The 72,089-nt window shown below is 41.2% G+C and overlaps 1 protein-coding gene across 1 annotated transcript; it reads left to right on the forward strand.

The window, feature by feature from the left end:
* Positions 1 to 19,634: 19,634 nt before the first annotated feature.
* FAM216B (family with sequence similarity 216 member B) lies at positions 19,635 to 52,604 on the forward strand. Its single transcript, XM_045869504.2, has 5 exons — positions 19,635 to 19,921; positions 43,499 to 44,688; positions 46,511 to 46,629; positions 49,156 to 49,276; positions 51,227 to 52,604. Exons 3-5 carry the CDS (start codon positions 46,525 to 46,527, stop codon positions 51,424 to 51,426), a joined length of 426 nt encoding a protein of 141 aa, XP_045725460.1. The 5' UTR covers positions 19,635 to 19,921; positions 43,499 to 44,688; positions 46,511 to 46,524; the 3' UTR covers positions 51,427 to 52,604.
* Positions 52,605 to 72,089: the final 19,485 nt, after the last annotated feature.

The raw sequence follows: 72,089 nt of genomic DNA on the forward strand, positions 1-72,089 counted from the left end.
GGAAAGTGCTGTAGTAAACAATGTAATTCCAAATCAACACTAGTCTTTTCATGAACTGCAAAAGGCTTTAACTCTGTTTTCGCTGCAGGCTTTCAGATAAATGGGTATGAGATAATTACCACTTATATTTTGGAATCAAAGACTTTGTTGCTTCAGCTAATCTAATGGCAATCTGGTGAGAGGGTTTATACTCTATCCCAACTGGAGACAGGCCTAGCTGAATCTTTCTTAATTCAATCCAATCTACATTTCTCCTTAAAATGTATTAATTCTCCATGTATTCTGTACCATCTTTATTCATATCTTCCTGAATTAACTGGGAATAGGCTTGAACTATAAATTAACCTCCCAAACCACTACTCACTTTCTACTAATAGGTTTTTGATTCACATATTAGATTGTGGAAAGGGTGATAAAGCAAGATAGTAGGTAAGAGAGTCTATTTTTCTTTGTTGTGATTACAACGGGATACGTATGTTGTATATTGCAAAATCCTAAGTAAATGGAATTTGTGGAATCAATTTTTTTTTAAGTAGAGATATTTTTTCATTTATATCTTGTTTTGAAATTTTAAAACATGATATTTATTGTACTTATCTTATTTTTTACCCAAATAAAGTAGAAAATAGATCTTACTCTTTTTTGATTATTGAGATCTTGCAGTGCTTCTCAGTTATTTATTATCCTGAACATCAGTGATCATTGAACAGTGATCACTGGGGAGGCAGAAGGATAGGAATCTGAGCAGAATCCAGGACCATCACAAACCGGCAGGTTCTCTAGAGTTGTACAGTGCATAACTTGTACAACTGTATCTTTCAGTCCTGGATACTGCTGAGCCTAACAGTGAGGACTGCACTTCAAGCAGAATCAAAATGTGATCCTACTTGGGATGGTCAGATCTCAGAGACTCCTGGATTGACCACTTTAAGATAGACGGCCTCCCTCACCCAGCCCGGTGCAGGCCTATACTAGCTCCTAAATTGATGAGAAGGGGCTGTCAGTATCCCTAGGGCAAAATGAATACTCATTTGCTATTGATACTGTTGAATAACAATCTGCTCTGGACAGCATTGCCACTTTCCTCTCTCACGACTGTCAAGAAATGCCACAGAGGCATAAAGACACCCCCCATCACACCCCTACCCTCCTAATCATCAGACCCTTGAGGTGGGCTCAGTGGTTGTGTGGCCGGGCAGGGGAAGTGTGGGGGCTAGGGAAGCTGCATCTCCAACTGTGAGCTCATGGTGGGTCCCCTGCTCTGTGCAGCAGTCCTCCTGCAGCTAAATTCTCGTTTGTATCCGTTTAAGGAAAAGAATTTGTATTCTTTGCCTGTGTCTGTTGGCAACTTGCTGTCAGTCACTATCCCCCTGAGACAATCACCCACCAGCACATCTCTGGAATTCAAATCAACATCAACAAAATCATCTACATCCCTGATAGGAAGTTTGGTTGTCATTTGCTTCTTTGTTCTAAAAATAGAGAGTAGAAAATGAGGGAGGGGGCAGGGTGGAAAGAAGTCTTGTTATTTGACTGTTACAATTAGATTCCTGTTAATGGAGAATTTACATACGCCCTTTCCTTTTCCTTTTCCTTTTCCTTTCCTTTCCTTCCCTTCCTTCCCTTTCCCTTTCCCTTTCCTTTCCTTTCCTTTCCTTATCTCTGCAAAATTGACTTGAGCTGTTGTAGCCCTTAAGTATGGGCCTGTCCTCAGTGATATATTGATTTGCTTCTTCAAGTAGTAAATTATATGACAGGAATGATGTCTCATCGATTTCTTTTGTGCAACGTCCAGCACGTAGCTGGACATGTAAAAGAATGTTGGATATACGTTTTGATTATGAGATGATTTAGAACAAGTCATTTATTTTTTCAGTTTTGTAGTCTATGATAAACAAGCATAAATAATTGTAAAATATTTTAAGAACTTTACCCATGTCATAGGGTTATTGGTTGTATTAATGTATGCAGACTACTTACACACAGGGCCTTGGCAGATAGCAGGTGACCAATAAAGAGCAGTTATGGGTATTAGTATTATCACCAATGTGGATTGGTGCTAATGCAAAGATTAGCTTTAAGAGATTATAACCAGGTGTGATGTCTGCTACTGATCTGAGGATGAGGAGACCCGCAGAGGAGAGGGCTTGCTCACCTCTAGACCTGGACCTGCCCTGGAGAAGAAAAGAGCAGCTTACAGTTGGAATAATAATCAAAATTAATGGTTTTAACCTATCAAATACCTAATATGTGTTCTTTATCTTTAGTTCACTGAATCTTAATAATAATACTGCAAAGTAGTTATTTTCCCCATTTTTAAAAGACTTTTTGGAGCAGTTTTAGATTTACAACAAAATTGCAAGGGAGGGACATAGATTTCCCATATATGGCTGGACCGACACATGCACAGCCTCCCCTAGTTTTCCCCATATTTTAGTGGGCAAGCGAAAGTCCAGCAGCTTACCCACGTTCCATAGCTCATAGGTGACAGAGGTGGTCAGTGGGGATCTAGGCCTTTTTACTTGAGAGCCCTAGATTTTTCCTTTTCAACTCATTGCATGAAAATAGGCCCATCTAATACTTCTTAACTCAGAACCCCAAAATAGACTACAAAATGACCATAAGCCTTCCGTACTAATTTCTACACATTGGTACTCTCCAACTTTGACTCCCACTCTCCACTCTCAAACAATATTGTTTGAGCATACCAGTGGAAACCTGGAATGTCAGCCATGCCCAACCCAGAGGAGGAGAGACATCTTACCACACAAAGAGCAGAAAAGTTGCCATTGCAAGATGGTCCTCCAGGTAAGCCAATTCCCAACCATCTGTCCTGAACCAGCTTTCCTCCAGGAACAGGATTTCTCCCATCACTCCCTTCTGTTCAATTCTACTGGACCAAAACCTCTTAAAACTGTATGGTCGTTGGTCAACTAATCTTCAAAAAGCAGGAAAGAATATCCAATGGAAAAAAGATGGTCTCTTCAACAAGTGACGTTGGGAAAACTGGACAGTGACATGCAGAAGAATGAAACTGGACCACTTTCTTTTTTTATTATTATTATTATGTTATGTTAATCACCATACATTACATCATTAGTTTTTGATGTAGTGTTCCATGATTCACTGTTTGCCCATAACACCCAGTGCTCCATGCAGAATATGCCCTCTTTAATACCCATCACCAGGCTAACCCAACCCCCCGCCCCCTCCCCTCTAGAACCCTCAGTTTGTTTTTCAGAGTCCATAGTCTCTCATGGTTCGTCTCCCCCTCCGATTTCCCCCCCCTTCATTCTTCCCCTCCTGCCATCATCATCATCATCTTCTTCTTCTTCTTTTTTTTAACATATAATGTATTATTTGTTTCAGAGGTACAGGTCTGTGATTCAACAGTCTTACACAATTCACAGCGCTCACCATAGCACATACCCTCCCCAATGTCTATCACCCAGCCACCCCATCCCTCCCACCCCCACCTTTCTTACACCATACACAAAAACAAATTCAGAGTGGATGAAAGACCTAAACTTGAGACAGGAAAACATCAAAATCCTAGAGGAGAACACAGGCAGCATCCTTTTTGACCTCGGCTGTAGCAACCTCTTACCAGACATGTCTCTGGATGTAAGGGAAACAAGAGCAAAACCGAACTATTGGAACTTCATCAAGATAAAAATCTTCTGCACAGCAATGGAAACAATCAACAAAACTAAAAGGCAACCTTCAGAATGGGAAAAAATATTTGCTAATGACATACCTGATAAGGGGTTAGTATCCAAGATCTATAAAGAACTTATCAAACTCAACACCCAAAAAACAAATAATCCAGTTAAGAAATGGGCAAAAGACATGAATAGACATTTTTCCAAAGAAGACATCCAGATACCTAATGCACACATGAAAAGATGCTCAACATTACTCACCATCAGGGAATTATAAATCAAAACTACAATGAAATACCACCTCACACCTGTGAGAATGCTAAAAATTAACACAGGAAACAACAAATATTGGTGAAGATGCAGAGAAAGGGGAACCCTCTTGCACTGCTGGTGGGAATGCAAACTGGTGCAGCCACTCTGGAAAACAGTATGGGGTTTCCTCAGTAAGTTAAAAACAGAACCACCCTATGACCCAGCAATTGCACTACTAGGTATTTACCCAAAGGATACAAAAATACTGATTTGAAGGGGCACATGCACCCCGATATGTATAGCAGCATCAACAATAGCCAAGTTATGGAAGCAGCCCAAGTGTCCGCTAATAGATGAATGGATAAAGAAGATATACACAACAGAATATTACTCAGCCATCAAAAAGAATGAAATCTTGCCATTTGCAATGACGGGGATGTAGCTAGAGTGTATTATGCTAAGAGCACTAAGTCAGTCAGAGAAAGACAAATACCATATGATTTCACTCATATGTGGAATTTAAGAAACAAAACAGATGAACATTAATGAAGAAAAAAAAGAGAGGGAAGCAAACCATAAGAGACTCTTTTTTTTTCTTTTTTTGAGACTCTTAATGATAGAGAACAAACTGATGGTTGATGGAGGGTAGGTGGGGGGGGGATGGGCAAAATGGGTGATGGGTGTTAAGGAGGGAACTTGTGATGAGCACTGGGTGTTGTATGTAAGTGATGGTCAATAAATTACACTCCTAAAACCAATATTATGCTATATATTAACTAACTAGAATTAAATAAAAACTTGAAACATAAAATAAAAAAATAAAAACTGTGAAGCACCTGCCTGGCTCAGTTGGTAGAGTGTGTGACTCTTGATCTCAGGGTTGTGAGTTTGAGCCCCATGTTGAGTGTAGAGATTACTCAAAATTAAGATCTTTTAAAAAAACCCAACTGTACAGTCTTTTATGACTCGCTAATTAAAATTAAAAAATAAAGTTGGAAGTGGTTGTAGATCACATAAATTGAATTATTTGCAGATAGAAAAATAGTGTTTCCTATATGCTGGACTTGTCTTCCTAAATAGATTATAGGTTCATTAAGGGCAGGGATTATGTCTTACTCACCTTTCTAATTCATCTCCCTCCCCCCAAAACACACACACGCACACACACACACACACTCTGTAACAGTGCTCAGTACATGGTGAGTACTCAAAAGGTTCTACTAGGTAATTAGATCACTAGCATATTTTACCAGGAAAACTACCTATATAAGAAGAAGGATTTTTCTTTCTTTCTTTTCTTTTTTTTTTTTGGTCTCTAAATCTTCAAGCTGTTTTGTTAGCTTCCTCTAGGGAATATATATGTTTCACTCAGGACACATAGACAGCTGATGTGGAGTGTTTTACGGTCTCTCGAATGTCCTGTTATGTTTGTTCAACAGGCACCCTTGGAGTACTCTTATATCTCACTATTTATCTGTTGCTGAAATAACACTAGCTTTTCACTAATGACAGACTGGTAATATTTTATAACTTCAGCTTTGGCTTTTTAAAAAATTGATTTTGGGTATGTAATCCATGTATGTAAATCAAGATTTTAAATGAACAAAGAAGTAGACTGAAAAAAATCTCCCTTCCACCTTGTTCCCCAAATTTCCAGTTGCCTTCCTCAATTACAACCATTTTTACTTTCTCTATTACTCTAGAGGATGCATATATATGAACAGATACATAGTCTATCTCTATTTCCCCTTGCTCTCTACTCTCCAACACAGGTATTAGGAAACAGTAATTCATTGCTTCTTTCATTTTTTTTTTTTTTTTTAAGTAGTGTGGAGCCCAGCATAGGGCTTGAACTCACAATCCTGAGATTAAGACCTGAGCAGAGATCAAGAGTTGGACACTTAACCGACTGAGCCACTCAGGCGCCCCCATCAGAACTTCTATTCTTCATTTCAGTGAGAGGTTTTTGGAGAGGTGGGGACCACATATGATTGAAGTTTATTAGTTTTTTTTTTTTAAGATTTTATTTATTTGACAGAGAGAGAGACAGCAAGAGAGGGAACACAATCAGGGGGAATGAGAGAGGGAGAAGCAGGCTTCCCGCGGAGCAGGGAGCCCGATGTGGGGCTCGACCGCAGGACCCCAGGACCCCAGGATCAGGACCTGAGCTGAAGGCAGACGCTTAACGACTGAGCCACTCAGGCAACCCCAAAGTTTGGTATAATTCTTATCAAACTGTCCAAACCTAGGGTTTTCTTTATAAAATATTGTTAACTGACTTAATTTTTTAATGGTTCTATGGCTATTCAAAATTCAATTTTTCATGAGCTAGCTTGAGTAAACCATATTTTTCTAGGAATTTTCTGTTTTATCTAAGTTTTCAAATGTTGGCGTGTTTCTTCATAGTTTTTCTTAATATATTGATTTAATATATTTTATTCTTTGCTGCATTTTTAGCCTTGTCCCCCTTTTCATTCTTAATATTTTTAATTATGTGCAGTCTTTTGATTCAATTTTCCAGAGATTTGTCAATTTTATTAATTGTTCCATAGGATCACTTTTTGGTTTTGTCTTCTCTATAGTTATTTTTCTATTTCATTATTTTTTCTTTTATTCTTATCATCCCATTCCTTCTGGGTTCTTTTTGTGTTTATTTTTCTTTTTTAAAAATAATAAGTTGGACACTTAGCTCACATTTCCAGCCATTTCTCTTTTCTAATATTAGCATTTAAGATTATAATTTTCCCTTAAAGTTTTGTTTCATTGTATTTCACAAGTTTTGAAGTGCAGTATTCATTAAATTCTCACTATTTTAACATTTCAATTATGACTTATTCTGTTATACCTGAGTTATATAGAAAATATATTTTAAAATTCAAAGTGTATTTTCATAATTGTTTACATTATCATAATTGATTTATTTTGTGATTGAGTTACAACTTAATTTTATAACTTTTTAAAAATTTTTTGAGACTTTCTTTATGGTCCAGTATGTGGTAAATTTTTTATTTTTTTATTATGTTCAGTTAGCCATTGTATAGTACATCATTAGTTTTTGATGTAGTGTTCAGTGATTCATTAGTTACATATAACACCCAGTGCTCATCACAGCACGTGCCCTCCTTAATGCCCATCACTCTGTTAGCCCCTTCCCCCAACCACCTCCCTTCTGAAACCTTCAGTTTGTTTCCTGGGGTCCATAGTCTCTCATGGTTTGTCTCCCTCTCTGATTTCTCCCCCTTCAGATTACCCTCCCTTCCCCTATGGTCCTCCATGCTATTCCTTATGTTCCACATATGAATGAAACCATATGATGATTGTCTTTCTCTGCTTGACTTACTTCACTTAGCATAATCCCCTCCAGTTCCATCCATGTCGATGCAAATGGTGGGTATTCATCCTTTCTGATGGCTGAGTAATATTCCATTGTATATATGGACAGTATGTGGTAAATTTTTGTAATTATTGCATATATGCCTGAAAAGAACCTGTGTTCTCTAATTTTGATATGTAGAATTCTAAACATATTTATGAAATTGAACTTGCTGGGTACCAAAGTTGCTACTAACCTGGAATTAGTTTGATTTAATGCTCTTGACTTGTGCATTCCCTGATGGTACAGAAAATGTAAATTTGAACCTCAGTCCCACTTGAAAGTAAGGCTGTGGTGAAAAAAAGATGATGAGGATGACGACCATGAGTTTTCTCCTTTCAACTTTCCACCTGGAGCCACATCAAGTGGCTCCCCTTGTTGAAAGCAGGCCAATCTTTTTCCTAAGCCACCCACTAAAGACACCTGTCTTATGAATTGACCTGTGCTTCACCTCTCCTCATCCTGTCTAGGCTCAAGGTCAAGCTAACTGTCTGTTCCAAGTAAACCCAGGCATTATTCGGCAAATTCTAGAGGAATTGTTTTTCTTTTCTAGATTTGCCAGTAGGTCAGTTGTGGTGTTAGTATCCTACTGGCTTCTGAATATTTCTCTCATTTTTTGTGCAAGATTTGCAGTGCTAAGCTATATCCAGCTCTGTTGCAGTGGGAGGGCCTTTCCTAATGCCTAGGCTGCATGGAAGTGTCTGGTACCACACGCCACCCCCATTACACCCGAGACTGCGCTTATTGGAATTTACCCCTGGCTCCCAAATTGCCAAATCTAATAGTCCCCTCTCTGCTCTTACTTCACATCACCTCTTTGCAACACTGAATATGTTTTGAAGAGCATATGTTTTGAAGAGCAATATGTTTTGAAGAACACCTTTGTCTTGAAGAGCTATCTTCTCTGGAGTTTTCACCTACCATTCTAGAGACTCATCACCAGATCCTTTGCTGGCTCTTTCCCCTTATTCAGCATCTCATTCTTGAAGTAGTCTAGGGTCTGGTCCCAAGCCACCTTCTCTTCTCCATCTACATTCTCTCCCTAACTGATCTCATCCATTCCATGGATTTGAATAGCCCTTGAATACTCATGGCATCCAAATTCCTATTGTCATCCTTGACCTTTCTCCTGAACCCCAGTCCTGTGCAGCCAGCTGCTTGCTTAACATACCATTTGCCTATCTTATAGCATCTCAAACTCAACATGTCTTAAACCATTTGGGATTTTGCCCCCCAAAATGCATTTATTGCCCAATCTTCCCTAGTCTCTCCCAAGACCCAGAAGTCAACTGAACTTTTCCTTCAACCCATGTTGATTTCACTTCTAAAATGTATCTCAAATCTGTCCACTTCTGTCTATTCCCACTGCTACTACCCTAGCCTACTATCTATCACCTCTTCCTTGGACTACTATTCTCCTCATTTTCATGATTATAATACTAAAATCTATTTTCTATACACATTTGGCAGAGAGATCATATTAAAAGGCAAATCAGTTAATTTTACATAATTTTTTAAAAAACTTCTCAATAGCTTCTCATTGACTTAAAATAAAATCCAGATTTCTTACCATGGGATACAAGGCCCCACTTGCTCTAGTTTACTGGCTAGACCCTTGCCCTCTCAGCTCCTAATGTTCGTTCTGGAGTTAAGCACTCTGCACTTGTTGCCTTTACCTCTGGAATGCTCTTTCTCTGGCTCTTCATGTGGCCACACCTCTCACCTTCAGATGTGAGTTCACCTGCCATCTTCTCAGAGAGACCCTCCTTGATTATCTTATTTATTTATATATATATTTTTTGATTATCTTATTTAAACTAGCACTTCCCCCATTTCCTCAAAACCCCAGTTATACTCATTTATGTGATGCTGATTGTTTTCTTCCTAGCACTTATCACACTGGATAATCCATTTGCTTATTTATTTATTGTATGGCTTTCCTCACTAGATTATAGCTCCAGAGAGTAGGAATCTGCCTTAATCACTGCTGGTACACAGTACACACAAAATAAATCTCTGTTGAATGAGTTGTTATACTGAGTCCTTACTAAACATTGGTCTGTTTTAACCCTGAAAATAACCATGTGAGATACAGGACGCTTTCCCCTCTAAAGCCACTTCTTCTCCCAGATGGTGACATGTAGCTGTATCACAGAAGCCCAGAAGGCTTGGCCTATACAGCGCATTACAATGATTCTCTTTCCTGCCCTCAACTGTCCAGCAATCACTTGAAAACCCAATAAGAAAAGCTAAAACTGGCCTAACAACCTGATCTTCCCTTTTATTCAATGGACAATACATGTGATTATTTTCAACAGTCCGTCAGAGTCCAGAGACCTAAAGATGGAAATCAATAATCAAAACAGAACAATGTAATGTCAATATGCAACATGAAATATTTATACTTTACGCTTGGGAATTCTTCCTCTGTAGAAATGCACATGACTGACACTTACCCAGTGATTTACAAATAGAAGTATATTTTGAATACATAAATATATATGAATAATTTAAATCACATTTTAAATTTTTCAACAAATTATCTATAGCCCATCAACAGTCCTCTGTTTTAATGTGTTTCTCTGTAAACTTCAACCAGTTAGAGGCTGAGATAGAAAACACTACAGTAGATATCAACTCCATTAGGATTTAAGACCAAACTTCAGTTCACTGAAATTCACAAATATGACATGTTCATTAGAGAGGCAGGACCCCAAAACACAGAAGTCAGTTTCATCTGAAAGAACAAAGCAAGTTTCAACTCCAAGGTGAAAGGGGTGGCAAGGACTTTGTAGCTTAGTTCCAAGCATGGAGCAATCTGGTCAGCTCTTCCCTGTGTGTTTCATGGAGTAAAGACATAAGGGTGAACCAAAGAAACCATGGTGATTAAGGACTTTTTTTCCCAATGGTAGCCAGAAGGCTGATATATAAATGATATATAATCCAGTGTCACTGAATTTAACTTATATGGCACTAGAAGGAGATGTAAGGCAGCTATGCCTCATCTTAGTGTAATCAATTTGTGGATTCTGAAGAAACCAGAAAATGACTCATCGTTTGGTCAAGTAACACCCAAAGAAGAACCTGTGGAGGTGCAGACATTTCTGTCACCAGGAGCCTCTTGAATTGATTTTTCATTTATTGGTTCTCCTTCCTTCATTTTTCTTCAAACAGTGAAACAGTGAATACGTTTGAACCAATATACCCCAGATTCAACCTTTTCCTCACCATCTCCACTGATACACTTAGTACAAATCTAGGAGGAAGTTAGTTTGGGGAAGTGGGTATTGCATGGACTCAAAGCCCAGCTTTGCCACATATGCTCCATCTCTATGTGTTTCCATTTCTTCACCCTTAAGGTGGGGATTATCATAGTAAATTACTGATGGAACTTTGCTGGGGTTATATAATCTAATATAGGTGAAGCACTTAAAATAGTATTTAGTACTCTATCTGTTATCATCATCATCATCACCATCATCATCGTCACATAGCCTAGTAATTATTATCTCTGTTTCTACTTAAGATTCCGTTACTACTTGTACTTCGTACATCAGTCAGAGGGATCTTTTCGAAGCATAATTATGCCATTCATAGTCCAAGCCCCCAGATGATTCCCAAGCACACTTAGAATGAAATCCAAAGCCTTTATTATGGCTTATCCAATTCTGTTTGAGCTAGCCCCTGCCTACCTCTCTGATATCATATTCTATTACTTTTCCCTTTGCTCATCATCCTTGGATAGACCCCTTGTTTTCTTCAAATTTAGCAAGCACACTGCTACTTCAGAGTCTTAGCACTTATGTTTCTTCCACTTGTAATGACTTTACCCAGATATTTGTGTGGCTTTTTCCACCACTCCATCCAGGTCTGCTTTTAAATGATACATCATCAGGGAAGACTTTGTTGATATTGTCCCCCCAAACAGGAGTTCTTACTAGAGCAGCCCAGAAATTTCTATCTTTCCCCTTTTCCTACTTTATTTTTCTTCATGGCACTCACCACTTCCTACATTATTATATATTCATGTTTCTATGTTTTAATTGCCTATCTTGCCCCCTAGAATGTAAATTCCTTGTAATCAGGACTTCCCATGCCTAGAAGAGTGCCTGGCACATAACAGGAATTCAATAAGAGTCTGCTGTATAAATGGATGAATCTTGGCTCTTACAATTCCTCAGTGTAAGACCTCTGCTCTAGGTGGATGGGTTACTTGTTGTCTCCTGTGTCCACCCTGTCCATGCTCCTGATCTACTAGTGCTGGAAAACCAACCACCCCTTCCAAATGGTACCTATCTTAAAAGGCCTAGTCAAGACATCTCTTCCGTGAAAATTTCCTCAATCCAAAATCAGAACAAAATCTGCACCCTCTGAACACCTGTTGTTTTCATCATACATGTCCTTTATGTATCTTTATATATTTCTTTTATTTTTGCATTCACTAGTTATACGTCTGCAGGATTAACCATTTCATGTATCTTTAACCTTAAATTCTTCCAGAGAGGGTTCTGTGTCCTTCCTCTGCCAAAAATTCCCCCAAATCCCATCTATATATGTATGATACTTTTTATTTATTTTTTAAATTTTTTAAAATTTTATTTTAATTCCAATATAGTTAACATACAGTGTTATATTAGTTTCAGGTATACTATATAGTGATTCAACAATTCCATATATTACCCAGTCAGTGATCACCATGACAAAAGCACTCCTTAATCCCCATCACCTATTTAACCCATTCTCCTACCTACCTCCCCTCTGGTAACCTTCAGTTTGTTCTCTATAGTTAAGAGTCTGTTTCTTGGTTTGTCTCTCTCTCTTTTTTTTTTCTTTGCTCATTTGTTTTGTTTCTTAAATTCCACATGTGAGTGAAACTGTATGGTATTTGTCTTTCTCTGACTGACTTATTTTGCTTAGCATTATACCCTCTACCTCCATCCATGTCATTGCAAATGGCAGGATTTTATTCATTTTGATGGCTGAATAATATTCCTGTGTGTGTCCCCGTGTGTGTGTGTATGTGTGGGTATACCACCTCTTCTTTATCCATTCATCTATTGATGGACACTTGGGCTGCTTCCATAATTTGGCTATTGTAAATAATGCTGCTATAAACATTATAAACATAGGGGTGCATGTATCCCTTTGAATTAGTGTTTTTGTATCCTTTGGGTAAACACCTGGTAGTGCAATTGCGGGGTCCTAGGGTAGTTCTAATTTTAACTTTTTGAGGAATCTCCATACTGTTCTCCATAGTGGCTGCACCAATTTGCATTCCCACCAACAGTGCAAGAGCGTTCCATCCTTGCCAACAATACTTTTTAAATAAATGAATAAATAAATGAAATAAAGGTACGCTGATGATGTTAATAATGAACTTTCAACAAACTAGTTCCCAGCTAGATATACTGCAAACTTTAAGTAGAATATTACTAAAATTAAGATATCATCTCCACCTGACAATTTCTTTTAATTTTTCATGAGCCAACTTAATATGACATCCTCCACATCATTCATCCATCCTTCCATCCATTCATATAGTAATATTAGTTACCATTCATTTGAAAACTTCTGTACTCTCCTTACACTTCCACTTTATAGGTGAAGAAATTGGGCCTCAGAGGGGTTAAGCTCATATTCTAAAGGGGTAATAGAAACACAAACAAATAATTACAAAACAATGCGTATACTGAATAGAGAAATTTATGGGCCACCCTAAGGACAGTGAGGATAACGCACCCAATTCTGCCTACCATTCAGAAAGGTAGGTGGTCAAAGAGGATTCACAGATAAAGGTGACCTCAACTGAACTTTGATGGATGAATGAAAATGATCTAGACAGGCAAAGAAGCCAAGGAAGTAACACATACAGAAGATTAGTGGCATGGTATTAGAACAATTTCATTGTAGTGATGGGAGCTAAAGCCTCCTTACAGTTCCCATCACTCTTCGCAAATGCTTCTATCACAAACACCACACCATGTTGTAAATACGAGTTCAGGAGTCCGTCTCCATGACTAGCAACTGTTCTCTTCATTTACATAACTGCCTTTATGCTCAGCACTGTGCCTGACACGCAGTTCGCCTTCCCTAACTTTGGGCCACTTAGTGGCTACCAAGACTGCTGGCTGGCTAGATGACACATGGAGATGCCATTGCTGGCTTGGCCCTTTTTAGGACATATGCCTGTAAGTAAACATATCGGAGTAGCAGCCACAGGGGGATTTGGGCAGGAAGGAAGAAGTTATCAAACATGTGGAAGAACCAGGCAAGTTCTGAGCCCCTGCAAAAAAGCACAGCCTGTTCCCAGGTTGTGCAGGATGCCTCTGCCCTTGAAAAGCCTCATCGGTAACAGTTTCCTCATCCAAGCCTCTGTGCTGCAAAATAACAATAACACTCAGATTGAGAAATAACAAGATGTGTTTAGGAAATCACTTTGAAATACCTGAACTGGAAGATGCTATGTAAACTATGCTTATTCTATGAAAAGCAGGGAATCCAAAATGCCCTGCTTCACTAATGAAAGGATTTTTCTATTTCCTAATTCCTTTCCTTTCTAACTGCAGGGGTGACTGCTGGCAAAATCTGCCCTCCACCTCCAGCTTCTGAACAAAGTCAAGAAATCAACATTATAATCATGCATTGTTTCCATAGCAAAGGATCCCACAGCTCTGAGCAAAACAGCACTTTCTAGATGTTGCCAGAGTGTATGTGGCAAAGAAAGATTAATTAGCCTCTCACTAATTGACAGTATTTCCCTCTACATCTGCTTGGGCCTGATGTGAGTTTAAATGTCTCTATGTAAGTGCCTAAAGCTGATTGTACATGTATAAAATTTAAAATCCCTTTCTAAATCTCTGAGATGCCTGGGACCTGAGTTCCCTGTCTTTCAATAGTAGGGATGTTCGAGAAAGGCTTAGAGGGCCTGGTGAACCCTGGAGAGGCAACAGAGACTAGGGGGTAAGACTCTGGGAGAAGGAAGACCTGGAGCAGGAGATGTGAGGTAAGACTCTGGCTCTCTAATAAGCAACCATGTGGCTGGCAAACCACACCACCTCTTTGGACTTCTCTTCTTGCTCAGGTGTTAGATTAGCAGTGGTTTTCTACCTGGGCTTCTCAGAGTCCTAGACGTTCCAGAGTCCCCCTTAGAGATATCCTTGATTCTAGAGCATTGCTGTCCAATTGAACTTCTGTTCAATAGAACTTTCTGCTATGATGGAAATGTTCTACCCATGCTGTCTAATTGGTAGTCACTCATCCCTAATGGCTACTGAGTGCTTGATATATGGCTAGTGTGACTGAGAAACTGAATTTTCAATTTTATTTAATTAATTTTAATTTAAATAGCTCCATGTGGTGAGTGGCTGCCATATTGGGCCATGCAACTCTTACAGCCTCTGAGTTGGGATCTAAATAGGCAGGGTCCAGGATTTACCCTACTCCTGCTTCAATCAGAACATGTCTGTCTTTCTCTGTTTTCAGGAATGTGCTTCCACAATGTTTCCCCAAACAAAGCGTTTCATAGCTAAAGAGCATTTGAAAACTACTAGACTAAATAATCTCCAAGGCTCTTAAATTTTGAAAGCTCTTAATCCGATGGTCTTAATTTGTACGTAGCAAGGACCAAACACTCTCCTGGGTATGGAGGAAAAATGAGACAGCCTACCCTACTGTCACACCTCATTTTGCCCAACATGGGGAAAGATGCTAATGCCGCTGATGTGGCCTCTAAACTGAAGAGGATCCCGGGTCCTTTGACAGGGCAAAGGCCTCCCACGATGGAGCTGCTCCATCCAACTTGCTACCCAGGGACTGCTCATGGCTCTTTGTGGCTTTTGCTGGTCCTACAGACTCAGACCATGGCAAGAAAAAGGATTCAGAGGACAGAAAAACTCTGCATGAAGTTAACTCTCTCAGCCTCTTAAGTTTCTATTTTCACATAGCTGGGAAGGAGGAGCTGAGGATTTCCCAAGTAGAAGATGCCAGAGCTCTGTCAAGCCACCCCAGGACACCCACTGCCATCAGCATGGGTTTGGGGGACTTTCACTCCTGGAGTCGGGGCTGGGCTGGTCATGGAGTGCTGTGTGCACCTGCACTTGGAGAAGGTGATCAAAGCAGAATCTGTGAGTACATGTAAATGGTGAGGTTTGGGGTGACTCTGTCAAGGTGTGAGCCCTGAGACAGGAGCTCAAAAAGGTCACCATCTATGAGTTAGGAGTCTCATCTGGATTTTTTAAGTATATTTGTGAGATGAGCAAAAAATGAGGTCCAGCTATGGACTCTGAGTACCAAACTGAGGGTTTTAGAGGAGAGGGGGGGTGGCGGGATGAATTAGCCTGGTGATGGGTATTTAAGGAGGGCACATATTGAATGGAGCACTGGGTGTTATATGCAAACAATGAATCATGGAACACTGCATCAAAAACTAATGATGTAATGCATGGTGACTAACATAACTTAATAAAATAAAATTTTAAAAAAAATGAGGTCCAGAACATTTCATATCCCAGAACATGCCTACAAAATAGCAAACCTCACAATATAGAGCTTGTCTCACAGAAGGTGCCAATATCTCTTCTCTATCTGTGACCAGCTCCTAAAGGGAAGAGAGGGAAAGATTACATAGTTCCTAGAGCACTCATGTAGTGAGGGCTTGTAGGAAAGGAATATTGAACTCCCTTACAGAGCTCACGCAGCTCCTTCAATTACACTTCCCCAGACTCCCTTCAAAGCTTTCTCTCCGACAAAGGTAAGTCATTACCAGTAACCTTCCAGAAACCTTTTGTAAGAAGAGATGGCTGTAATTTTCCATCTTCCTCAACCACGTTAAAACAAACAGTGGCGCCTGTTGAAGCTTAATTTAATACCCTAACCAAAGACTATGATTGAGAGAATCATATCATTGTACATATTCTTCCAACCCCACATTCTCACTTAGAGCAGAAACTTTCGACAAAAGCCTTGTCTTTGGCTGTGTGTTTGGGTGAGGGCTTTATAAAAACACAGAATGTGGCATTTTGGGGAGGACTTGCCACAGGAGTGTCATTTGCTGCAATTTTCTTAGCTTTATCACGTTTCTGGTCATCTCTTCTTATAGATCTAACATGTCACATCATTTTCACCAAGAAAACTAATTAGTGAAATACTGATTTTAAGGTACTATGTTACAATCACAAACATCTACCCTTCGTTCTTTCCAAGCCTCGGGTTTCCATCATCCAACACGGCCGCCCCCACCTCCGTCACACACACATCAAATAGACACCCTTTTCGGGCCCCTTGTTTCATCAGTGTCAATGTCCTTTGCATCCGTTACACAGCGAGAAAAGCTCTGAGACTTGCGAGATACCCTGTTGTCTGGTTTGACAGAGCACCCATAGCCTTGCCAACTGGTTTTCTACTCCTTTTATCCACCCACCAGTCACAGAGGGCTGTGGTGAATTCCCTAAGGATTCCTGTGGAAATAAAAGTAGGTCAGATGACCTGCCCCCACCCCACCCCCATTGATGCCAGGAACTATCCCTGCAGAGATTTCTATCAAGGCTCTTCCCCAAAACAGCTGCCCGCAATTGAGCATCCCCCCCCAACTACTGGGGCAAGTTCTGGACATGACACTTGTTCGGGGTTTGTCACCACTGAACTTTAGTCCCCAAAGTAACAACATCTTCATTCAGTTAACAAGCTACATCCAGAAAACTTCAGCAACTACAGTGATATTATTTTAAAGAAGTCTTCAGGAGGAAGCAGTTTCAATAACAAGGCTGTTCCTGCCCGTAGCTCTTTCGCCTATGAGTATCTCATGCCTCCTTCACCATTCTATCTCCCATGCCCCGCCCAGGCCCTGGCTCCCGGCTGGTGAATGAGTGAATGAATGAATCAGTGAATGAATCAATGAATGAATGAAGCTGAGCACAGATGAAAAGTAAGGCAACATTTTCAAATTAGACTTCGGAAAAAAAAATTAGCATAGCTCCTTTCCGCCCTTATCCTTAGGTTTTGGCCTGGGTCATATTTGAACTATTCAGAATTTCTTCTTGGAATGGGCTTCTCAAGTACAATAAAATAGGCATATTTTATCTATGGTGCCCCATGCTTTATGCTTATTCTTGAAGAACTGGATAATGCTGTTTTATTGTGTGTAAGGAGGTGACTGGGAAGGCCGTGTTTTGAGCCAGGGTTTCTCCAGAAAGGGAACACATATAGGCTCCTTTGCTCACTCAGTAGCTGTTCTGACAGTTTTGCAGGTATTCCTGTTGGTGGCTCAGTCCTAGGGGCCAGGCTTCTGATAGAGACATGCACAGTTAGGCTGTTGATCTTCATCTACTAATAGCTGTGCTGTCACATAGAAGGGGGACCTCCAGAATGCTCCTCTCTCTCAGCCCTGTATGAAACCCCACATGCCAAATCAAGGGTAGTGTATTCCACCTTAATTCTAAGTTCACTATTCCTCAAAGACAGAGGACAGTTGCCCAGTCTACCAGTCTACCAGAAAAAATACCAGACTGTGTAGGCACAAGGGCAGGTTGCCCCCAAATGGGCCACTTTGGCATATTGATTATTTTAAATGCAAGTTACTTAAGAGATAGCAAGTGCAAGCAGGACACTCAGACCCTCCTCTGTCCCCCAGGAAGCAGCACATAAACCTCCCATGGGAAAGGTACCCTCCCTGAACCAGGAGGTAAAGAATCAACCTTATCACCAGAGACAGGGAATATAAAACCCAGAATGCTGGATAAGCAACCTTTGTAACTTTTTACTAATTGATGACCCCAGCCCAAATTCTGTTTGGAATTCCTTAGCAGTTGAAGCTCCCAATGTTAACTTTTCTTTTTCTCATCAATTCCTCACAGATTTGTTGTCTCTTTGTCTAAAAAGTGTAAAAACTGTCTGCCTTGGTCATTCCCTTAGGACTCAGTTTCATTATTGGGCCTCCATACACACGTCATACAACTTTGTTTTTTATTCCTGTTAATCTGTCTCATGTAAATTTAATTCTAAGTCCAGGCAGAAGACCTTGAAGGGTAGAGGATGAATTTTTCCATCTCTTCAACTAATTTTAAGTCAAAATCTCTGCCAGAGCTTTCAAAAGCCTTGCGGTAATAATTACAGTCAAGTCCAGGGTCACTCTTTAGAGACTTTCTTTTGTAGTGTGAATATCTCTTGATTATGGGCTGTAGCCAAATGATTTTTCATCCTGTGGAGCTGAGTCACAATTAAGTAAAAGCAGTTTAGAACTAAAGGGTCCACATGGCTCATTACCTTTTCCTGTACCATAACCTCTGGTTTAATAAATTCAAGACTGTGCCTACTGTTGGACTGGTGGGGGGAGGGGGCGGGCGGGGGGAACACCTCTTTATGTCCCTTACTCACTGGAGCACTCTTCTGTCTCAAACTATACAAATAAACTCCTCAGAATCATCTCCCAGGATTTACTGAAATGATAAAAATGGAAGCAACTGAGATTTTAAAATGAAAGGAGAAATCTCAGGTTGAAAAACAGAAAACTTATTTTTTTTTCCCCAGTTCCATAAAAGTGCCTATATCCTCACAGGACTCAACAGAGGATCTTGCTTGATACCTGCCTGGAGTCACATGAAATTTATTTTCCTACTGTTCATAAAGAAGTGATGAATGATGAGCCAGAGAGTCACCACTCAGGAAGTCTATTCTTTATGACTATGACCTGCTTTTCTGAAAATGGACTCAGAGGAGTGAGTCTCATTCAAAATGCCTGAGAGGAAAAAGCAACGTAGCCTGATTATTGTGACCTAAAGGATTTGAGAGAGGGGGGCTTCATGACCAGAAGCAGAGGTAGGGGGAATTTGGGTTGACTATGAAGAAAAAGTAGTTAAGCAACAGAACATACAATTAAAAAAACAAAACCAGACCAAACCCAGCAAGCACATGCATGGAAAACTGGTTAGCAAGACAATATGATGGTGTACGGGTAATGATGCAAATATAGGCTAAAGAGTCTCCTCTCTGCAAGCCTGTGAGACAATTAGGATAGAGGCTCACAATCGAGAAAGGAAAAGAGCTGCAACAACTTGTAATTAAGAAAAACCAAACTGCTTGGTTTGTTATGCTTGGTTGGGGCTGTGGTTTGTTATTTTAACACTCACCACCACGGCATATGTTTTTCTACTTTGCCAAATGCCATCCCAACGATAAGATGTACACTGTTTTCAAAGAAGCCTATTGCTTGCCTTTTCCATGGATGCAATACTTCCTTTTATGATTATTCAGCTGCTTGGGACATGTGCAAATGTGATCACAACTACTGTAATACTTCCGAAGGCTTGACTGACTCACTGGGCACCCTGCGTGTTACAGGATGTTCCCTCAGCCTTCTTCCTCATGTAGTCTGTTCCCTCAATGAACTTCTGCTCCATTTTTTTCCACTACTCCATCCATGGTGTGGGGTAAGCAACTCTGAAGGGTGCCTGATGTAGACCCACCTTAGCCCAATGTACGGAGGAACAGAGATGGTAGCCATACTCTTCTATTGCACAAGGACAAGTGGGGAGACAAGGGGAATCTACGTGGAAGCCCAACAACTTAGCACAGAACATAATCAAGTCTGGAGCTGAGTGTCACAGCCAGAGGGAACTACAGCAACTCCGAAGAAGAGAGGGTAAGTAAGACTAACACTGACCAAGAATTGCTTCTGGGAATAAATGGAGGCAGAAGGGCACAGTGAGATTAAATGTATGATTTTGGAGCCAGTTAGATGACACTGATTGAGTTATTCAGAGTCTAAGCTTTGGTTCTTTCACTTACTTATTTTAAAAATAGAGAAGAAGATACCCATTCCACCACATGCATAAGCTCAGCATATTGTTTGGCATATGGCAATTACTCAAGAAAGGGGAAAATTATTCTTATGGAACTTTAGCTGGACCTAAAAATATAAGTAAAATTAGGATAGATGGATGGGGAAAGGCTCATATTCCAGGCAGAGAACTTGGAGAAAATATGATACACAGTTCTTACACATACATATGCTCAATTTGTACCCATGTATAGGGAAAAGAATTGTTACAAATGAAAAAAAAAGAAACCTTTAATTTTAACATACATTTTAATATAATAATTTTATATTTGTTAGAAAGTTGCAAAGGTATTAGGGAGGTTTCTCTGTACCCTTTATCCAGCTAAAACTACAATGGCAATCATATCGTAATATATAAATGTATTAAATCAATATGTTGTATACCTTAAACTTACACAATATTATATATCAAATATATTTCAATTAAAGAAAGAAAATATCAGACAAACACATATTGAGGAGCATTCTATGGACTGCCTGACCAGTACTCCTGAGAACCATCAAAGTAATGACAAAGACAGAAACTCCTTTTTAATGATCAAATGATTGGGGCAGCAAGAAGAGCATGTCCCTGTAGTGCTGAAAGGGTCCCTGCATCAATCTGTGACAAGGGCTGGTGAGTAGGTCAAGAGTCAGAGGTATTAGAGGAGAAGTAATTTAATTAAACACATTTACTATATTATCCTATACTATGTCCACCCTAAATCGAGATAATGTACAAAATTGGCACAAAAGAATAGAAACTCTGAGGTGATTCTCCCTATTCATGGAACACCCAAGATAAATGCCTCCTTGATCCTATTACCCAAAGTTCCCCATTGTGACAAAACCAAGAAGATTCCTACATACATAGATAAGTATGTTCTATTTCTGAGGCAAAATCTTAGAGTTTCTTGAGAAAACTAACTGGTCCTTGTTAAATCATTTCTTCACTCCTTATTTTAATACAAAATTTACTGATTATTTACTATATACCAAATGTGTGCTAGGAATACAGTAGTGGGAACACCATGTTTCTTCCTTTATCTTTTAGAGTCTAATTGACTACAGATGTAAGTTAAATAATTACACAAATATACATTTATGAATTGTGAAAGAGCCCACGACAGACAAATTACATAGAGAGCTAAGAACATGAATGGGGTTTGACTTGGTCAGGGAAGTGAGGAAGAATTTCTATGAAGAAGTGACCTCTGGTAGGAGAGCTGAAGGATTCAGAGGATTTCAATGGGGAATGGGGGAAAGTGGTCCAGACTGAGAAAAGTATAAGTGCAGAGGTTCAGAGGCAGAAGAGCACCGGAATGGTCCAAGAAACTGAAAGATGGCCATGGCCAGGGTGGAGACGCCCAAGGAATCAGGCTGTGAGGTGAAGTTAAAGATGTGCACAGGGACTAGTATTAAAGACTTGTAACTTTCCTAAAAGCAATGGGAAGCCGTTTAAGTATTTTAAGATCTCCCAGGCTTGGTGGGGAGAATGAACTGAAGAGAAGACTAAAAATGTGGAAACCAAAGTTTCAGGAGTCCTGGGGAGCGATGATGGTAGCCTGACAGAAGGTGACAGTGCTGAAGATGATCAGAGGTGAGCAGACTTGAGGAGGCAAAATCAGAAAGGCATAAGGATAGACTGGCTATTGGAGGTGAACAAGAAGGTGGCAAGACAAACAAATGTGACAAATGACCTGAGGAATTGGTCAAGGGAAAGATAACACAAGATTTTTCCTTGAGAACAATAAAGAAAAGCAAGGAAAGGGAATCTGTCATTTAAAGGGCATTTATTGGCTTCTTCCGCTCTAAAGTGCTTAGAAAGGGCTGGAGTGTCCCAGGAGACAGAAAGAAGGCTGGCCATGAGGATATTGGGGCCTGTCCACCAGTAAGGCAGAGGAACACGTAACAGAGCAGCGCCCTGGGGTCTGAGAGTTGACCACTGGAAGTGTTCGGAGCGGACAACACATGGCAGAGTAAGGTCACAAGCTGGTTTGTGGCTCTCAGAGCAGGAACGTCCCTTCTCCACCTAGCCCTATACTCACATTGTCCTTCAAGAGAGAGGAGCCACTGGAAGCTCCTTGGCACCTGTTAACAATTAGATACATTTTAAAAAATGTACCTACAAGTTTCCTAAGGCACCGAGTTGGAAACATTTGCCAAGTGGATGAGGATTTCCCCCAGGTCATTAAGAACATCTTCACGGGGCACCTGGGTAGCTTAGTAGGTTAAGCATCTGACTCCTGGTTTCAGCTCAGGTCATCATCTCATGGGTCCTGAGATACAGCCCCGTGTTGGGCTCTGAGCTCAGCGGGGAGTCTGCTTGAAGATTCTCTCCCTCTGCTCTTCCCCCTCTCACCCTGCACTCTCTCTCTCTCAAATAAAGAAATAAACCTTTTTTTAAAAACGAGCATCTTCAGGACATGACCATATTTTGTGTATCTCTGCATCCATAGCGTCAAGCATGATTGAGTGAATCAATGCAGTTCTAGTTCTAGGTCAGAGTAATAAGTGCACTGCAAAAGACCTCAGGCAAGAAATTAATCAGTAGATGAACTTGGTAAAATTGAAAGTACCTTTCATTAATGTTTGTGTGTGGGTGTGTGCGACACCCTAGAAGTCTGGTGACCTCAATTCAGAAGGCTAGATTCAACCCTCTTTCCATATCCTGCTTATTTTCCTCTGAGCTGGAATAAAGCATTGAAGAAGAGCCAAGGACTAACTCCCAGAGTTTTACGGCCAGGTCTGGAGCCACGTGGCAAACCAACTGGGGAGAATAGGTTCATCTCCCTCATCTGTCCTCCAACGGAGACTTAGATTCTAAATGTGGGTGCCTCAAATTTCCAGACAACCCCATGGAAAGTGCTCCCTACAAATAACTCAGGTCTCTGGAGGCACAGTTTATATGAGGATGAAGTGTTATTCTCCCAAGTCTGGTCTCTCCCCTCCAGCTGCATATCTTATGACTCTTTGCCATCCTTCATTTTGAGTATTTTTGTTCACTTGTCAGCATTCTCTTTCCTCAGTCAGTAGAACCACGTGATGCACATAAGTACACATTTATTTAAAAATCCACATGATCAGAAATGCAAATTAAAACAGCACTGAAAATGTTTTTTGCAAATCAAATTAGCACAGTTTTTTTTTTCTATGTTAATATTCAACGTTATCAAGTTCCTAAGGAAATGGGTACTGTCTTAACACTGCTGGCAAGGATATAAATAGCTCAACCTTTCTGGAAGGTAATAGAGCAATTTTATCCTATGTCTTGAAAATATGCGTATCATTTGACCTGACACACACTGTCTACGCTGAGTCACTCAATTTAATGCTTCCAGTCATTTTGTGAGGTGGTTATTAGTATTGTTGTCCTCCTTCACCAATGGAAAAACTAAAACTCATAAAGGGTAACTCGGTAAGGTTACATGGTAAATATGTGGCCAGAAAGCGACACAGATGCAGGTCTCAAATGGGATGCTTAAATATCAAATGACATGAAAGTCTGTGTTCTTACTTTTAACTCAAGAATTTTCATCAAAGCTTTACTTTATAAAATAGGGAAAAATTGAAAGCAACCTGAATGTCTGACAATAGAGAACTGACTGTACAAGTTACAGTGTAACCACTCAGTACAAACTGTATGTTTTTCAAAATGACACTGTAGAAGATCTAATGATGTAGAAATATGTCCATAATACACAATTTAGCGTACTACATAATGGACAATATAATCTCAACCTTATAGAAATAATTGCATTTATATGCATAGAAGAAAATCAGAAGACTATATATCAAAACAATAATAATCTCATACTGCTGGAATTTTGAGACTGTTGCCTTCATCCTCGTCTGCATTTTCTATAATGTACATGTATTTTTGAGTAAGAAAAAAATTACTAAAAAGGTTTTAAAAGTCTGTTTCCCTACCTTTAGCCTGGATGGACTGTATAAAAAAAAAAAATCAATAAACCTCCACTTAAGTCTCTGCCACCTGCCTGGCAAGTAAGCTGTTAGGGGACAGTTCCCTTACTTCTTGCTGTTAATGCTGTTGGGCCCATGTTATAAATAAAACAGCTGGCTTTCAGAGATATTACATAACCTGGCAAAGATCATACAGCTAACCAAGGATTCTAACCTTCTGTCTCGATCCAGAGCCTTAGTGCAGCGGCTGAGAGCAAGTGTCTAATGCCGGTGGGCTTGGGTTCTGATGGTGACTGAGCTCCTTGCTAGCTTCGTAGTTCAGTTGCCTTTTATGTAAACTTGGACAATAATGGTGTCTACGATATAATGATGAGGATTCAATGAGTTAATTAGGAGCAGTGCTTAGAACAACATGTGGCACGGAGCATCCTGAAGTGCTAGTGTTAGAACAAGGGCTAATTAGGACTTGTGGATGCTGGGCGGGTACCATGGAGTGCTTGAAGGAACATGGAACCAAATACACCTGGAACTGCCATCAGTTTCGGCCACTTGACTGGTGACCTTGCGCAAGCTGCCTGGTCTCTCCAGTCCCCTACTTCACCATCTCTTGTGTGGAGTGCCCCATTCATGATAACTGCTAATGATAGCAATTGTCCCAGTCCTTCTAGCAGCCCGTCCCTCCTCTTCTCCCATGCCGTGTGACGCAGCAGTCACCCGTGAGGAGGTGAGGAAGCCCCTTTTACCCTTCCGCTCAGGCTGCAGCCCCGAACCCCCACCCCCGCCCGCACTGAAGGCCTGCTGCTGAGCTCCATCTGGGGAAGCTTGTATACAGTGATGGATGCGCCGTGTTCCCGATCTTTTTCAGGAGAGGGATTCTGTTCCGATTCTGAAGCAGGAAAAGAAGTTCACCAATTTGACACCTTTCTGCTTTGCGTAGATGGCAACAACGACAACAACAAAACCATCAGCTCTGCCAGAAACAAGAAGCCCTGAAATGTTTTTGCCTCTTTTAATAGTACCCCCAAAAAATCTTTCCATCTGCTTGCCATTTAGCGCCAGAGCCTGGCAGCGCTGCAATTCCCAGAGCAGCGGCGGGGGAGGAAGCTGCCTAAGGGCTGCAAGCCTGTGTGTGCGCGCGCGCGCCGCCTGGGAAAGTCAAAACCACTTGCCCTTAAGGTAGCTGTGCTTTCCCTGGGGAGGGCAAGGGAAGCGGGGAGCGAGGAGGTCAGCGCTCCAGACATCAGCAGGACTCAGAGTTATTATTTTCTCTTTCAAAATTAGAAGACTCGGGCGCCTGGGTGGCTCAGACGGTGGAGCGTCTGCGTTTGGCTCCGGTCATGTTCCCAGGGTCCTGGGATCCAGCCCTGCATCAGGCTCCCTGCTCCGCGGGAGGCCTGTTTCTCCTTCTCCCTCTCCCTGCTTGTGCGCTCTCTCTCTCTCAAATGAATAATTAAAAAAATAAATAAATTAAATAAATAAATAAATAAATAAAATTAGAAGACTCTAATGTGTGCCACTTTCCCAGCACACTGCTCCCTGTGCACCCCCGCTCAACTGTGCCAAGACACACACACACACACAAGACACACACGTTTCTCCCCTCCTAGCCCACACGGGAGGGAGGTGTGATTTGGAGAAGCACTAAAGGAACAACCCTGATTCCAGCCCCCAGGGAGCACTCAGTCCTGGGAGCATAGCTCCAGAGGGAAGTAGCTATAGGGACGTGGCCCGGTCCATGATCATCCCTGCCTGGAATGGCTCTGGAGGGGTCATCTCTACTCCATACTTTCGGTTCATTGGGGTCAGTGGGGGTCCCGGCTCATCATGGACTATACTGTCAGTCGGTCGGCTGGGAGCAGAGTGCCCTGAATCCACTCCCATTCAGGCTGACCTGAGGCTAAGTTCGCATGGTAAAGGAAGGCCCTGGCTAGGAGCCATATACAGATGACCTCTTCTTAATCAGACCCAATGGCCCAAATGGAACCATTTCCTCAAGACATGGCTTCAGGGAAGATCAATGGCCTAGAATATGGGACATCACCCAGGGGCCTCAGAAAGAAAGACTGCTGAGCTAAAGATGGATGTGTCAGCCAAAGGTGCCCGGAGTAAGAGCAAAGCAGAGATGATCTAGGGCCATTTTGCCTAATGGAGGCGTTTGCAAACGGAGGCTTGCAGGCCATACTCAGCCCACGGCCTGCTTTTCGATCTAGGAATAATTTTCCCATTTTTTAAATAGTTGCAAAGAATTAAAAGAGTAACAATATTTTATGACACAGGAAAACTGTATGAAACTGAGCTATAAGTGATATTGTATTAGAACACAGTCCTGCTTGTTCATTTACGTGTTGTTTGTGCCTGCTTTCATATTATTATAGCAGAGTTGGGAACGGCTGCAACAGAGACGATATAGCTTCCTAAGTCTAAAATATTTACTATCTGGCTCTTTACAGAAAAAGTTTGCTGGCCTGTGTTCTAGAGCGGTGGTTTTCAAACATTAGTGTACATTAGAAATCACCTAGAGAACTTGTTGAAACAGATCACAAGCCCCAACTCCGGAGTTTCTGCTTCAGTAGGTCTGAGGTGGAATCTGAAATTGCATTTCTAATAAATCCCCAGACGCTGCTGGTGCTGCTGGCCCCTCAGGCACGCTTTGAGAACGGATGTTCAAAGAGAAACAGGGGCTGTGATGGTCCACGGGATGGAGAAGGCAAAAAGAAAATGAGAGGCAACACTCAGGACAGTAGGTTCCAGGGGACTAGTCCAGCTGGAAAAGTAGGTAAAGGAATTTCCTAGGGAATGAATGCATGCTTGAGTATACTTCGCAGGCACACACACACAAAAACAGCAGATGGAGAGAAAAACCTGAGATCTGCTGCCTTAATGGAAAGGGGATGCTGCTGTGATGAAAAGGTGTGGGCTGATGGAAATGAATTCCCTTAAAGCTCTTGGTTCCCCTGGCTTTTAACCCTCTCCGTCTCTCTACCAGTGATAGGAAAGGGTTGATTCAGGAAGAGCCCACTTGCAACAGGACAAAGCTAGTTCTTAACCCTTCAGGGTAAGGTTATTTAAATTCCTTCAAAATTTCATACACCTCTCCTGAAAAAAGACCAGTTATTCCTTTTGGTCACCTATTGCTGCCTAGCAAATCATCCCAAACCTTTTGGCTTAAGACATAATAACCAGTTTTTTGCCCAGGATTCAATAACTGGGTGGGGTTCAGCTAGGTAGTTCCCCTGCTGGGCTTTTCAGTGGCCACTCAGCTACACTTAATCACCGGGTCTAGAAGGACGCTGGGATCGCTGGGCTCTCAGGACCTCTCTCTCTTCATGTGTCCTCTCCCCGTGGCCTCTCCAGGTGGTCTCTCCAGCAGAGTTCCCAGACTTCTTACGTGGTGGCTTAGGGCTCTAGAGAGCACAAAAGGGGGAAGCTGCCAGACCTTCTTAAGGGTTAGACACAGAACTGGCTTGGTATCCCTTTCATAGTGGCCACACTATTGGTTATTGTGAGTCACAGGCCAATCCAGAATCCGGGGGAGAGGACCCCCCCAAGGTGTGAACACTGGAAGCAAGGCTCACTAGAGGCCACCAATGTAACGGGTTAGAGCAGCATCTGCTTGGGAAAGATTTCCACAAAAGAAAAATAGGTAATTGGGAGAACCTCCCCTCCCCTGGGAATCGATGGCTGTGTGGGTACAAAGCTAAGATTTATGGCATTTTTTTGGGTGATATCCTAGGACTGAAAGCACTGGAAGTTCTTCAAGAGCATTAACAGATGTTTTCCTTTTTTATTTTTTAATTGTACTCACACAAGTTTTAGAACAGCATACTTCCTGCTTTGACTAAATTCACATAGTTACTGGCAATTATCTTAATTGCACATTCATGGAAACCTTACCAAAGAGGTGAAATAAGATTACCTTTAAGTTATGTAATTAGTGAGGTTTTTTTGGCTGTTGTTTTCTTCTTAACACAAGCACACTGGTGCAGCCCCTTTTGAATGTTCTAAAGGCATTTGCATAGTGGAGTTTGTATTAGGGGGAAGGGAAGACTTGAAATAATTACTTTCTTCCTAGTATCTCTTCATTCTTTTTTTGCATATTTATTCATTTAGTTGTTTGTCTATAATCGTAAAATGAGTTTTTTCAATACACATTGTACCTTGTATTTTCATTTAATGATTCGGTCCATATGAGCCTATATAACCCTATATCATTCTTTGGGATGCTTACATGGTAATTTATTATTTAGCGAATCTCTAATTGCTGGACCCAAGAGAATTAAGAACATATGTTCACACAAAAAATCTGTATATGAATATTCATAGCAGTGTTATTCATAATAGACAAAAAGTGGAAACAAAAGTAATGACCACTAACTGGTGAATGAATAAACAAAATGTGGCTTTGGGAAATTATTCAGCCACAGAAAAGAAAATGAAGTACTGATACTTGCTACAACATTATGCTAAGAGAAAGAAACCAGACACAAAAGACCATGTATTTTTCCATTTACATGAAAGGCAAATCCACAGTGACAGAGAGATCAGCGTTCCTTCATTCTTGGAATGTTCTTTCTTGGCTTCCACAGTACTATTCTCTTCTGGGTCTCCTTGCTACCTCTCTAATTCTGTTTCAAGTGTACCACCCCCCAATGCTCCTTAAACGCTGTGGACCTTGATGACCCTCAAATTTTCTCACCCACATGCTCATTCTTGTACACAGCTCAGAAGTGCTGTGACAAATTTGCTAACACCGTGACTTCCAGATTTATCCTTCCAGCCTTTACCTCCTCCCGAGCCCTAGACTCCCTCGCCGACCCAACATTTCTTCTTGGACATTACTCAGGCTCAACACAGAATTCATCACGTCCCAAAACCATGCCTTTATGCTTTTCTTAGCGTTGCTTCTTCCACAAGAAATGCCCTTCTCACTTCTTTGTCTTGCGAACTCTTACTCATTTTTCAAGATTTAGCTTCAATTTTCCCTCCTTCATAAAGGCCTCACAGGCTACTTGGTTTAGATAATCAGCTGCCGTCTGTGTTCCTGAGCACTTTCCATAGGCCTTTCTGCACATTCATCACACTGTATGTAGCTGTTTTGTCTGATTGATTTCCTCCAAGGCTGCCATTTTGTCTTACCTTTTGTTTTGTTTTTTGTTTTTCCCTATCCAGCATTTAGTACAATTGCAGACATGAGTGTTCATTATTGGATGTGAGAGGACAAGAGTAATAACAGTGAACACTTCTATTGTGCCCACTGGATAACAGGCACTGTTCTGAGTATTTTATTTGTATTAACTCACTTAAGCCCCACGTAAACCCCTTGTTGCAGGCACATTATTACACCCATGTTTTGAGATTAAGAGAGTTTAAGTAACTTTCCCAAGGTCATACAAATACCGAATGGCAGAGCTGGGATTAGACCTTGCAACCACGTCTGTGTTCTTTTTTTTTTTTTTTAAAGATTTTATTTATTTATTTGAGAGAGAGAGAATGAGAGAGAGCAAGCACATGAGAGGGGGGAGGGTCAGAGGGAGAAGCAGACTCCCTACTGAGCAGGGAGCCCGATGCGGGACTCGATCCAGGGACTCCAGGATCATGACCTGAGCCGAAGGCAGTCGCCCAACCAACTGAGCCACCCAGGCGCCCCCACGTCTGTGTTCTTAATCATCACAATATACTGATACTGAGAGTGGACTTGGCTACTCCACTTCCCTCTCCCAAGCCCTCAAAAGTCCCAGCTAAGTATTATTCTCATGTGAATTCACTCACAAACATTTATTGAGTACCTCTTCTCTCCCTGTGCCAGGCACAGTCTTAGGTAGACACTGAGGATAAACTGAATCAGAAATGAACCCTGCCTTCTTCATGCAGAACTTAGGAACAAAGACTTTTCTACTTTCCACATTTATCAGTAGATCACTCAAAGTCTGTCTGCCACTTAACGTCTGGTTAAATAAGAATGGAGAGAGATCTGTGAATGCTGCTTATATTAGACAGGGTTTTTCAGAGAAACAGAACCATGTGTGTGTGTGTAGAGAAAGACAGAGATTTATTTTAAGGATAGGCTCATGCTATCCTGGCAGGTCTGAAATTGGTAGGACAGGCTGGCAGGCTGGAAATTCAGCCAAGAGTTGATGTTGCATTCTTGAGTCCCAAATCCACAGGGCAGGCTAGCAGTCTGGAAACTCAGGCAAGGTTTCTATACTGCAGTCTTAGGCAAAATTCCTTCTTCAGAAAGCCTCAGTCTTTGTTTTTAAGGCTTTCAACTGATTGGAAGAGGCCATCCATATCATGGAGAATAATCTGCTTTGCTTAAAGTCTACTGATTGTAAATGTTAATCACTTCTAAAAAATACTTGGGTAGCAACATTTATACTAGTATTTGACCAAACAACTGGGCACCAAAAACCAGCCAAGCTGATACCTAAAATTAACCATCACACTGCCCATAGTGACAGATGCCCAAGGTTGGAAGGGAAAGTCTCAGAAGCAGTGTATACATAAACTACCTCCAATGAAGGAAAAAAATTTTTTAACTTGGAGGCTATTTTGTATGCCATGATCTAAAATTACTAGGAACATGCTTAAAGCTGCCTGACATTTTTTAAGACTTTATTTATTTATTTATCTGACAGAGAGAGAGAGAGAGCACAAGCATAGGGAGAGGGAGAGGGAGAAGCAGACTCCCTGCTGAACAGGGAGCCTGACACGGGGCTCAATCCCAGGACCCCGGGATCATAACCTGAGCTGAAGGCAGATGCTTAACCAACTGAGCCACCCAGGGCGCCCCTATTTTTTTTTCATTTCTTAAACATCCCATACCACCTTTCTCCATTGTCCCCAAATACTCTTTCCTGTGATCAGCATTTGCTTCTGCCATTCCAGCTCCTAGAATGCCCTTCCTGTTTCTTGTTACAAACAACATGTGTTCCTCATGAAAAGCATTAATCAAGACACTTGTCCTACACCATGTTTTTTGGGACTCTTCTTATTCAGATTCAGGCTTCCAAAGTGCCTGAATTCATAAAATTGATAAAATTATGGAACTTTAGAACTTGAAGGGAAACTTAGTGGACAACATAGTCAAATTTCCTCATTTTACTGACGAGGAGACTGGATGCAGTGACTTTACTGACCCTGAGGTGAAACCAGGACTAGAATTCAGGTCTGCTCTGCCAGCTTCAGGCTTTTTAAGGTATAGAGACAGGAGAGAACCATTGCCTATGGAAGGAAAACTAGCTTTAGGAGATATGAGATGATGAATTTAGGAGATATGAGACTTGGATGAATCCTTGTACCTCCCTGAAACTCAGTTTCTTTATTTGTTAAGTGGCTCAAATCAGTGCCTCTCAAACTTTAATACTCACACAAATCTCCTGAGGATCTTGTTATAACACAGATTCTGATTCAGTAGGTCTGGTGTAGGGCCTGAGATTCTGCATTTCTTCTAGATGACGCCAGTGCTGCTAGCCATGGACCATCTTTTGAATAGAAGAGTGCATGATCTGTAAGCACAATTTGAGCCTAAAAATTCTGTGATTTGGTGATTCTACGATAGGGATGGTAGTGTCAAAGGCAAAATGGGCAGCAAAGGAAAAAAATATTACATTTTACCTATACTTCTCTGTACACTCTTTTTCATAGTACTTTTCCTCTACTTAGGGTCACCACATATTCTGGTTTGCCTAAGAAAGTCCAATCTTGGCTTATGCCTGTTTCCCCAATGTGATGATGATTAACGGAGACCCTTTCACTCTCAAAAGTGTTCCAGTTAGAACAATAAGCTCGGGCGCCTGGGTGGCTCAGTTGGTTAAGCAACTGCCTTCGGCTCAGGTCATGATCCTGGAGTCCCGGGATTGAGTCCCGCATCGGGCTCCCTGCTCAGCGGGGAGTCTGCTTCTCCCTCTGATCCTCCCCCATCTCATGCTCTCTCTCCCTGTCTCATTCTCTCTCTCAAATAAATAAATAAAATCTTTAAAAAAAAAAAAAAGAACAATAAGCTCAATGGTTACCCATATTTTAAGTTTCTTTTGCTCATTATCTATGTTCACAGAATATGGAACACATCAGATTTCCACAGTTGGCATATTTCAAGCCAAAGCAAAAACTACATCCCAGAAAGTTTTCCTACACGGTGTGTCAGAACTCCATGGTTTGTGAATTTCTGTTTTCTTTCCTTACAAACAGCACACTCTGTGCAAGGACATTTGGCAAGGGCCTTTTGTGTTCAGCCCGCCCAAGATGTGGGACCCTGGGAAAAACTGCTTGATGTTTGTTTTGTGGTGTAGAGCAGCAAAGCTCACTCAGAAGATTAAAAACTAAATGGAAAAATATCTCATGGGTGATTTTCCCACTTCCTATTCTCACAGAATCAATGTCTGAGTGTACAGTTCCAAGTTCAGAGGCAGCTCATGGAGTGAGCTTCTACGCCCACCTCACTAAAGGTGTTCCTCAAGGAGCTGTACAGAGAGGGTTCCGGCCCCAAACTACAAATCCACCACCTGCTGTTCCTCTGGTCTGCCTTCAGGTCTTACATCTTCAAAGGATTCCATTCAAGGAAATATATTCCTAGAAGTTTCAAAAAATCTGCTCTTCTACAGAAGTTGCCACCTTCTATAATTAGCCAGTGGCATTTGCTCTTTATTCACTTATTTAATAAATATTTGCTAAGTGTCTACTATATGCCAAGAAAGGATTAGTTCACAGCTGATATTAAGAATTGGATACAGCACTGGTCTGTAGATCTTAGCCCCTTAGTCCCAAAGAAGGTGAGAGAAGGTGGGGGATGGTATTAATGGAAAATTGGAGGGGTAATTAATGTAATGCTCTTTTTCTACAACTGATTCAGAATATATGAGCCTATGTATAAGCAAGGGAGGAAGGAGCATGCAATTCATTTCAGTCACAAAAGGCTAACCCTCTGCTCATCTCCTTCAAGTCTTTGCTCAAAGGATGTTGGCTCACCAAGCCACTCAGCCACCCTGTTTAAAATTAAAACTCATCCCCCAACCCAGAACTACAAATCTCTGCTCTCCTGTATATTTTCCACTATGCTTACTTTATAATCCCTGACATATTTTGTCTCTTTATGATGCTTATCGTCTTTCTTCCTCCATTAGAATGCGTGCTTCATAAATTTGTTGCATAAATGTCCCAGACCTGTAACAGTGGTGTCAGACAGGCAAAATTTCAGGATGTGCTAAAAACTGAAAACAATGTCAGAACAACAGAAAGTGATTTTTAAACAATAAGAGGCAGGAATAAGAACCAGATAATCACACAGAGGGTTAGGGAATGTTGAGGACAAGTCAACAGATGGCAGGGAGCAAAATTACTCCACTCCTATTTTGCTTCCGTTTTGCCCAATAAGGAAAAGAAATTAAAACTTGCATGGTGGAACTGAGCCAATGATATAAAGAGAGAATTGCAATTCATAGTACGCACTTTGTATGTGCTCACACCTCCAGACCCAGCCGACTGATGTTTCAGGTATTAAAGGTACTTTTGATCAACTTCAGAAACACTGTAGGTGCTCTTGAACAACAGAAAATGCAGGAGAAATTATAAAAGTATCCTAATTTTCAAATGGAAATAAGAATGGACTACATAGCATCAAGCATAATATGGTGTGAGTTTTTGATATAAAAGTTAAATAAATAAGACAAGGCCCAGCACTAAGTTGTTATGTGCTCTTACAGAGATGTTATCTAGGTTGACCTAAAGTCATTCATAAGTATTTTTTAGATTCTTGGATTCAGTAATTCATTGAGCTATGAATTCCCCTAGCATGTACCATCCCAAAGATCATAGCTCACCTTTATTCACAGCACCATAATCAGAGATTTTGTCAAGTACAATTTGTGTATGGCTTTGCTCTAACTAAATAATGACCCTAACTGAAAGGAAATGAGGTCAGCACAACACCACCTGGTCCTGAGTGATCACTGTCTTATTTTATAAATGTTCATAACTCAGGTGTTTGCCATGAAAGTCTAGATTTTGCTAAGAACCAACATCACACACATACCATTTTCCGGTTACACAAACTTTTGGAATTAACTAATATGGAAAGTAACATAATGCATAATAAAAAATTACTTTGACAGGATTAAATATAAGTGTAAAATTACGAAGATAAAATTTCGAACTTCCTACAATTTTATCATTGTAGGAAGAGGATGATCATCCTTGGAAAATTCTCTTTGATAGTTTACTTGATTATAAATTTAGTAGGATTCCACATGCTAACCCAGATGTGACTTCTAAGGGAATCAACACTCTCCGGGGAAGATTAAAAGGGAGTACAGTATCTAGATCATAGGAAGTAATTAGGCTCATCTGAGTCTGCTCTGGTCATTTACATGCTGTCTAGTTCAAGGGAAATATTTTGGAAGGCCGTTGACAAAGTACAGTAGCTCCTAAGTGCACAGGAAGAGTTACAGAAGTTTCTAAAGTACGTGGAGACTGGCTCTAATTAGCCATGACCTAGAAACTTGTGAGTTCATGCCTTATCAGGTGTCCTAGCGAGGTGGGGAGGAATGCTCCTGGGCACAGGCGGCAAAGCAGACAGAAGAGGCTATAAATTTCTTTTCTGTACAGGAAGGATAAAAGGGGAGTGTAAGTTGGTGGTAAAAGAAAGCAGGAAAAATGACCTCATGCAAAAAAGGGAGCCTCAGTCTTTCTCCATTCCTCACTCTATCAAGGTGATGCAGGTGTGGGCAGTGATGTTGATATTAAGAACTACCAACAGAGACAGCACGACAGAATGATCAGCAGGGCCCACTCTGGAACAAGCCAACCTGAGTTTAAATCCTGCGACTTCCACTTAACAGCTACATAGCTGACTGAGCTGTTAAAACTCTTTGTGCCCCAGATTTCTTATCTATCATATAGGACTAATAGTACTTAGCTCGTGGGGCTTATGTGAGGATTAAACAAGATAATATATGTAAAGTTCTCAGACTCTGACACAGAAGCACTATGCGAGTTTCCCATGGATGAAGCATTTGCTGTATCTCAAGCACTATTGTCTGATTTAATGCTCAGAACAACCTACTATAAGGGAACTATTGAAAGAACTTTTCCTACAGATCGGGAAGCTAAACCTTAGAGAGGCTGAGAAACCTGTCCAAAGCTATGCAGGCAGAACATGTATAATCATTCTGCAAACTCAGATTTTTCTGACCAAAGCATCTGAGATTTTAACCTCTGGGCTTTACTGTTGTAATACGATCTCAAAAGAACCAGTGAGGCCCGCTTACAACTGGGAAGAAACCGCCACACCGCAGGTGACAGTATTACCTGTGGGGTTTTGAAAGGCGTGTAGATGATGCCCACAAAGTCCAATCTCCAATATTAGGAGTTGCAGGCTAGAGTTTTGATGACAGTGCCCAGGATTAAGGATCAGCATGCTGGAAAGAAGAGGGAGAAAAAACTGTAAAACGAGACATCATAAGATTTCTAGGTCAAATTTACCAGGTGAGCTATTTAGAACTGAACCACTAGATCCAAATGCAGTAACACAAGAAGGGTCGGCCAAGATGGAAAGCCCTTTCCTATTACCTGGGAAAGACAAAAAAGGCTGTGTTGCATTAACTTTCCCTTCTCTGGGGTTCATACTGCATATTGCACTGATAAAGGGTTAACGGACCAAAACAAAAGTTACAAAAGCAGAAGACCCAGCAAAAGTGGGAAAGAAGGGAAACAACAAGCCTGATGGGGAATTCAACCACAAAATGGATTTCAATCTACTACATCTGTGATTTGGGGTGCAAGGAATTTTCCTTAGGCCATTAAGGGAGATCCCAGGAAACATATTTTTGTAGAAGATCTCTGAACCCATCTTATTTTTGTGGAATCCTCTGATTTCCTAATGGCACTCCCAGCTGTATTGTATACCTACCAATGTGGGTATATTCCCAAATCTGCTTATGTTATTGCTCTTGTTATTGGAATTGCATGCTTTAATTAAATATTACATAGACTGATGACAAGAGTAATCAGCCAGCTATTAGTCCGGATCATTTTAGTTAAGAGTTCTTCTACATCTGACAACCTGGGGGCCTTCTGAAAAATGGGACTATTATAAGCTTATACATACAATAAAAGGAATTGTTAAAAAAAAAAAAAAAAACTGACTACTTTTAATCTGTGGAGGCAATGGCTTAGACGGAATTACTGATTTCACACATATAAAAAACTATCCTGTTTGAAGATAATTGTTTCTTCTAGGAGACTCTACATATAATGTTCTAGAAATAGCTCTTAAATAAATTGAACAAAATATAGAAAAGGCAACATAGTATAACAGAAAGAATAAAGCCCCAGTGCCAGGCAAACCTGGGCATAAATCCTGCCCCTCCCTTGTATAATATAAATTGTCAAGTAACTTCTCAAAGCCTCAATTTTTCCTCCATAAAACTATAATAATAATATTTATCTTAAAGCACTATGAGAAATAAATAAAATAGTCTATCTTAAGTTCCCAGCACAGTTTCTGGCATTTATTAGACACATAATAAACGGCTGTTCCCTTCCTCATCTTCTTTCCTGTCCCTGGAGGTGTGAGGCAGAAAAAGACAATTACCTACTTAGACACACTACATCTTAATGCCTAATAGCTTAAGATGTGAATAAAACTATAAAAATTCCTTCTGGATTAAGGCAAACACTGTTGACACTGTCTGTTCCTTACCTACTTAAAAGCCATTTACCTTGGGGCGCCTAGGTGGCTCAGTTGGTTCAACGACTGCCTTCGGGGGCACCTGGGTGGCTCAGTTGGTTAAGTGACTGCCTTCGGCTCAGGTCATGATCCTGGAGTCCCAGGATCGAGTCCCGCATCCGGCTCCCTGCTCAGCAGGGAGTCTGCTCCTCCCTCTGACCCTCCCCCCTCTCATGTGCTCTCTGTCTCTCTCATTCTCTCTGTCTCAAATAAATAAATAAAATCTTTAAAAAAAACCAAACAAACAAAAAAACAAACAAACAAAAAAAAACGACTGCCTTCGGCTCAGTCATGACCCTGGAGTCCTGGGATCGAGTCCTGCATCGGGCTCCCTGCTCAGCAGGGAGTCTGCTTCTCCCTCTGACCTTCCCCCATCTTGTGCTCTCTCTCAAGTAAATAAAATATTAAAAAAAAAAAAAACACCATTTACCTCTTTCTTCCTGAATAGCAGCCTTCCACATTTAAGATTGGATAAATATCCTTCAGTTTCTGGGAAAGTCAGCCCAGCCCCCCATCTAGGAGTTGGCCTAAATCCAGTCCTTTCATGGAAGATCATATTACCTTTAAGTAAACATTCACTCCTTCCCCATGACCTCCTTGAGAAGAGTATCCCTTCCTGCCCCATTGACTTTGGCTTTGGAATGCCGCAGAACTAGAGTGAACCAATCCCAAGCCAAAGTTTGCCTCTTAGGGAGCTTCTGACTGGAGGAGATACACCCTGAGTAGCCCAGGTCTCTAAGAAGGAGAGAGACACAAGGGGCAGTTGTCCCAGCCAACCTGCCGACTTGCAGCCTAAAGCAGAGCCACCTCTGTTTATGAGACATTAGATAAAATTGGATGGGAAGCTTCTGGAAAATAGTTTTCCTCTGTGATAAGAAAAAAGCGCATGAAGATGAACTCTCTGCTCAGTGCCACATCTTGAGTTTGATTGAACTAGTCAGCTTCTGACCATGAAGAGAAAGCCTGAAGAGAATCACAGACACTGGCCCAGAATCACAAACCCATACCACCAACTATTTTCTACATTTCGTGTAAAGTGACAAGAATAAATCCTATCTGTTTAAACCCGGATTTGTTTGGCATCTCTGTTACCTGCAGCTGAATATATCCTAAGTGATACATGTCAATATTGAACCCTGGAACTACTTAAGAATTCTAGTGTTTATGACCTAAGCTAATGTATTTGACAACACCCAGAATTATTTCTGGTTTGTGACCAGATGTCATGTACTGTCATTATTTGTGATTTCACAGGGTCATTCAGTCAGTATTTCCTGCTCATCACTGGACACCCAACATTTAGGATGTGCCCCGGGGAACCGTGTTCCCCATAACCACACAGATGGGTACAGAGCTGCATTCCTTTCAGAGAACCTCCCTTCCCTTTCAGTGTGCGCCTTCTCCCCAGGTTCAGATGTCCCATGTATAGCAAAAGTTACTTCTTGAAACTTTGATTTGGCTACCTCTTAAGGGCTCTCGCGCCTCTCCCTGTCTCCTTAGCACACCTGGACCTAAGAAATATATAAGTGGGATTCCCATGCAAAAGGGGAGAGGAGGTGAGACAAGCCCTGTCCACTGATTCCTCATTTCAGAGCTGGGCTGGTGCCACTCAAGCCCAGGTGCTGGAGAGATGCCTGAGCTCAGGTGACAGTTCTGCCGCTTCTCGGCTGTGGGAAACATGGGCAGGTTATGGAACCCCTCTTCACCTCCATCTCCTCATAAGCAAAATGGAGCTAGTCATAGTGCATGCTAATAGTATTATTATAAGACTTACCCAGGTTAATGCAACTAAGATGCCTAGAATGGTGAATAGTGAGCCACGGTTACATAAGAATTGGCCAATTTTGTTCCTTCAGTCAAAGCATAGAATGCTGAAGCTCATGGAGGACAAACAGTATCAAGAAGGTGCAGGATAGCACAATGGGGGAGCTGGGGAGCTGGGACATTCTGGCTCATACATGGCTTTTGGAATTACAGAATTATAGTGTCAGCAACCCAGTATTACATGTAAATGCCCTTTACCACATTTTCATCAAGACAGTCTATTTTTAAGACATCTGGGATGGGGAGTGCATTCTTTCCTGAGGTGGTTCCTTTCATCAGGAATTTGTATCCTCGTGGCTTCTACTTATGGATCCTAATTTTTTCTCTTTTGGGGATATACAGAGTAAGTCTAACTTCAAATGTATGAGCTCTTCAAATATTTCGTGAAGCACTGTTACCCAGCCCACTCCCCTCTGCCATAGGTCTTCTCCAGATTCAATAGCTCTTCCTTGCATGTCAGTTCATCCTGTGACAAAGCACCTCTATTTTCACCACACAGTCCAGTTTGCCTACGTCCCTCGTGTGCACACAACACACTGTAGCACAAAGCACATCAGGGCAGTCCCAGCTCCTCCCTTGTTTTAGAAATAATACTTCTGTTAATAACAGCCTACACACTCACGAATCCCTCTGGCAGCCTCATTAACTCATGTTGCATTTTCTTTCCCTATGTCAGAACTGCTACTAAGCAACACATTTTCTTTCTGTATTTGTCTGACTAGAAATGAAGGCCTGATAGAGAATATTGTTTTTATTATTTCATCCTATTAGATGCAGTCCATCACTTTAGCTTGTTGTGAGATCCTTTTGTCATCTGCCATCTGCTCTGTTTTCCATCCCACCTAGATCTCTGTCCTCTAGAAACTAGATCTTCATTATCTGAAAACTTAATAAGCTTGTAAAACTGTGGAGTAGATCAGAGCCTGCCACCAAAAACCTATCCAGATTGTCATGGACTCATTAATTAGCACACTTTAGCATAAGTTTTTAACAAGTTTCAAATTGTACTTATCTGTCCATGAGGACTGCACAAGGCACATTGTCACAGGCAGAAATACCAGGTCTCAACATCTTTTTTTTTTTACATTTTTAAAATTTTATTATGTTATGTTAATCACCATACATTACATCATTAGTTTTTGATGTAGTGTACCAGGTCTCAACATCTAAAAGTCCCAGAGCCCTCTCCCTATTAACAACAACCTAAAAAAAAAAAAAGGAAATGACATTGTCTGAAAACATAGCTGTCAGTACTGATCTTTTAAATGTTTATACAGTTGCTTTGCCAATCTACTGTCGAGTCGTAGATGGCATTTTTATTCACTCCACTTTTTAGAAAATTAGAATACATATGGAGAGTGTTTCTGTGGGCAAGGAGCTAAGCGTCACACCCATCTCCACTGTGAATGTAGAAATGCCTGGGCAAGTTTGAGGACTGATGGGACTGGCCTGCTGGATACCTATTTGTGTGAAGCCTTCCCTGGCAACTTATTAGAAAGTCAACGACTTGATAATAACAAGACTATCTTGCTCCAGAATTATGACCACAAGTCTTTGTGAAACTGAAGCCTCCCCTTATTCAATAAAGCAATACTGCAGATGGGAACAGAACACACCCAAGGAGAGAAAGAATCAAGATGCATGAATTTTGTCTGCGGGAAATGGCTCAATAGGATGGATAGTTTCCTATTATAGCAATGTGTGTGTTGCTTAAATTCCCTTTTATTTCCAGAGGCCAAGGGCAGAAATCATAGACTTCGAGTAACCATAGGTTTGAGTCCTGGCTCTACTGCTTAATAACTATGCCATAAGATCTGTTTTTAAAGGACCACTGCTAGTCCCTAATGAGAAAGACTTTCTTATAAATTCCTACAATTAAAAAAAAAAATCGTGGTTTTGAATCCAGAATTATCTACAAACTCCCAGTACACCTATTCTAGTTCCTTTTGACATTATACCTCTTTCTTCCATAGCATTTACTTGGGATTATAGTCAAAATTAAATCCATAGACTATTTTGTTTTTAAGCTATATTCCACTTTAGACTTTTTTCCAGTACTTCTTAAATCTGTTTTCCCAAAGTCCTTAGCATATAGATGACCATACCCAGCTTTTCCTTTCCTGATAATCACTGCCTTTAAGTGTTCAAAGTAGTTTTTACTCACTGAAAGTAGCTCTTAGAGTCCAAACTGGGACTCAATTTTTCTTGTTTTTGAGACCAGTGACTCCTAAGGTGTTGGTATGTGTGATAGTTTTGGTTTGGGGTCTTGGAGAAGTGGGGGTTTTATGTGAAGAGATCAGAGAAATAAAGCAAGATAGTAGAGGGATAACTGACACCCACTCCAGCCCCCACCAAACAAGATTGAACCCAATGGGCTAGGTAGTCCTATGAGAAAGAGTGTCTAACAAAGTCTGTGTAAGACTCTTGAGTGGAGACATCCAAAAGTTCAGGTGATAAACAGAAGCTCAGAGTGGGGAGGGGACAGTTCCTTCATTTCATACGGTGCACTGAGGCCCTCTGAGGGCTTGGGGTAACAGAGGGAGGATATCCGTGCCTAGCAGAGCTATCCCCATGGAGAGATCTGCAGCTAAGAAAATCCTGGGGAAGGAGCAAGAGTAAAAAGATACGAGCAGGCAATTTCATTTTGGGTTCATGGTTTTCCAGGGAAGTACTTATCTCAATAAAATAGTTATGCTCTGCCTCTTGTCCTAGCAGACTGGATTCTTTGAATTAGGGTTTAAGTCATCTTGGATTCCAGTCATGGGTCTCTCTTCCTCACTTGGTAATGCCCATGAGATCACATTTACCCTGCTCTTCTATGAAAACACATTTCTACCCATGTTCTAAGAATTGTTGTATAGATACACCACCATGTTAATCATTGTGTCCCACTGCTGTACCAATGTTTCAGCCACGAAATAGCATGTATCTTTTCTACCAGTAGTCAACATTATACTCCTTATAGTAATTAGTTTTTGGTTGTTTCTATTTTTTTTTTTTTTTGGTAGCCAGTTTTAATTCCGTTTGAGAAGTCTAGTTAGTCCTTGGAAAATAATTTCTTTGATCAAAATTGACAATATACATGGTTTCATCATTCTTAAATGTTGAGTTATTGACCAAAAACTCCTATCTCATTCCTTGACACTAACTACAGAGCTAGTTAATTATCTCTTTTGTTTTTTCTTTAAAAACTCCAAACTTTAGTGGTAATAGGCAAACACTGACTGTATATCTAAGTTTTTCAGCCTCCCACCTGACATCATAGAAACAAGAGGTACCTCTTAGATTTTCACTGATGGTATCTATCTCCATGTGTTCAGATAGTGTTCAATATCTCTCAGCTTTGTACTTGCCCTTCTATACCCTTCTCTTTACCAAAGTAGTGGGAAGACTGCAAAATACATTTTGCAGAATCCCTCACCAACTGGCATCCAATGGGAGACAGAAGATGGAAAGTGGGGTGAGGGGAGGAAAAGTCGCTTTCACGGTTTCTGCTTGCGTCTGTGGGAGTGGCAGCATCAGCAACCATGTCAGGGACACCAGCAGTGGGGGCAGTGATGGTGGTGACAGCAACTGTAACATTAAGGACAGAACATAGCAGCGAGGGCACTGGCTGAGCGTCAGGTCCTGAAGGTGCTACTCAGGCCATGTTCCTACAGAAGCTGCCCCAAAGGCACAGTGTTTATGGACTCTGGGTAAATCATTTTCCCTGTTGTCCTCCAGCTCTAGGTCTGAGAGTGGTTGAGTGTAATTGCCAATCTTTGCGCAAGTTGACCTTTCTTGTTTTGCTCCTCTAGCTTACTCCAATACTTTTGTAACAGATTCCTTACGTTAAATTCCCTCTTTGTCGAAGACATCCAAATGGCCAACAGACACATGAAAAAGTGCTCAATATCGCTCAGCATCAGGGAAATCCAAATCAAAACCTCAATGAGATACCACCTCACACCAGTCAGAATGGCTAAAATTAACAAGTCAGGAAACGACAGATGTTGGCGGGGATGCGGAGAAAGGGGAACCCTCCTACACTGTTGGTGGGAATGCAAGCTGGTGCAGCCACTCTGGAAAACAGTATGGAGGTTCCTCAAAAAGTTGAAAATAGAGCTACCATATGATCCAGCAATTGCACTACTGGGTATTTACCCCAAAGATACAAAAGTAGGGATCCGAAGGGTTACGTGCACCCCGATGTTTATAGCAGCAATGTCCACAATAGCCAAACTGTGGAAAGAGCCAAGATGTCCATCAACAGATGAATGGATAAAGAAGAGGTGGTATATATATACAATGGAATATTATGCAGCCATCAAAAGGAATGAGATCTTGCCATTTGCAACGACGTGGATGGAACTGGAGGGTATTATGTTGAGTGAAATAAGTCAAACAGAGAAAGACCTGTATCATATGATCTCACTGATATGAGGAATTCTTAATCGCAGGAAACGAACTGAGTGTTGTTGGAGTGGGGGGTGGGGTGGGAGGGATGGGGTGACTGGGTGATAGACACTGGGGAGGGTATGTGCTATGGTAAGCGCTGTGAATTGTGCAAGACTGTTGAATCTCAGATCTGTACCTCTGAAACAAATAATGCAATATATGTTAAGAAAAAAAAAAAGAAGAAGAAGAAGGTAGCGGGAGGGGAAGAATGAAGCGGGGGAAATCGGAGGGGTGGACGAACCATAAGACGATGGACTCTGAAAAACAAACTGAGGGTTCTAGAGGGGAGGGGGGTGGGAGGATGGGTTAGCCTGGTGGTGGGTATTGAGGAGGGCACATTCTGCATGGAGCACTGGGTGTTATGCACAAACAATGAATCATGGAACACTTCATCTAGAACTAATGATGTAATGTATGGGGATTAACATAAGAATAAAAAAAAATTCCCTCTTTGTCGAACACCTAGATCTGTGTCTGTTCTCCTGGTTATGCAGGGACTGATGCACACTGCTATGAATCCGCCCGTGTGTGTAACAGTCAGCAGATGTGCTGTGCCCTAGAAGCCATTTCATCATATGCTTGGGAAAACATTCAAGGAAGACTTAATTGACAATTGACGATGTCAGCTCTGCACGCAACTGTTCTTTATCTCTCAGGAGAGAATCACCAAGCTCTCAGATCCCGTGAGAGGTTTGTGGTGTTCACAGACTATTATAGACTCTTGTTTCTGCCATGTTTATTCTCCAGAAGGTCTGTATTTAAATTATTGAAGAAAATACAAACTTCCTGTGTCTGGTAAGTCCCTTCCCTTTCTTCCTTAAGCTACACAATTCATCACTCTTATCTCCCTGGTTTTTTCTTCCCCTTACATGCGTAAGAACTTTGAATTTGTAGTTTTCTTTTGGTACTTCCTCTTCCATTTTCTCTAGGAAGTCTTCATTTTTACAGATAATCTGGCATTCAGAAGGAGGATTCTCAAGGAAAAAAGGAAGTCTGTGGTAATAATGCTAGCCCAGAGGAAGGGATAAGATTGCTTTCATAAGTCAGGTTAAAACGTAAGCCTTACGCTGATGACATCAGTGTGGGAAAGATCCTTGTGCCACAAGTTCATTATCATCATACACAGCCTCTATCCAAGGTCAATGAGAATATCTTACTCCTCCAAAAATTAAGAAAGGACTATTATCTTGAGCAATGGGACAATTCCATAGGTTACCACAGTAAAATTCATACCTGTACCTCTATATTTAGAAACTGTTCCTTCATCATTCTGAGCAATGCGGGTGGAGGGTACTGACTCCAAATGTGGGAAATACTCATGTAATGGCCCATTGCCCTGGTGGATTTCTTGACCTTTAATATTCAGCCTCTCTGTCTCCATGCACTTTATTTTCTCATGTCTGCACATAATGCAGATATGGTAGATTTAGAAGTTGGCACTTGATGAGACACAAAATTTGAAAGAAAAAAGATAAACTGTGCAGTTGACTGTTGCCCAGAAGCAGGGAAAGGCATGCAGCCAAATTCCCCCAGCTCCTTGTGTCATCACGTGATGTTGCTTGGATATCAGCTTATCAACAGACTGAATTTCTACTGCCACCTTCACATGAAGAAAGAGACCCTGCAAGGAAACTACACTGAATATGAGTACAAGCTTTTAAAAAGGGGGAGATTATAATACAGGGTAAGTCTTTTAAGCAAATTTGTCCTTTTTATTTCAGGCATAAGATATTTGGTAGATTTGGGGGCGCCTGGGTGGCTCAGTCGTTAAGCGTCTGCCTTCAGCTCAGGTCATGATCCCAGGGTCCTGGGATCAAGCCCCACATCGGGCTCCCTGCTCGGCGGGAAGCCTGCTTCTCCTTCTCCCACTCCCCCTGCTTGTGTTCCCTCTTTCGCTGTCTCTCTCTCTCTGTCAAATAAATAAATAAAATCTTTTAAAAAAAAAAAGATATTTGGTAGATTTGTCCTCCTTGAATTCTCCAAGCATTTTAATCAAACTTTACCAGGTATAGTCCACTTGAATAGGTAAGACGGATTTCCTCAGCAATAGCCCAAGAAAAGCACACATGAATTGTTGCCACAAGAAAGATTGTCAGTCATTTCCTTATGCTATTTGAGGAAAGAAGAAATCCTTCTAGCTTTGAAGAATATTTATGCTCTGCTCTACAGATCTGGAAAACGGGAGGAGGGATACTGAGATGATCTGAGTACAGGATAGAGCGTTGGCTTCTATCACAGAGAATATTAAAAGAGTATATCTTAGTTGTTATAGTTTCTGAAGTGCACGATGAGGGAAAGCAGTATTAAATAAAATATTTATAGTTTAATTTATAAGTTTTATCGTGGAAACAAGACACACAGAGATGTTGACTGACGTTTTCCTAATAAATTTCTCTTCTGGAAGATCTGAGCCTTCACTTTGTGAACTCAGAAGCAAAGACTCCTCACATGTTAAAATACTTCTTCAGTGTGTACATGTGTGTGCTCTTGTGTGTGCATGTGCGTGAGAGCATAAAGTATGGGGAGAGGAGAGAGAAAAGGAGCTCACATAAAGTGAGAGCTTTCCATAGCCATGATCTCAGTTAATCAAACAACCCAATGGGGTAGGTTTGGCAAGGACAAAGGTGTGAGCAGAGGGGAAAACGCTTGGAATTCTCAGTCTATGCCTTGGCAACCCTATTCTAATATATCCACTACCCCTTGATTAATTTTTTTTTATAATTATAGACATCTCAGATTCCAAACCCTAAAATATATAGTAAAGAAAAAAGACTTACTCATAGCAGGTGTGGCTCCTTCATTTTGTCAGGCAAGTGGCAAGAAATACAGCTAAGTTTAACAGTTTCTTTTATAGTACACTGCTGTAAAATTGCAAATCAAAATGTGCAAGAAATGGAGAATAATGTAAAGAATACTATACTTTCACTAAAAATCATATTTTTTAAGGGATATTCCATGAGCTGGGAAAGTGCACAACATATAGAGTATGGTCTCTCTTTTCTAAAATCAAAATGTACCCAGGAAAAAAAGAGTAAAAGGAAATCAATCAAATGCCACCAATACTTATGGACAGTTAGATTATGGATAATCATACTTTCTTCTTCAATTTTTAGATTTTTTTCAAATTTTCAAAAATGACATATATTACTTTTACAATCAAATAAGGTAATAATGATTATTTAAAATGATCAAGAAATAACTTGTGACGTGATGTGGTTCTACAGTCCACTTGTTGCAAACACAAGATGAAGCAGAAAGACAAAAAACTCTGAGTTATTCTTTCAACAACTGGGGTGGGGGGAGAATAGGGCAAAATGCAGAACTAAGCAGTCTGCTGAGATCCAATTACTTAGAAACATGTGAGAAAACTTTTTATCCCTTGACATCAATAACATGTATTTATTTATTTATTTATTTACTTGCTTGCTTACTTATTTACTTAGGTCCATTCCCAAAACAGGTTGAACAAAATGAAATTTCATGCTATGCTTTGTTGTTCCTTGAAGGTACAGGATAAAGAATGGGAGAAAAACAGAAAAGACAACAAAAGCTTTGGAATGTTCCACGGATTCCTTGCATTCGGGTCCCCTCCTCTGCCTACACCCACAACACTCCCTTAATGAAGGTATAGTGTATTATTCACTAATGGATGGAACTTGCCTGTCTCTCCTTCAAGGCTTGAGGGCTTTTTCTCCTGTCTTTGTTTATCCAGCTTCAGGTAACATCGGGCCCAACATAGGCACTCAGTGCATGTTGATGGTGTGCAGGGTGAATGAATGAGCAATTGGATGGTCTGGTCCTACACCCATCCATTTCAGGAGCTCTGCAGATAGTCACATCTTCATTGCTGAAGCACTCCCAGTGATGGGCAGTTCACAGCTGACCACGCTGTGGCTCCCTGCTAGAGAGCTATGGTAGTTCCTTTCAGTCACAGTTATTTAAAGCCATTCTCATTAATACTTTTTTTTTAAATTTTATTTTATTATGTTAGTCACCATACAAAACATCACCAGTGTTTGATGCAGTGATCCACGATTCATTGTTTTCGTACAACACCCGGTCATTAATACTTTTTGCAAAAATTTCAGTTCTCTTCCATCCCCTCAAGAAGGATAAACAACAGGATAAGAATATTAGGACTATTATTTAGGAAGTTTAGACCTCTGCTAAGGAAAAGACATAGACTTTTTTTTTCCCCTGTAAAATAAAACCATAACTTTTAAGATTTTATCTTATATAATGGAAACTCTCATTGCCCTTTGGAGCTTTGCTCTTGAAACTGACTGCTATTTTCATATTATATTGTTCTCCATCATTGGAAAAGGCTTAATTAGGAATCAATTATCTTCTTCAAAGATATTCTTTTTTAAAACATCTAATTCAGAAACTGTAAAGTTCAAATGATGCCTCAAATTGTGAAGTACTTGGCTTGGCTTTCACTCTGGATATATTTTTGATATCAAGTTTAAGGTCTCTAGACATCAAAAAAATAAAATCTGACTCAGAGGTTTCAACTCCACACAAAATTTCTAACAGATAAAAGCCACTTTACTGTTACATATAATTAACTTAATTTTAGTTTCCATAACTAAATAATGGTTAACAATGGTTATCAACTACTTCTGAAACTTCTATCACTGTTTTGAATTTTGTGGCCTAGGGTGAACTTATTTCACCTTGGTTTTTCTAGAATGTTGAGGCCAGTATCATCGTAAGCACTGACAACAGATTAGGTAGAGAACAGTAACTGTAGTCCAGGTCCTTCTTGTTCCTCCTTTGCACTACATGGCAGCCTTCTAAATGCTCTCCCTACCAGTGGCCTGTCTTCCCATAAGCTCATTCTCCACGATGGGGCCAAAGTGATCTTTCAGGTATGACATTTCGGGTTGGATCATTCTTTGCTGTGAGGGGCTGGGAGGCTGTCTCGTGCACTGTGGGATGTTCAGCAGCGCTCCTGGCCTCTATCTGCCGACAGCCAGTAGCATCCATTCTCCATTTCACCATTTATGCAAGCAAAAATGTCTTTCCACATTGCCAAATGTCCTTAGTGGTCAAAAATCACTCCCGTTGAGAACCACTTTACTTAAATAAAGACCTTCAATGGCTCCTCATATTAAAGGTAATCTTTCAACTCTTTTTTTAATTCTTATTTTTTAAATTTGAATGTGAACACTGCCTATAAGTCTTCCATGATCTTCCCCTGCCTACCTCTACAGCCTTCCCCAGCTCAGACTCTATATTCTGCTTGAAGTGAAAAAAAAAAAAAAAATCTGGTTTCTAATATATCCAGACATTTTGTGTCCCATAGGAAAATTTACACCACTTTCTCCCACTAATTAGCTTTTCTTTTTCTTCTAGCACAGTGGTTCTCAAATTTTGGTGTCCTTGTAACAGAATCACCTAGAGAGCTTGTTAAAACCCAGAGTGCCAGGCCCCACTCCCCGGAGTTTAGGATTCTGTAGATCTAGGATGGGGCCTGAGAATTCGCATTTCTAACACATTCCCAGGTGATGTCGATGCCCTTTGAGAACCAGTATTCTAGTTCCTTGGGAAATTCCTCCTCATTCTAAGACTCAGATGTTTTGGTCACCTCATTGAAAAAGCCTTCCTTCCTTGATTGCTGCACAGACTTTGTTTTCTTCTCTGTTTTTGTAGCACCTTTGAAGTAATAATGTTGAACCTTTATCACATTACCCATCTACTCATCTAGCTATCTCCCCTGCTTACTGACAACTCTTGGTGAAAAGTTCTCTTGTCCCCATTCCCTGGCCTGGCCTACGTCAGGCCCTGTGTAGATCCTCACAGCCTACCTTCTTCAACAAGGATCATAATACAGGAAAAAAATTATAAAATGTTGGAAATCCTTAGACCCCTCTCAGCCCAATACCTTGACCTACTTACCTAGAATCTTTTATTTACCCAATTTCACTATCACACAGGCCAGTGGAAGTTGTTTAAGTAAACTAGGGGAAGACATGACCCAATTGTTGTTTTCCAATTGCGAAATGTATATATATAAAATTGTTATACATATATATGTGTATGTATACATATATATCTTATTTCCAAAGAAGTCAGCTTTGAATACATCACACTCTTAGTCCTATAGAACTCCACCAACTCATCAAAATCACCTGCTCTGCTTTGACAGGACCTAACCCAAGGGCAGCAACGCTACTTTTATAGCATCATGAGGATTTACAATTCCAGGCCCCAGTGGGAGGCCCTGCAGAACCGCTATATTCACAGCCTTCAGCACCAGCAGCTGCTTGGTGAGTTTTAACTACCTGACCTAAACCAGGCACCCTTGGGAGGGACTTGTGTGCTGGAGCCAGAAGTCAAGTTTCCAGATAAATAACTCAAATAGAATGGCCTCTGCCAGCGTGCTATATTATAACACAATTGGCAGGCCATGTTTAAAAATGATTATCCCTGGGCGCCTGGGTGGCTCAGTTGGTTAAGCGACTGCCTTCGGCTCAGGTCATGATCCTGGAGTCCCTGGATCGAGTCCCGCATCGGGCTCCCTGCTCAGCAGGGAGTCTGCTTCGTCCTCTGACCCTATCCCCTCTCATGTGCTCTCTGTCTCTCTCATTCTCTCTGTCTCAAATAAATAAATAAATAAATAAAATCTTAAAAAAAATAAAAATAAAAATAAAAAATAAAAATGATTATCCCTGACAATAGAAAGCAAGGTTTTATGGTAAATTAAGAGGGTTTCAAGAAATCAGAGTACGGCTTGCTATAAAATGTCAACAACTGTCTGAGAGTTATAGGAACTTGATCTAGTAGAAATGGAGATGGGCTTAGGCAGATGGTCTAGGCTCAAACCACGGCTCAGCCCCTTGCTGGATATGCAAATTCAGAGGCTCAGTTCACTCACCACAATAACAGTTACACTTATTAAGCATTTACCATGTTCCAGACATTGTGCTAAGAGCTCTACACACAACATCTCATTTTCTCCCCACTTTACAGCTGTGGGAAACTGCAGCTCAGACAGATTATATAACTTGATCAAGACATACGCCTAGCGAATGTCAGGGCCTTGCCGGCAAAGAGCATACGTTTTCACCCCCGTGCTCTGACATCTCTCTTGTAGCAACCTCGTGGGATTTTATGAAGCACAAATGAAATAATGGTTGCAAAAGACCTTCACAGACTTTAAGTACAACCTTTGGAGGTGTGATTGTTGTTAAGTCCCTTTTCTTCTAGTAAACGTTTTCAGTCTCCAGCTGGCCTCTACTACACTCTTCTCCTGACTCTGGCAGAGCTTTCTTTTTATAAGCAGCTCACTTCACATTAGCACATCTACCTTATATTGCTGTTCCTGCATTCGCACAAAAGGAAGACATGGTTTTTGCCAATGACTGAGTAACAAGAACAATAACAATAGTTACCTGTTATTAGGCTTCCCTTTGTGCCTAGCACAGTTCTAAGCACTTTGCATATATTGTCTTATTTGAAACTCAGACACCTCTAGATGGTAGGTGCCTTTATAACTCACATTTTATAGAAGAGAAAATTGAGGCGTGGATAAGAAATCATTTGACCAGGGTCATGCGACTAGTAAATGGCAGAGCCAGGATGCGGCCTGCTCCCCATGATTGCCTGCATTCCTGCAGAAGCATCACCTACTAGCTTTGTTTGTAGAGCAAAACTGCAGAGAGGCCAGTGAAACCAGAGCAGGGATATTCAGTATTTAGTGCACATACCTGCGTTATGTTATCAACATGCAGATTTCCAGGCCTAGCTCTCTGAGTTTCTGATCAGGAAAGTCTTTGGAATAGAGCCAGAAATCTGAATTTTTAAAAAGCATTATTAAATGTGGTCTCAGCCTGATGATTCTGTAGTGGGTGGCCTGCAGACTACACTTATTTAAAAACCCTGACAGAGACTGAATATCTCTGTTTCTGGTTTGAAGAAAGTTTTGAAAACAAAGATATGCAATGCATGCTCAGATTACTCAAGGCCTAGCTCCCTCTCCAAGGGATCTGTTATGTTAATCCATGACTATGTATTAACTTAATGAACAAGAAATGCAAAAGAAGAAAAGTCTACTTCATATCCTCAAAAATCATACAGTCTTGGTGTGCTAAACATAACTGTCTCTACCCTGCGAAGTAGAAGACATTTTATGAACCCATAAATATTTGCAGGGTTGTTTGCTTATTTGTTTTGTAAGACTGTTAACTTTGAACTTTCTCTCATTTCTCTCCCCTTAGGCTACATTACACAACAGGAAGCTTTGGCTCGTGCCGCTGTACTTAGAGATTCAACCAAGAGAGCCTCAGCTAAGGTAGCTCCTCAAAGATCCATCCCCCAGAAGCCTTCAGCCATGACAAGAACATGGCTGTCAGCACTACCTGTGTCTATGGTTCGACCCAGGGCTCAAAGAGCAGGGCTTGGATCCCTCAGGAATTGAGACTTTGCACAAGCTCTGAAACAGGCACTTTGCCCATGTACCCCCAAATCTAGCGGCTGCTTAGTGTATATTTGTTGAATGAGAATGAAAAAAAATAATAACTTCTAACACACACTCCATACCTAGAAATAATCTCTTTCCCACTCGCATAAATTTTACCAGCAAGAACAAGCTGAGGGATTTAAGAGCAATTGGAGCTAAGTGTAAACACGCCTTTCACTCCACATATAATCTGTAGAGTGAAATGACTTTTGAAGCTTTCAAAGTAAAAGCTTCCTTTGAATTAGAACCTCTCAGACAAGTCCCAAGAACAGTGAAAGGGTGAAAGTCATCAGAGAGTGCCAGGTTCCCAGTCACAGGGTGACTGTGGAAGCCACCCACTGCAGATTTTGAAAATACACAAACCAACACCAAGTTAACACTAAGCATGCAGGGTTTCCAGAGGCATATCATCTCAGCAGGAACTGGCCTGTGCGTTTCCATGTCCTCCTTCCTCTCCTCTTTCCCATTAAGCAATAGCATTTAACTTGGCCCCAAATCTTCTGGTTCTTGCCTGACTCAATTCCTTTGTGTCATCTTGAAATTTGGACTTACCAACTTGCCACAGCTGGGTTCATCCTACACGGCTATAGTTGACCTTAACCCAGGCAAGAGAATTCATGCACACGTCCTCCCCTGGCAACTGAAGATACACTCTCAGCAGAACAAGAAGTAGCCCTTAAAGAACTGGTCTCAACTCTAACCTTGCCATGGCCTCATTGGTTTTAAGCAAGCACACAAGACTAGACAAATACGAAAGAAAAAAAAAGGGGGATAACAAGTCAAAACCACATATAATGGTATAGTGTGATATTAGTTATATTTAATAGTTATTTTCATCACTAGTGATTTTGTGTGTGTGGAAAGTTAGTCATCGGGGCTCACAAAAATTCAAAAATTTTTTCATCTTTATTCTAAATGTTCAGCCCCCTTCCTTCATTTAAATCAGCCAATGACTTTGTTATGCCCATAAAAGGAGTTGCCTGAGATGGAATTATAGACTTGCTTGACAAGGGATGTGCTGACATCGATCTGGAAGGAAGATGCTCTCCATTACAAGAAAAAAAAAAAAATACCCCATTGATGAGGATGTTTATCTTTTCTCTGCGATCATTCATAAAGAATAAAGTTTCTTGACCTCTGCAAGTCCTGGTCCTGACTCATGTACTCTATGTAGCTTGTCAGCTCTAAGTTAAGAATCATTAGGTGGGCTTAAAAAAAGAAAAAAATAATAGAACTACAGTGAGCTACAGGGTAGCCCACTTGAGGGACTGAAGGTCGTGGCAGATGTCACTTGGCCTATACTAGTTCTTCCATAATGGCCCTTTTATTCCTATGAACCTCTTGCACGTACTTTTTTAAATTGAAGTATAGTCGGCACACGACGTTACATTAGTTTCGGGTGTACAACATAGCGATTCGACGGCTCTAACATTATGCTAGGCATGCACTTTACCTTAGACTTTTTTTTTTGATGGGCATGGATATTTGCTGTGTAAGCCTTAGCTAGTGATGCAGAATATTAAGGAGGCCACTTGTAATTCTGAGCTGCATCCCTGCATCAAAAATCTCAGAAGCACCTTATTTCCAATAGAAGCTTCTAAGAGCTAATTGGCAAGTGAATATCAGAGGCCCGTAAAAAGGACAAATCTAAGTTAGTGTAGAAGGTCCCACTTGTTGGCTCTCCCATCAGAAAGGTAATGCCCTCCCTCTTGAGCCCCAAACCCAAAGCCTAGGAGGAATATGACTGTTCATGGTGTTAGAAGGAAGGCACTCACCTGAGAGGACCCTGAGAAAGACAAAGGGGAACAGAGGACAATCTGTTAATGCCAGTTTTGCTTATCCATTCACTAGTTGATGAACATTTGAATTGTTTCTAGCTTTGGACTATTACAACTAAAATGCTATAAATATTTTAATGTAAGCCTTTGTGTGCACAGAAGTTTTTATTTCTCTTGGATAGCTATCTAGGAGTATAATTACTGGGTCACATGGTAGATTTAGGTTTAACTCTATAAGATAGTGTCATGGTGTTTTCCTAAGTGACCACCCCATTTTGCATTCCCACCAGCAACGTATACAAAGTTCAAGTTGTTCTACATCCTTGCAATGTCAGACATTTTAATTTTTGTATTCTAGTGGCTGTGGCTGCTGGCTGAAGATATTATCACTATTAAATACAGCCACCTTCTTACTTGGAACCATGGCAAATTTCAGGGAAGGAGTTTATGATAGACAAGGAGGTGGTGATGGCAATAATCTTGGACTTTTTTTTTTAAAAAAAGATTTTATTTGACAGAGAGAGACAGAGAGAGAGGGAACACAAGCAGGGGGAGTGGGAGAGGGAGAAGCAGGTTTCCTGCGGAGCAGGGAGCCTGATGCGGGACTCGATCCCAGGACCCCGGGATCATGACCTGAGCCGAAGGCAGACACTTAACAACTGAGCCACCCAGGCGCCCCAATCTTGGACACTTAATTGAAGAAATTTCAAAGCTTAGCAGTTAACACTGATAAAGCAACTCTCCAGCTTTTTTTTTTTTTTCTCCTCCTAAGGAAGCGAAGGGTTGGAGGAGGTAAGGAAGAAGAAAAAGAAGCAACCCGTAGGAAGAACCATCCCTGGCCCAACTGTCTAAAACACACAAAACTGGGTTCAGTGTGTCCTCAGTACCTTCTCACTTTTCCTTGTTTATATTGTTCTTCGGGTTCAACAACCAACACTCCACCACCACCACCACCAGGATCTTTCTGCACTATGTTAGTTATTTATTGCTGCATAAAACATTACTCTAAGACACAGTGACGTAAAACAACAGTATTGACTATCTCACAGTTTCTGTGGTCAGGAATCTGGGCAAGGCTTAGCTGGAGCTTCGGGTTCAGAGTCTCCCGCAGATTACAATCAAGCTGTCTGCGGAGGCTGTGGTCTTCTATGAAGATTCAACCAGGGAAGGATCCACCGGCTGTTGTCTGGAGGTCACCCTCAGTTCCCTGCCACATAGGTCTCCCAATAAGGCAGAAATGCCAATAAGCCTCAATAGTCACAAATGGCAACTTGTTTCATCAGAGTTAAAAAACAAAAGATGGGCTGTGGGGGGTATAAGGTAGAAGTCACAGTCTCTTATAACCTACTCTTAGAAGTGGCATCCCATCACCTTTGCTCTACTCATTAGACACAAGTCATTAGGTTCAGTCCACACACAAGAGTCGCAGATTACACAAGGGCATGAATCCCCGAAGGTAGGATCACTGGCAGCCGTTTCAGAGGCTATCTGCCAAAGCCAGGACTAGGGTGAGGTGAATGAGGTGCCTAGGGTGCAAAATGGGAGGAAACACTTATTCTTACATGACCCCAAGAGTGAATCCCAGATAATCCCCCTCAGATACCAATCCAACTTCAATCTTGGCCCTGCTGCTGGCCATATGCATCCAACACACATATGCAGGCTTCGGATCACCCACTCAGGGCTCCTTCCCCAGACACCCTGTCTGAGCCTGTTTTTTCAGACAACCAAACCATGCTGCATACTTTCTTCTTGCCATGACCCTCTCTTGAAACTGAGCTGATTTGTGTTCCAATATTCCAACATGCTGTTGAAGAAAAAATGATTTCAGATAAGCCTAGGACATTTAACAATTAATACCTAGTTCATATGTAATCTCTAGATGTAGAGCAGTATTTATCAAAATGCAATTCATATACCAGATTCAGTGAATATGCTTAAGGAAAAAATAAGTTCTTGGGTCCTATCCTAGACCCAGTGAATCAGAATCAGAGACATGGTATCCAAGGTGTTCCTTACGTTTACTGAAGTATGATAGCATGTAAGAAGGGACTTCAGTAGCCAGAATGCTTTAGGCCTAATATAATAAACTGAATTTCTGTTTGGCAAATTTGGTGAAAATTTAGGGGCACAGACTACATGATAAGAGTGGCTTTGGGATAGACTTGTACCCCCGAAACAAATAATACATTATATGTTAATTAACTGAATTTAAATAAAAAAAAAGAGTGGCTTTGGGGATAGAGAAAGTATCTCCTTAATAACCTTCAATAACTCGTATAAATGAAATGCCAATTATTCTCATTCAAAGCCAGGTCAAACCAATGGCATAATATAACAGAATTTGAATCTATTAAAGTGATTTATGCTTTTTAGATTTGGTATTACTAAATATGCATTACCATTCCACCAAAATGAACACTGACTTGGTTTTCCCTCCCATTTCCTATTTTCTGATGGCCAGAGGAAGAGGGCCAAGAGTTCCTGCACCTTTTCAATTAAAATTAGTTGCTAATTGCATCAGTGCTGGTAGGGGAAACCATTATATTGGCCTCATTGACTCTGCTTTACCCCTTAAATTACAGTCCTGTTGCCTGAAATGTAATCAATCCCTGTGTTCAAAATCAATCCCTTGTCTGCCTCCAGAGAATTGTTCGTTCTTCTCCACATCAGGGCTATCATACCGAGCCAGTTACACAATGGGTTCAATCAGGTCAGAAGTAGAGGAAATCCCTGTAGCTATTGGAAATCACAGCTTAGGAACAGGGTCAGAGGCAATTACCCAACTATAACTAAGCCAAACACTCAGTGTGAGTTCCCAGCATCCTCCTGGCCCATGGGGTGTGGTTCCCTGAGGGGGAATGAGTAGGTGTTTATAAACAGAGGGTTCTAGTGAAACACACTTTCTACTTTAATATAACGAGCCCAGAATGATGATCAAGATGGTTTGACAAAAGAAAGTCAATGACATTTCAGAAGCCCAGCCTTGTAGAAGGAAAAAAACAAAACAAAACACACACCACTGTGAATATATTACCTATTTAAATTCAATAAGCTATTCTAGTATGTATTGCATTGTGTATTTATGTAAATAAGGAAAGATCAGAAGACAAAGTCCCATAAGTCCAGGGGTCTGTTTAGAGCACAAAACTGGAAAGGAAGGGGTTGTGGATAGAGGGAAGGGCAGCTGCTGAGGGGTCAGATGGTATGTTCAAGGCTGGGAATAGATGTAAAATGTGGCTCCGTTTCCTAACTGAAGGGCCAGCTTTTTGCTGAGAGGTATGTCAAATGGATTGTGACCGGGATGATAGAAATGTTAGTCAAGAAACACATGAAATCAGACAAAAGAGTTAATTAAGATTAAAAAACTTTATGTATAATTTATGTGAGTTAAACGACCTTTAATTGGGAAGAGAGGGTGCCTGGGTGGCTCAGTTGGTTAAGCGACTGCCTTCGGCTCAGGTCATGATCCTGGAGTCCCGGGATCGAGTCCCGCGTCGGGCTCCCTGCTCGGCGGGGAGTCTGCTTCTCCCTCTGACCCTCCTCCCTCTCATGCTCTCTCTCTCTCATTCTCTCTCTCTCAAATAAATAAATAAAATCGTAAAAAAAAAAATTGGGAAGAGAAAGTCAGGTGTTAAGCTATCAGGTTGTTTCCTACAAAACAGGAGAAGGGTATACACACAAAAAAGGAAGTTATTTTAGATTTTTGCATAATTCTTAAGATAATCTACATAATTGAAACAAGCAAAGAATTTTTTTGAACTTTACATATTATTTCAAAATTATAATTTTATGTTTAAGTATTTCACGGTTAGAGGGCTATATTAAGTCATCTTTCTTATGCTGTTTAGTCATTTGTTTGTTTGTTTGTTTTAATGATTTTTATTTATTGAGAGAGAGAATGATAGAGAGCATGAGAGGGGGGAGGGTCAGAGGGAGAAGCAGACTCCCCACCGAGCAGGGAGCCCGATGCGGGACTCGATCCCGGGACTCCAGGATCATGACCTGAGCCGAAGGCAGTCGCTTAACCAACGGAGCCACCCAGGCGCCCCTGTTTAGTCATTTGTATGTTCACATATTTATAGTACCTGAGAGCCAGTGGAAATAATATTTATTAACTATAATGTTTACAAGCAATTAAGTTTGGCGGCAGTGCAGAGAGCATATATACATTATAGTGGGAAATAACTCTAGGAAGAAATTAGAGCTTCATCATGAAGAAACTTTAATATACTTTAATTGGCAAACAGTAAGGAATCACTGGAGTTGTTTTTAGTAGGAACTTGGCCTGAGAACTAATTTCTAATACTGAGCAGGATGAATCAGAGAAGACGAGGAAAGAATCAGGGAAACAACTCTGGATCACAAGGAGCCCCGAGGAAGCAGTACAGGGCAAATGGCCCCCGGAAGACCTGATTTGAGGAACAATGAAATAGTGTCTGGTTTGGGACAAGTTGACTTGGATTCAATGCATTTCACAGGCATTGGCATGGGGTGAAAAGTCAGCCCTGGGAGTGGTGAAGAAGCAAGAGGAGGAGAGATCCCCGGGGGGGTGGGGGGGGGCGTGGGGAGGAGAGCAGAGACAGAACCCAGGGAACAGGCAGGGTGTGCAGCATGGAGCCCTAGCAACCGGTGTGCTTGAAGGGGATCCTTCAGGGAGGTGGCAGAGCCAGCCCCGCACAAAGTCCAAGGAACAGGGAAATTAGAAAAAGGAAGGGCTAATGCCTGCTTGAGGAAGACGAAGACTAAGATCTGGCCATTGGGGTTGCCAATTAGGAACCCGTTGGTGACCTCGGCAAAGCAGTGTCATTCAGGCACGAGGGCAGAGCCTGGCCTGGAAGTCGTGGAAGGTTGGGGTGTTACAAGAGTCCAGGGAGCCACAGGATCGATCCAGCTTCAAGCAATGTCAAAAACGCTTGGTCAGCATTCATTCATGTTTCTGTACTTTTTTTTTTCATTCCACTCAGCCTTCCTAGAAATTCCTATTTGAATCCCATTTTCTCTGTTCACTTATGTAGAGTAGTTCCCTACCACCACAATGGAAGGTGTTTTCAAAAGCTGGTATCAGCTGAATGTGTTAATGGAGTCTCATGATGAAATTCTATCAGGCAGAGCATATTGTTATTGCAATATATTTTATTACTCCATTAGTACATGTTATAAAATATGTACTTATGAACAATTACTACCACAATTTGATATATCCAACCCACTGTGGAGCAACAGAGTCGTTTTTAGTAAAGAAATTGAGATGAGTAAAGGTGAAATTCAAAATTCTATAGCATGTGTGAAATGAAATGATCCATTTTAAAGACTGGATATAACTATGCTTATATAGATACACTTCCATTTAGGACAAACCATTCCATTTATAACTGAAGAATACGTTAAAGCTAGAGAATTAAAGTCAGATAAAAATCTCTTAACAAAATGTCAACTGTTTCATCCACAAAGAACAGCAGGGAGCTTTCTTTAAAAAAGCCTCTTCTTTTTTGACTAATGGTTTAAAACTCATGCTAATTTTCAGTAAATTTAAGGGATGATTATAATCAGCACTTTAAAAATGAGAAAATGAATGATTTAAGATGCAGACTGTATAAAAAAAATCTAGTCTCTGTAGAAATTATCAAAGTCAGCAAAGATACGGGGGGGGCTGTAAAAAAGACAACAGAAGTTGATGCAGAATAGGGTTACAGGAAAAATTTTATATGGAGAAAAAGATAAATCAATTAAAGCAGGAACCATGCTGTTTATTGTGATAAATCATATTAATAGAATTCTTCTGAAGAAGATATTCAATTGAAGGAAAGAGAGGAGACGTATAAATAAATCAGGGTTTTAATTGTCTGCCCTTGCTTTTGGTTGCAGGAAGACAACGTCGCACGCTCCTGACAGTATCTGGGCCGCCACAAACAGACGCTTTGGCAGGGAAGGCCATGTGCGTCTCTGTTTATGAGCGTGCCCACAGCAGGTTCTGACGAATAAAATATTTCCAGAGAGGAGGAAAGCATGGGGAATCAGAGCTTTGTTCAGAATGCCATCCTAATTATTCTCACTAACAGCAGAAGGATACAGTTTCATAAAGCCGATCAAACCAGTTTCATATTTTTTTTCTTCCAGATCATTCACCAGACACTCCCTGATGGCTGGTGAAGAGGCAGTTCTGGAGAAGGCACTGAAGATTTTGTATGGAATGAAATGCCGCTGCTTAGGTTGTCTTTGCTGTTTACCTTACACAGCCTTGTGACACCGTCTAACCTCGGGCTGTGACCCAGCCCCAGGGGACCTTCTGCACAGGCACTGGGGAATTGTGGCTGTAGATTGCGGGGTTGGCTCCTGCGTGGGCGCTCCGTAAGGTCACTGCCAGAGCCCCTCTGCCCCTGCAGGACCAGCTGCAAATGAAGAGCCCTAACCTGTTAGCTGCAGGGGAGCCCACCTACAGATCCTTCTTCTGCCTTAACACAGGTTATCGCGGCTGCACTGACATGATTGTTTTCTATCGGAAGTCTGTATCATGTGATCTTGAAAACAGAACCGGACCTTAAATGTAAGTTCTACCTTTTCTCCCCATGTTTGCCTTTAGTTAAAGTACGTAGTACAACAGGTGAGGGCAGTTATGGAGTCTGGTCATCTGGGTTGCATTCTAGATCTCTCATTTAACAGCTGTGTGATGGCATGTACGGGCCTGCTCCTCTGTGCCTCAGTGTCACCATCTGTAAAATGGTGACAAGAGCTCCTACTCTGATGGGCTTGGGGAGGATTAGCACCTAATACCTGACACTGTGTGCATATTCATGTTAGCTAACTAATTACACTGGTTCTAGAAGTGTAATAATTGCGGTAAGAGAACTCATACTCAATATTTTTAGTGTTTTACCATTTACTTGGCACCTCTGTATGTCTCACATCATCAAAGGGTAAGTCTGGTCAAATAAGTTTGTTGAAGATAATTTTCCAGAAAAAGTTAATAATGACCGTTAGTAGGTAAGTCTCATTGTCTCCTGTCTCTAATCCTGTTATGTTTTGGAAAATATATGACAAGAGGAGAGCAGCAGGGGCGACTGGAAAAATTGGGGGGGGGGAAGCTCCAAATTGGAAGCAACCCAATTCTATCAATAACACAATAGATAAGTAATTGGAGTTTATTCAGACAGTAGAATATTACACAGCAATGAAAATGAGTGAATCATAGCACATACCGCCATGGGTGAATTATAAAAACATAACACTGAGGGGCGCCTGGGTGGCTCAGTCAGTTAAGTGTCTGCCTTCGGCTCAGGGCATGATTTCAGGGTCCTGGGATCAAGCCCCATGTCGGGCTCCCTGCTCAGCGGGGAGCCTGCTTCTCCCTCTCCCTCTGCCTGCCACTCCCCCTGCTTGTGCTCTCTCTCTCTAGCAAATAAATAAATGTTTTTTTAAAAAAACCATAACACTGAGTGAAAGAAACCAGACAAAAATATATATGTGATATGATTCCATTTATAGAATGTATAAAAAATTAGTATTTAGGGATGCGTAGTCACTACCATCACTTTGGGGGTCATGACTATTATGGATGGAGGAGCTGGTGACAGAAAGGGATATGTTGGTTATAGCGGATGCTTCTGGGATTCTGTCAGTATCTTTTTTTTTTTTTTTTAAAGATTTTATTTATTTTTTAGAGAGCGAGCGAGAGAGAAACAGCATGAGAGGGGAGAGGGTCAGAGGGAGAAGCAGGCTCCCCGCTGAGCCGGGAGCCCGATGTGGGACTCGATCCCAGGACCCTGGGATCATGACCTGAGCCGAAGGCAGACGCTTAACCATCTGAGCCACCCAGGCGCCCTCTGTCAGTATCTTATCATTTGGCCCGTGTGGTGGTTATTTAAGTGCTCAATAACAACTTGTAATACTACATATTCATTTTTTGATCAAAGACTTTAATCCAAGATGTAAGTTTAGAATTTTTTAATAAATTGAAGTAAAAATTTTATGAGGAAAGATACTGGGAAGCTAAGCTAGATGTGAGTGGAACTGTTATATTTACGTGCCCCACCCTTAGCATCATTCTATGCACATATCCCTCTAACTCCTTTGTTCCTTTTACCAACTCAATTCCCAGCATCTCCCAGTCATAAAAGTTTGAAGGATAATTATAAATAAATGCAGACTGCCGCAGTGCACTCAGGATATTCTCACAGTGTACATAAGCAATCTGATTCTTAAATGTAAAGAACAAAACCTGGATAGTCAAGATGAGGAAACATACTCTTGAGAGATGCTCTTTTGAGAAGAAAATTGACAAACCTATGTCCTAATTGAGATAATCTGCTCCTCTTCTATTTCAGACTCTACCTTTACTCAGCTCCCTTTTTTTTAGAGGCAGGAAACAGTCCCGGATAACAAAGGTCCAGGACAAGTCATTCCCATGTTCCAGATAATGGCTCAGAGTGGCCATATTCTGTTGATCTATTTGTAACATTCTGAACAAGAAAGATTTTTTTTGACCTAAACTTAGTGACCTTGAAAATACCTGCCCTAAAATGTTGACCTCTTTCAGAGAAATCTCTTAAATGTATATAAGAGAAGAGTTAATAAAATTCATGAAAATAAGAGAAGAAATTTGTCTTTTTTAAGACAAGTCTGTAAGGCCATTGTTGACTTGATATTGTCCACTGTAGCAACCAGAATGTCATATAGGTTCCAGCTGGTTCAGATCTCTCTCTGGCACAACCCTCAGAGAGTTACTGATCTAGGGACTTTACGAAGATGACAAGTGAGTTGAGAATGACAACCTTCTTGCACAACTTTGCTTTAATGTGACCCTTTGAGAACGAGAGAAGAAAGAACCCAGTGAAACCATTTTATTTTTTATGGAGATGTTGTTGGAGAAATTGCTCACCGTATCACATGGGAAACTTAAATTTCAGTACCAAGACCAACCGGCTTCTCCTAAATAATTGATTGTTTATCCTACAGATACCATGATTCAAGCAATGGCCTCATTCTTTGTATTGGTCACAGGGAATTTCAGTGCAAAATCTGAAGGCTACTGTTAGTGTAGGCAGATTCTGGTTTGCTTCTATATCTCATATCCATTTTTTAATTTCCCCTGACTTCTATATTTGTCCATTTTAGTCTTGCAACTGTGTTTTCCAGAAGGTAACAAAGTGTGAGTAATTACACCCTAAAACTGAAGCACCTTAATTGATTAGGTCTGTAGTTCTAGTCCAGACTCTCTCCCAAGAAGAGACATAAACATCCATCAGCACAGTGGAGTCCACCTAGATTTTCCCAGCCATGTCAAATGCGTATCAGAAGCATTTCTAATTCCCCAAACCTAGTCCTCTATAATCCCTACTGTTTTGATAAGTGCTACCATGAACTTGGTTACCCAAGCCAGAATCCTGGGTGTCATACTGAATTCTTCCTTCTCCTTTCATAATTGGCTTCCACTAAGCCAACAATTCATATCACCTTAACTCCTACTTCTCCCACTCTTGAGTCCATTCTTTCTTTCCCTTCCCACCACTGACAACTAATTTCAGGCTCTCCTTGACCTTCGCCCAAACATAGGATAATCAGTCATAGTTACTGGTTTCCCTGCTCTGGTCTTGCTCCCCTTCCACCCATGGCACATCCTCCCACAGGAGGGAGCTCTCTAACACTCAGATCTGCTAATGTCACTGCCCAGTTAATTTTCTTTGTCAATGGCTCCCCATTACCTACAAGATAAAACAAAATTCCTTGGAACATATAAATGGCTTTTTATAATCTAACATTCATCTCTCCATTCCTTGAATGCTTGGGGTGCCGCAAACATGCCAAACTCTCTCATTTGCTATTTTTGTACACATACTGTAAACACACACACACACACACAGTGAAATTCCCTTCCGTCTTTGGTGAGCCAGGATTTTTCCCTTCTTCCTCCAGCCCCAACTCAAGCTTAGCCCTTGAGAAGCCTTCCCTGACCTCCAGGCAAACTTTGGCACTCTTTCCCTTGTGTTCCTACTGAATCTGACCCACGCACCTATTACAGAAATTACCAGTATATGATTTCATTTCATATGTGGAATTTAAGAAACAAAACAAATGAACAACAACAAAAAAAAAGGGACAAAAAAACAGACTCTTCAGGGGTGCCTGGGTGGCTCAGTCGTTAAGCGTCTGCCTTGGGCTCAGGTCATGGTCCCAGGGTCCTGGGATTGAGCCCCGCATCGGGCTCTCTCCTTGGCGGGAAGCCTGCTTCTCCCTCTCCCACTCCACCTGCTTGTGTTCCCTCTCTCGCTGTGTCTCTCTCTGTCAAATAAATAAAATCTTTAAAAAAAAACCAAAACAGACTCTTCAATACAGTGAACAAACTGGTAGTTGCCAGGGAAGTGGGTGGGGGGAGGGGTAAAATAAAGGGGATCACTCATCTTGATGAGCACTGAATAATGTATACAGAATTATTGAATCATTATATTGTATACCTGAAACTAATGAACACTGTATGTTATACTTCAGTTAAAAAGAAGAAAGAAAAGAAAAGAAAAGAAGGAAGGAAAATAGGAAGGACTTGTCTTCTTAGACAATAACTTTCCTATATGTTCAGGCACTGTGTCTCACTTTCCTTCATATCCCAGAGCCTAGTGTAGAACACACACAATTAAATAAATAGATTAGTGAGTAGTAGCTGGAAGGAGAGAGGGAGGGAAGGAGGGAGGGAGGGAGGGAGGAAGAAAAGGGAAAGAAATTACCCTGGTGTTTTGCAATTATTTCCTTGTGTATCTCCTTAGACAATAAATTTCCTATATGTTCAGGTGCTGTGTCTCACTTTCCTTCATATCCCGGAGCCTAGCCTAGAACACACCCAGTTAAATAAATAGATTAGTGAATAGTAGATGGAACTGTTATGCTTGACAGGGTTAGATTCTAGGTTCAGAGGACTGTACTTTCAGAACAACAGACTAGAGCAGAAGTCAGCAAACTATGGCCACAGGTCAAATCTGGCCCAGAGCCTGTTTTTATGAATAACATTTTATTGTGAAACAACCACACCTATTTGCTTACACTGTTTAGGCTGCTTTCATGCCCCAGCAGCAGGGCTGAATAGATTTGACAGAGACTGTATGGCCCACAAAGGCTGAAATATTTACTCTACCCCTTTACAGAAAGTGTTTGCTGACTCCTGAACTAGAGGCATATTTGGAGGCCAGAGTCACGGGCCTGGGAGTGTGCCCCGCTGAACCTCAGTCCCATCCCACACACATAGTACCCACCTCTCCACACTTTACTGTTCTCTTACTCCCCTTAAAACCCCACACACCTCCCTTCTGCAATCTGAACTCAGCTTAGTGCACACACTCTGCATAACCTACTTAAGCTTACTCATTTGGGATCTTCTGATTCTCTAACTATGGTATCTAACTGCGAGTCCAGAGACTAATTGTTCTCAGTTTACAAGTCCTCCCTTCTTTCCTTCAGTAACACATTCCCCTGAGTTTTGGCTGGGCACAGGACTGCCCACCTAGAGACCACACTGCCTCACCTCCTATGCAACTGAGTAGGGCCATCTGACAATGTTCTGGCAAATGGAGTGTGACCAGAGTGATGTGCACAATTCAGAGTGTCTGCTCTTCCAAGAAAACTCAGAGCTCCCACTTCCTCTTTCCCTCCTCCACTGGGTTGGAATATGGATGTAGAGGGCCAACTTTGGTCGCACAGATAAGGACAACACCGGTGGGAGCAACAAGAGAGAAGGAATCTGGGCCCCCTTTTCAACCTCATAGAGCACCTCTAGCCTCCCAGACTGCCTTCAACCCAGACTTTTGTGTGAGAGAAATAAAACCTTTCATCTATTTCATACCACTTTTATTTGGGTCACTGTTTAAGCACTCAGTCTAATATCCTACTTTTCCCAGCTTCTGTCCATGTCTTTTTCCCTTTAAATTCAGTGTAGATTTTCTCTCCCAGAATTTGACCTCAGTCCATCTCTATTCACTTTCAACCACTTTCTCTAAGTTCTAAGTCTTTTCTCTGAAACCTCAACTTCTCCTAAAACCCTTATCTTTCCACTCACTTCCTCTTCTTTCCATCTTTGTTCTTTCTTCTTTTCTACAAAAGAAAATATCACCGTACTCCATGTGCCCAGGGTTCCAAAAAAAACCACTGCAAACAATTTCAATATTTTCTCAATGTCTTAAGACAATTCCAAAAAAGTCTTAGTATATTCTTAATGCAAAGTTAAACTGTACAATCCTTTTCAGACCTTTCTCTCAAGGTTTAGACTTTGTGTGTGGGGGGTAGCTAAAGGTCTCTTCTGTCTCACTCACTTCCTCCCTCCCATGCATTTTCGCCTACACGGAGTGCACCCCTTCTGCTAGTAGCCCTCTCCTGCAACTCCTCCAGCCCCTCTAGTGGCTGTTAGAGAATCAGCCCATTACCTCCACTCTGCACACCAGCTAGGGTGAAGAGGAAGTCTCTCAATCTTTCCGCATTGACAATCGTTTAATTTACCTCTAATCTTCCACGTCTTCATTTTAATATCTATAAATTGGGGATTCTACCCACCTAATCTACTCCACAGGATTGTTCTGAAGGCTCCATGTTACATCGGATATAAAAGCATTTTTGAATGTGTTCAACGACTGTTCAAGTTTAAGTAGAAAGTCATCACTATTTTCAGGCCTGATGTTTTCTTTTGTTTTCCACGACTGCTCTAACTTCTCCCCCACCATGGGATATACATTGGATGGGAGAGTGTTCCTCTGACCTCTGTGTCTCCCTTAAGGAACATCTCACCTTTTCCTTCCTTTCAGAGCCATGCTTTCAGGAAGCACTGTTCACATTCATTAGCTCTCCTTCCTCAGCATCATTTAATGCCCCTCCCCCCAACCCCACCACCACCACTTCACTAAATTTACTGCTTCTGCTAAGGACATCAACGGCTGGCAAACCAACCAAACACCAGTGTGTGCTTCCTCCCTTTGATCCCATCTCTCCTGGCTCTGCTTTTCCCTCTCCCATTATATTCTCCTCTATATCCTCTTCACTAAGGTCCCTGAAATGTTTGCCATGACCCTGGTATGTTTCTAATGATTGCAACAGTTAACTAGCTTCTGCTGTGCACCTACTATGCATCACACACTTAACATGTCCCATCCCATCTTACCATCAACCCTACGAGGTAGCTTTTGTTATCCCCATTTTACAGATGAAGAAACAGAGACTGCAGGGGGATGACCTCTGGCCAAGATCACACACAGCCCATACACCACAAAGCCAGAATTCAAACCCTAGTCCTTGTTCTTCTCTCCAGGTTGCCCTCCCTCCCCACCCCACCCATGGCTTTCCTTCGGACTTCCTGAGTTTAAATCTTGGCTTTGCCATTTACTTGCTGAGCTCAAATCCTGGCTTACTTAACTTCTCTAAGCATCCATTTCCTCATCAGTAAAATGAGAATAATAATAGCATAGATCTTTTAGAGCTGCTGAGAGGATTTGATTAGATACTGCTTGTAAACAACTCAGAAGAGTGGCAAGCACATAGTAAACCTCAATAAATGTTACTATTGCTTTTTATTATTATGTTCAGTGCATTCATCTGTCTCTTCTGTCTATACACCTGCTCCCTGGGCAGGCTCACCTATGCACTGGCTTCCAGTAGCATCTACATGTGAGAAAGCCTCTTTCTCTATAGCCAGCCCAGACTCCTCTGCAAGTACCAGCCCATATTTCCAGTCATTGGCTGGATTTCCTCCATGTGATGGCCCCTGTACACCTCATATGTGACAAACTCATAGCAGAACTCATCATCACCCTCCCCCAAATGTACTCCTTCTCTGAAACCCCTAAGTCAGTGACTGACATGCCACATGAGTCATAAACTTGGGCTTTGTCCTTGACTCCCCTGTCTCACTCTTTTAGCACACCGCATCAGCCACTTGTCCTTCCTCCTAAACATCTATCTCTCTGGTTCACCCAGCCTGTCTTGGATGTTTTCAATGTCACTGCTGATTCTGTCTTCGTTTAAAAGTTTGATATTTTGTTCATCATGGGATTTTTGCATTAATTTTGATTTGTAAAAATATTCCATCAAAATATTATTTATCTTGATCATCGGAGGTTTCCGTATCCCCTAAATTTTGTATCTGAGATAAGCGTTGAACTTGCCTTACTCCGGATCTTCTCCCAATGCAAGTTCCTGAGTACCCTGCCAGAACGTTATTACTAAAATATCCTGGCACACTCAGATCTTGCAATTCCACACCACCTCGCCACCTTTCCCTAATGGATGCCATGATCTAGCAACAGTAATCCATTTTCTTTCCATTTCTGTGCTTTTAGAAATGTGGCAAGTGATCTCTTTGTCTATGCTTTAGGTTACCTAGGATGGTTAGGAACTGGTTATACTTGCAAATAGTTAAATTGTTTATGCATTCACTGATAAAACTTAAATTCAACTATATTTTATGAAAATCCTTCTAAAATTTATTATATGTCTCTGCAGTCTTCCATAAAATACATTCATATTTTAATATGTTCTCAATAGGGGTGCCTGGGTGACTCAGTCCCTTAAGCGTCTGACTCTTGGTGTCAGCTCAGGTCTTGAGCTCAGGATTGTAAGTTCAGGCCCCGCATTGGGCTCCACGCTGGGCATGGAAGCTACTTTAAAAAAAAAAAAAAAGTTTTCGATCGTGCAGCCTCATCATTCTAAGCATCAATGACATATGTACTCTGCTATAATCCAGTGATGTCAACCTCAGGAGCCATTGGGATTTATGTCTGGTTTGCCCCTAAACTCAATGTTCACAGACAATTCATTCCTTTTCTCATTTTGTTGCAGTCTTGCTGCTCCTGATCAATGCTCTCTGCTGTCACAGGTTCTGTTTCTTTTGATTCATCCCTAATGACTTGGCCTCATTTCCCTTTCCCTTGTCCATGTCACCCCCACCTTAACCTTGCCCTCTGCTATTCTCTCCCCTAGCTCTGCTTTCCCGGTACTTGTTGGAACTGACACTCACGGAGCGTGGTAATTATAACCTTTGCCAGCCTACGACTATGTTCTTTTCTTCTGCTTGACTGACTCATCCATTTTATTATTCAGCCTTTGTATCTTTATCTCTTACCTCCTTTTCCTCCCTAGTTTGCCATTGTTCTGGTGGGTTGAGAGATCCTGAATATATATGTAAGAGACTGCAGGAGGATGTGTAAGGAGGTAACTTTCCAGCTACCTCTGCTATGGCATTTCTCCACATAGGGGATCACGGGTAGGGGTTAAGAAAGAATTCTAACCTCAAGTACCTGAGGAACTTGACATCCTCTGTCCTTGGTCTCTATCTCTATGTGCTCCAATCCTAAACTTTTTAGGTGGTGCAGTAGTAAAGAGACATGGGAAACTAACAAGGGCAACTGAAGTATCTGAGATTCCTGATGGGAATATTGAGTCAATGGATCTTAGTCATGTTTGAACCAACTCTAAGTTCTTTTGGTTCCTTGTTAAAATGGGAGAAGACAGGGATTTACCGAGATTCCCAGTTGGCCTCTGAAATCTAGTCTTGGGTACATCAAAGGGCTCCAAAGGTGACAGGTTCATTTTTATTAAGAGTTTACTGGCAATCACAAAATCATAAAATATCCATATGACCTAATGAACAAAATGTAGAAATGCTGGAAATCCAGAAAACTTCTGAATAACCTGTCCTCAGACAGAAACTAGTTAGAATAAGATTTTTAAATAGATCCTTTTCTCGTGACTGAGATATTTAAGAAAAATAGGCATGCAGTAGAACCTGGAAGTTTCTGTTTGCTCATTTTTCTGGTCATCATCCTTTATTTACTTATTTACAAATAAGTAAATAAAGCAGGGGCCACCGAAGAAGGTTTAGTACTTTTTGGATATGGAACACAGGTAAGTCTGTTGTGTTTGTTTCCATAATAGTCTATGTCCTTGAAAAGAAATGTGACATAATGAAAGTAGCATGGGCTTAGGAGCAAGATAGATCCAGGTGTGTGTGACCTGAGGTCCACCATTTACTCTCTGGGTGGCCATAGGCTTATCACCTTAGCAGGATGAGCCAGCAAGGGGTTACTAAAGTGCAGATCATAGAATACCTCCGAGGACTGAATAAAGGAACAGGCACAGGACCTTGAGCTCATTGCCTGGCATGTCATGGAAACTCAGTGAACCTAGGTTTCCTTCCCATCTGCCTTCTCTTCACTTTCACATCATCTGTGTGAGGGGCTAAACCTAGTGTCAAGGTCTATACCCCCTCCTGGGCGGAGACTGCTCTCAAGAATGCAACTAGAGACACTTCTTTACAATGTAGAACTAATGGCAGGTGATGTGGGAATCCAGTGTGTCTGAGAAGGCACGCATTGTCATAGCACTCATTAATCTAGTCTCGGATCAGGATCTAGATCCTGAGACATCCCCCCCTCTTGTAATTGTTTGAGGACTCCACGGCAAACCTGCAGTTAAACCCTCTCTGAGGCAACCCCCCAGCATGGCTCTGAGCTCTGAGCATGTGCTGCCCTTACTCTTCTTCTGACGTGTGCCAGCCGCCTTGAGGCCAGCCAGGCAGTGAATAACGGTCTCAGCCCTTGTCCCATGGAGGAGACAGAGGGGCTCAGCGGCCCAGGGTGGCAGCTTCCTTAGCAAGGGCTGATTCAACAGCACTGTTCTCTCTCGGGCAGTTAGCCCAATTTTGTAGGGCAGCCTCAGAAGAGTTTTATTATCTTTCTTTGAATCTCTTCCAATACTTTGATGTCCCTGAAGTTTAAAAGCTAAAAACTGCACACAGTGCAGCATGCCACATAAAACACCTTTAGAAATTTCTAGTTCAGAAAAACTTGGGCAAAGACAAATCTCTCCACTTGATTCTGTTTGTTTTCTTCTCTTGGGATTTGTCTTGGGCAGGTGACTGTACAAGTAACTACCATCATCATCATCATCATCATCAGTTTTAAAGAATTATAACAGCTACAAAATTAGCTTATCATTTTTGAGACATGATGTTTGTGGCCTAAAATAAATTGGTAAAACCAAAACAGCTTTTTAAAAAGTGCAAGCATAGCCAATAGTATGAAGCCATTTTTCAATGTGTATTTTTGTTTTCAATTTATTTTTTTGAACCAGGCCGCTTATTTGAATATCTGCTGATTCTGCGGGACATACCTGACAAGCAGGCCACATGGTTCCCTCCCTTGGACTGCCGTGACAGCCTTCTACACACTGTGCTACTCGGTGGTCACAGGCAGCTAGAAAACTGCACGGGGTAGCTGAGCCTTTGAAAAGTGGACAGGTCAACCTTTTTAATTCAGTAAGTCAATGTGATTGAGGTCCCCAATGATACAGGTTGTTCTGTAATAGGAAAAAGCTCTGGAATTTCTTATCTCAGAAGACACTTGCCATTATTTTAGGGGTGGCTATGGATATTAGTGAGATAAACCAAAGTCAGGTCACTCAAACTGGACATAAAGTATCTGCTTGAGAGTGTCAAAGACAGTCTCTTGGCGATGGGGTTCATATCTACCGTTGTCCTCAATTTTTTAAATGACCTTCTCAAAAATATTTCAAAATGATACCCAAACAACAAGTACACACACTGATTGAATAAGTAATGCATTTATAGATAAATTTACATAGGTATATTCACATACATATATATGTTTTCATAATGCTCCTTTATCCACCTGATGGTCAGTGGGATTTTTCAGAGGAGAACATTTGCCAGCCTTCCTCTAGTCTTCTTTTTCTCCACAAAATTCTCCTCACACCTTTGTTCCAGCTATGGTTAACTTCAAAGCTACCAAACAAGTCATACTGTCTGTCCATCCCATACGTGGCTCAAATTGTTTCCACTACCTTGAATGCCCCACCCTGTCCCTATTCTTCACCTGGCTAACTATCCTCATCTGTTGAGAGTTCTAGTGACCCCTTCCAGGAAGCCTTCACACACACACACACCTACATACTTGACTAGTACCTCATGCTTACTTCCCCTTTAGCATTTAATCCCCTGGATTGAATGATCTGGTTACTTATCCCCTCCATCTCCCCACCCTTAGAGTATCAGCTCCACCAGAACAGACCTGGTATCTTTTTCATTATGTGTTCCCATGCTTTTCACAATCCCTGGAAAACACTGAGTGAGTGAGTGAATGAATGAATGAATGGAATGAATGAGAGAATGCATTCTTGCTCCGACCCTGTGGTGAATACTCACCTCAAACACCAGTCTCCAATCCCACTCCCACCCTGAAGTCTGGAGTTGAAGGCTGGTGGGTAGAGGATTTGGTCTCCATGTTCCCTAGGCAGCATGGAGCAGCTCAACCATCCACATTCCACCTGGATGAGAAAAAACACCTATGTGAGTAGTTTTTCTTTTCCTAGAGATTTTTTGTCACAGTTTGTGGCTCGTTTTATCAAGCCTAGACAGTTGTTTTGTTTTGTTTTGTTTTTTTCATGTGCTGTGGCATCTCGGTCCCTGTAACACAAACCTCTTTAATCATTAGTCTTACTGGTAGAATTTGATAGGGGTCATATCAAATCCCTCTCCTCGTCTGCTAATGGCAATTTATGGACACTAACTATGAGCAATATACATTGTAAAAGACCAGAAAACTCCCCCTCTGGTTATGATGCAGCACTATAAGGTGATAGTCTGGAAACTAGACTGAGAGTTTAATCAGTGGTATGTGATCTTTATTTGTGGTTGGCTGCCTCATCAATTTTCATTTGGGAGCTAAAATGGACTCTGAGGCAGATATGGCATTAATTACGAGGGAAATTGGTTGCAATATGCCTCGAGGTAAAACCCTTCTGATGGAAATCTGAGATTGAAAGAAAGCCAAATTACAAAAGGATGATTTACTGGAAAAG

Source organism: Mirounga angustirostris, unplaced genomic scaffold, assembly GCF_029215605.1.
Source record: "Mirounga angustirostris isolate CCGP_5_RB_7025 unplaced genomic scaffold, mMirAng1.0.hap1 SCAF_3, whole genome shotgun sequence".
Taxonomy (NCBI): Eukaryota; Metazoa; Chordata; class Mammalia; order Carnivora; family Phocidae; genus Mirounga; species Mirounga angustirostris.

Coding starts and splice junctions, on each gene's coding strand:
- FAM216B (XM_045869504.2), top strand. CDS start 46,525: ATGGGAGAAAAACAGAAAAGACAACAAAAGCTTTGGAATGTTCCACGG. Junction 46,630..49,155: donor ACAACACTCCCTTAATGAAG/GTATAGTGTATT, acceptor CTGCTTTGACAG/GACCTAACCCAAGGGCAGCA. Junction 49,277..51,226: donor TCAGCACCAGCAGCTGCTTG/GTGAGTTTTAAC, acceptor CTCTCCCCTTAG/GCTACATTACACAACAGGAA.